Source organism: Rattus norvegicus, chromosome 11, assembly GCF_036323735.1.
Source record: "Rattus norvegicus strain BN/NHsdMcwi chromosome 11, GRCr8, whole genome shotgun sequence".
Classification (NCBI taxonomy): Eukaryota; Metazoa; Chordata; class Mammalia; order Rodentia; family Muridae; genus Rattus; species Rattus norvegicus.
In genome coordinates this window covers 23,838,111-23,910,199 of record NC_086029.1, presented here as the reverse complement: position 1 = coordinate 23,910,199, position 72,089 = coordinate 23,838,111, and the positions used below count along the sequence as shown (strand labels likewise).

The following is a 72,089-nucleotide window of genomic DNA, read 5'->3' as shown; positions in this document are numbered from 1 at the left end:
GCTGCCCAGTCATCACACTACAGAAATATATCCTAATATCTGACTACCCAGTGCTGGGTCACAGAGCTTCACTGCTATGCCTGGCTTTTGAACTTGTGGGCCAAGGATTAAACTTAGGTTCTTGTGCTTGAGTAGAAGGAAGTTTCAACCACAGAATACATTTTTTGTTTCTTCCAAAAAATTACCATTATCATTATTTTGTTGTTTATTAGTTCTTTGAGGCTTACATGAAAAAAAGTCTCCCTGTTAATGCAAGGTTAAAATAAAGATAAGCACACAATTATAGAAACAGAAAATATTTTACCTCTTATATACTTGTTTTGGTTTGAATGTGATGAACATTATTGACCTGTCTGATTGAATACTTTGTCCTGGTTGGTGACAATACTACTTCGTAAGGTCTAGAAGGAGTTGCCTTGTTGGAGGAGGTGTGCTACTGGAGGTGGCTTTGAGACTTCAAATATGACTACCAACTAAATATGATTACCAGTTAGATCTGCCTCCAACTTGTGAATCCAGATGCAAGACCTCAGCTCCTGCTGCAGTGACTAGCTTTCCTGCCTGCAGCGAGTCTACCTGACATGATGGAATGACACTGTAAAATGTGCTCTTAGTGAGCAAGCACTAATAAATGCTACCTTTCTAACTTGTTTTTGTTGCAGTCCTTTGTTATAGCCCTGAAAAAGGAACTAAGACAATATTATTATAATATTTTATGGAAGGTACTTAGGTTTGACTATGACTTAGGGATAGTATTGTCATTTACAGATGAAAATTAAATGTAAAAATTGTACACATTCTTTAGTAAATGATTCATATGTTCCACTTCTAACAAGATGACGTCCTTTTTCCTAATTTTTATTGATATACATCAGGCAACATTCCAGCATATTTTGCTACTCTCTTACAGTTGAATCTTTCAGTAGAATTACTGGGTCAGATTCTTCAGGTTTTGAGAAGTGTGCTGTCGAATGAGTTTCAAGAATTTTTATACATTTGTTCTCATTAAAGTTCTTTTTTCTGTATGACATATTTTAAAAATAATTTAAAATTATTTAGGCATAAACATGCAGAATATTTTGACATGGTTCTAGGAATAAGCCTGGTTCTAATAGCACTATTTCTAAAATCTTTAGATGGTTTTACAAGTCAGCATATATTATCTATTTGTAACACTACAGCACTATGCTCCATTGCTGGTGGGAGTGCAATCTTGTACAACTCCTGTGAAATCAGGACAATTGTTTTTATACCTTGAGGCCAGCCAAACCCAAAGGATGCTTCCTCCCATCTCCATCCTACCACTTACTCAACATGTTGCTACTTGATCATAGCAGCCATCAATTGGAAACAACCTAGATATTCCTCAACAGAAGAATAGATAAATGCATGGTACAGTTACACAATGGGATGTTACTCAGCCCTTAAAAACTGATAGACTATTGATTGTCATCTTCTATTACTGCTTGAAGAAGATGTCACCCATAAATCTCAGTCACCACTTCTTGGAACAGTTTGGGTAGGCTTAGATGGTGAGGCTTTGCTGAAGGAATGTCCCTGAGTGTGAGCTTTTAGCTTTCAAAATCCAAACACTGAGCTCTGTTTCCAGATTTAAGCTCAAGGTGTAAGCAATCATTTCAGTGTTTGTCTCTTGCCACCCTGCTTGCCTGCTGCTGGCCCTGCCTTTATGGGCCCCAACCTTTTGGTACCATAAGACCCAAATAAACTTGTTCTCTATAGGTTGACTCATTATGGTGTTTTATCACATCAATAGAAAAATAACAAAGAAATCTTCCTTATATGGACATAAGGTGCTAACTTGCTGCTTTATTTCTTAATTAACTATATTTTCAGTATGCCATGTAACTGAGTAACTCTGACAAAGGTAAATAATTACCACAGCTCTCCACATGTCTTAGGTCATATTTTTCTTATCGGTAGTGTTCAGAATGTTAATGTAAATAATTTAAGTACTAAAGTTGTTTAGTGTCATCGCCAATTGAAGTTAAGCTGTCCATTCATTTTTATGCATAATGGTATTTGTATCATTTGGCCAAAACTTACTTGCTTTGAAATTGCCAAATTGGATTGTGCGGCCTGTGCTGCAGAGTCTCTCATTGCAGGTCATGAATTACCAAAATTAATTTGACAATAGCTGGAGGACTTGGCTGTCTCCTGTCAAGAGCAGTCCAGTTTTGGTGACTTTGAAGAACACACCAATGTGAATTATCCTGGGATCACTACTCATGATCTAATTATCAGAATAGCCACAATTCTGACTCCATAACTCTTAGTTCTAATAATGGTCTTAACTTTGGAAGATCAAAAAATAAATCAACACATCCCTTAGCTATGAATTAGTCTTTTATTTACATTGAAATACTTGAAAGAAAGAAAATGCAAATAATAATTTTAAATGACCTGTAGGCATATTAAGCAGATACAAGGTAAAGCATACCATACAAACTCTCTCTCTCTCTCTCTCTCTCTCTCTCTCTCTCTCTCTCTCTCTCTCACACACACACACACACACACACACACACACACACACACACCGATGTATTATAAGCATTTTCCTTGAACAATATCTCAATCAGAATTTCACTTCACCTTGTCTACTCTGGTGCTGGCATCTATACGCCATTTTGAATTCACAAATCTGAAAACATTTCAGTTTTTTGATAATTAAGAATCCTTGTGAGAGTTCATGAATATGCTACCTTAATTGTGTTATTTGTAACTTTTCTTACATAAGAAATGGATATTTTTTATGTTCATCAAACTACTGTGTTGCTGTTACTTTGTCCAGATATTTCCTTTGAAATGCAGTCTAATTAGAGATTAACCCTTGAAGGAAGCTGAAGTTCTTTAATGAACAATATTTATATAGAGAAAAATTAAAAGACATTACCCCTCAAAGCTCATAACATACAGTTCACGAATAGAGAAGAGCCACCAGAGAATATAAAAAGGTCTTTGTTCTGAAACTGTAGACAGAGGGGTTAAGGAATAAATATGAAGTCAATGTTAAAAAGAGAACCAAGAACTAAGTGTCAAAAAAATTGATTTTTATAACATAAATAATAGCACTTATATTCAAGTAAAAATTTACATTTAAAGTTTTTAAATAATTATGTTCATTTTAATGAAGAATAAAGAAATGACCAGGAGTTAAAAAAACAAACCAAATAATTGTATAATGTTTAAAAACTTCAAAGGCATAGTTTAATTATGCTCTTCATTAAGGTTTATGAATCTTATTACAATAGCTAATTTGTATAAATTTGGATGTTTCTTTTTAAATTTATTAGAATTAACATATGGAACATTTTAGTTCATTAGGAATATGAGTTCATTTCTTCTCATTTTTCCTTGGAAAATTGATTTCTTGCCAGTGATAAAGAATGGTAGAATCATAGTGTTACTTTATAAAGTGGCAAGATAGATTAATCTTAAAACACAAGACCTGTTTACAGAAAAATACATAATATATAAAATAATAATAAACTATATAATAGTATTTCAGTTGCATTTTCTGGATGCTGATAAAAATGTCCTTAGACAGACCTACTGCTTTTGTATGCTTCATGACAGGAAAGGCAGCATCCACAGGTAGGAGATGGTCATGGCTTTTGTAATGCAAACTGGTGATATTTGACTGCATTGTTTTGCCTGCATTGTATATATGGACTATAAAGCTACACTAAGTTCTGGAGCCTGCAGTTTTCTTGAAAAGCTTAAACGGTACCCTTTCCGCTTGGTTTAATTTCTCCTGTGTATTTTGGGCTTTAGTAATGGTAGTGATGCTATATACAACACATTTGTTAACCTTTGTCTTATTTGAATGAGCAGCATTTCCTCTCTTCAACTCTGATGCAATAGAAAGTGAACTGTTTGGCCATGAACAGTGACTGTTTCTGCCCAGGGACTTTATTTACTCCCATGAGAATTTCCTGAAAAAGAATAATAGCAAATATCTTCAGATTGTTGTAGAACTCCGATTGCTTGGTTCAGCGGCTTTGTCCTATGGGTGCAAATGCAGATTTGAAACCTAGTTCATGTTTTCATTCTAGAAGTCATATGTTCTCTGGAATCACTATTTCTCAAGGAGTTTTCCTCTCCTTAATGTAATCATCTTGGGACCTTCCCGAAACAATTCCTATACACAGCTAAGCATTCATTGTAGCACTACATACTGTATGCTACTTGTCTATAAAGCTCACTAGTCTGTCTGTCTGTCTGTCTGTCTGTCTGTCTGATGTTTGTTACTTTCTCCAATCTTCAAGGCATTGTCATTTCTTTTTAGCCTGTACTACACTATGCCTGTAGATAAAAGGGAGAGATTGGCTAACACTTTTGTATGAGTATTGATGTTATGGACGGCTTCTTTAAAGCTTGATTCTGGGTAAGGCATACTGATTTTCGGTGCTGAGTATTAAATCATTCTTGCTGATCTGCAATATCTTATTGAGAGTCTTGAGTGCTCTGTGAATTGACTATTCTGACCATAACAGTTCACTTCAGTTCACTCCATCGTCAGACACCATCGGCTCTCCTGCTGATACTTGCCATCTGGGGATGAGATAACAGCTCAAATTACAATTTTTAAATTGAGATGCCACAGATAGCTCATGGTAACATTCTGTAATTAGTAGTGAGACAAATTAAGTTTCAAATGAAGCCAGAAATTATAATACGAGGAGGATCAGAAATCAGAATGTCTCTCTTATCCCTTGGAAGCATTCATGTTTAGAATATAAAAAATTCCGAATTTTTGAAGACTTATAAAAGGAATGTGATTCCTTGTGCAGAATAGGCAGAAGGTGTTTGTGGACAAACTTCAAGGAAACTATTCTGAATATTCTCAATGAGTCCAAAGGAGCACAGTCAAGATTATAATGTCAAAGACGGGTGAAGAGCAAGAAGGCACATTAAACATCTCCATGTCCAAGGCTGCAGTTCAGTCTTCCATAGCTTCTATAGGAAAAGAATAGTCTTTTCTATTTATCTCCTCCTCTCTTCAAGTTTCCAGAAATTTAGCAGGTGACTGAGTACCAGATGCTTAAGGCCAATTTTATGTCCTTCTGCAAAACCAACATGCAGGTTGGCTTCTAATAAAAAGATGTATGTGGAGGGAAAGACGTGATCTTGAAGTATTAGGAATGCCAAACCAAAAAAACCAGATTGTGAATCGACATTTGATTTTGCGTTTAAAATAACACTGGACATCTCTAGTATTTAAGAGTAGAAGAAAAATTGTGAAGTTTGACATGATTGCAATTCCATGTCAAGAGAAAAGTATTTCTTCAATGAGGGTCAGTGGGAAACAAAGTAAATTTTCATTTTGAACATTATGTTCCCTTTGAATATTATAGGTTACACTTGTCAGAGTCTATAAATGGGTTCTTTACAGACAGTGAGTAGACAAAGAAAGAGTTTCTAGCAATTGATCAGGAATATTGGAAAATGTGGATGATGAAACTGTTCTACCTTCTTAGTTCACAGGAAGGGGCCCTCAAAGCCGAGTGGTGTGGAGCTCAAGAATAAACTGATTAGATTGCACAGTGCCCAGCTTGTGGTAGAGATTAGGTACATTTAACTTTCCTCATAAGAGACCTGCCAGAGCCAGAAATTTCACCTCAAATGTCACCCAGCTGGTGACTTCTGTCATTTCAGACTAAATGTCTCTATAAATAATTGAAAATTATTTTAACTAATTTTATTGAAAAATATTTCTAGTATCAAGTCCAACAGTACTGTAACCAAATCCATGTAATCAAGGTAAGAACATAATTTTCACAACATGTTTTGTCAAGGTGCATATGTATTTGCTGTTGTTTACTTTGGAATAGTTTGGTTTGGTTTTTCTTTTTGAGGTAGAGTCACATTTAGCCTAGCCTGGATTTGAGTTTATTTGTTACCAAAAAGGGCCTTGAAATTCTGACCCTTTTGCATCTCTCTCCAGAAGACAAAATTGAAAATTTTCTACAGTAACATTTCCAAGACTTGACTAATATTGAAAAGCACAGAGAACTGAAGCATAACTTAGGTACATTATCTTAACCAGTGACTATGTATACTCAGAGACTATTGATAGCACTGCTGAGAGCCTCAAACATGGTAGCCGGTGATGTCAAACCATCTGCCCATGACCCTTGTTCATTCATCTAGGATAAAAGAAGCAAACTGAAGCTCATGTATAAAAAAGCACAATCACTGACTTAGAATAGCTCTAGATGAATAATTAAAGAGACATGTATACCCTAGTATGGCTTCATTTCTAATCAGTCCCTTATGGGTCTGGAGAAAGCAATGGATCGCAAAGGAGCTAAACAAATACTCGCCCCATTAAATAGAACACCTCTAAAAACAGATGTTGATGTTCTTTAAAATACTCCTGGTCTTACAACACCTACCTGTATTTGGATGAAGAATGGAAAGGCACTTGAGATAGCCAGAGGAGAGAGGACAAGGTGATTTAAAAAAGAAGAAAGGGGAAAAGAAAGAAAAACTGCCAAAGAATTGTGACCCAAGTGTTATTTACAATTGAGAAAAGTGAGGGTGGTCTGAGTTCTTTACAATTGAGGGAGAAAAGACGGGCAAAAGAAGGCATGGAGTGATAAAAGAAACACAACTCAAGAGCTTTCTCGAAGCTGGATGCCAGTGAACAGAGCATCTTTCCTCCTAGGGTCCTAGCAAGTGCAGCAGGAATCTCTCCCTTTACAAGTAGTATAGTTTCGTCAGACACCAGGAGCCTAATGAGCATCAGGCCACAAAAAGAGAAACAGGAGAAAGAGCAACAGAAAAGGGAAGAAAATACTGAAAGCAGCTGGTAATTAGAATGTTCATTTTTATTTTTTATTAATCATTCCATTCATTTACATCTCAAATATATCCCACTTCCCGGTTGCACTTCCACAAACCCCATTCCACATCTGCCCTCTGCTGCCATCCCTTTGCCTCTATGAGGGTGCTCTCCCACCCACCCACCCTCTTTCACCCCACCCATCCAGCATCCCCTTACACTGGGACATCACACATCCACAGGACCAAGGGCCTTCCCTCCCATTGAATCAGACAAGGCCATCATCTGCTACATATGTATCTGGAGCCATGAAGCCCTTCCTGTACTCCCTTTGGTTGGTGATCTAGTCCCAAGGAGCACTGGGTGGTCTGGCCACCCTACATTGTTCTTCCTATGGGGTTGCAATTTCCCTCTACTCCTCCAGTCTTTCGCCAGTAACCCAGTGCTGGTGGCATTAAAAAGGTAATAAAATTTGCACAGCAAGCAGCAGAGTATTCCTTTCCCATCATCCTGTTTTCATCACACGATTTCTTGAACTTCCCAATAGGAAAACGTCATTGTCTTCAAGCTGCCTAATCAGATCTGGCCTACTTCTACCAATCGCTTTGTACAGAATGTGACAACTGAAGCTGACGATTGTTTGCAGCAAGCGATATCTACTGCGCTCTTTATCTTTATGTATTGACTTGATCTTCCCATTTCCAAAGTAACATGCTATCTAGTATTTCCTGGGATATAAACGGAAAGCATTTCAAGTATGTCAAATAGAGTCTGAAGATCCGTGTTCTTGTTCAAGCCTGACTGTTAATCACACATAGCAGCCCCTGAGAGGTTAAAGTGAAACTTCTGAAAATTCCAAACATTTGCTTAGCTCTGCCATGTGCCAAAAGGGATCTTAATAAAACACTGGTGTTTTCAGTATAAAATTTGCAAACACAATGAATACACACACACACACACACACACACACACACACACACACACATACACATACACACACACACAGACACAAAACCTTTCGGTGTCAAGTGATTTTTTAAACATTAATTTTTATCAAATAACACTGAATTAGGATGTTTTTAATATTCTTACTGCACTGCCAGGTGTGTGGGATTAAACTTTTAACATGCTGATTTAAACCCCATTGAGGATATCAAGGATATACGTCAACGCTAAAAGTAATCGACTCTTGGACTCAATATTATGAAGGCATATGGATTTTAAATTCTTATTCAGAAAGCATAATGGTTCCTAAAAATGTAAATTTTGTTTTCTTTATTTTTATAGAAAACATTATGAAATCAAACAAGAATCCTTGGACCAGTTAATACACACTCAAAAGTCTCCCTTTCTAGGTGTAAAATATGACATTTTCCTTCGGGTTCCTATCATTCTGATAAAACACATACTAAAATCAACTTGGAAAGGAAAGGCTTTGTTTCTGCTTACAGCGCTGAAGTCTCACTCCATCACCTAGAGAAGTCCAGATAAGAACTCGAGGCAGGGCAGGAATTGAAGCAGAGGCTATGACGTTCTCACAGAGTGCTTAGCTTGCTTTCAGTCTCCCCTGACCAAGGATGGCGCTACCCCCTCGTGGGATGGTCCTACCTTCATCAATTATCAATCACGAAAACATAATACAGGCCTGCCTCCAGGCAATCTGACAGAGGCATTTTTCTCAACCGAGGTTCGTCTTCTCAGATAATTCTCTTGTGTCAAGTTGACAAACGAATACCAACCATTACAACATTTCATTACTTTTCTCAAAATAATGTATTTTGTAGTTGTTTGAGGTGTAAATATTGGACTCATCTTTCCTTGCTATCTAGCTATTTTCAACAAATGTCAGTCACACTGTGTAGTGTCTACCCTTGGTATCAAAAATAACATTTATATTCATATTTATATTTTATATTTATATTTTTATAAAAACATTGTGTTTTAAAAATAAATTTTCAATTTCAATAGTATAAAATAGTAAAAAGTTATGAAACTGTTCTATAATATTTTTAGCTGTCCCAATTGGATGGAGTAATTTGCTTTCCTAGTGGTATACAGAATTCCCAATGGGTAACGTCAGCGTAATAGACAAATTGGTATTAAATAAAAAGAGGTCAGCATATGTTCAAGGGTCAGCATATTTTTAAGGCCTAAAGGAATATTATGGATGTAACAGCCATGCTTTATTAAGATGGATTTAAACTGAACAATTTACATTCCAAATATATTCTCCTTGGAGGCCTGGGGATTGCTCAATATTTTATGGTATTATAGAGTCTTGCGGAAGATCCGGATTTGGTTCCCTACACTACGTGATGGCTAACTACTACCTCTTGTTCCAGTTTCTGTGATCCAGTGTCCTGCATTGGCTCCAACACATGTGTAATGCAGGTAAACTCACCATAGACACATATACACATAAAAAATAAATGTTTTGAACGTATCTCATGTTGGAACCTGAATTTGTGAAGAGGAACACTTTTCTTCAAGGATACAATAGCTCTAGACATCAGAGCTGGGTGTTTCTCTCATACCTGTGCACAGGACTCCAAGCCATAGAATGCACTGCACACATACTTCTTGGTGACACAAAGCTTTATTTGCTGTTGATAAAAGAGCAATCTCGACCCATTTGCAGGAAATTCAAATTGCATGGTAGATGCTAGTATTATAATTCATAACTTTCAGAGGCTGGAAGTTTACCATTATGAAAAAAAAATTCATGCAGAGTAACATGATCCTCTCTGGCTCTCCTAACACACAAGTTGCAGTGCAGGTCATATCTTGTCACATCCTGTACAAGGTGGTTGTTTAACACTGTGCCCCAGTGCCTCACTAAGTACCATATCATTCATTGCACATGACTCCTTGAAAATTGCTTTTAAAAGTTTGTGCCAAAAATGTTCATGAAAGGAACAATTTACTGTCCTTTAGCTATTAAGACACTGAAAACTGTCACTTGAGGAAATTGGATACTGTGGAAACCATGTTGTTCTGGAGCTTTGTTGGAGCCGTTCTTACCTGTCATCCATCACTCTGTGAGCACCGCACTCAGTCAGTTGTTAAACTGAACGGTGAACTGAACTGATCACCCAGATGTCAGACAAGAGAATGCCGACGTCTCCTGGGATTATTTAAGTCTGAACCAGTTGAAACTGCTGATATGTCCATTAGTGCCGGCTATTTATAATTGAGATGATGTAATAAGATATGTAATTTATTCAATCTTGTATTTTTCCTCCAGTTTCTGCAAGGTTACCATGGTTTAATTCATGGACACTGTTGGTCACCACTTGTAAATAGTATGAAAATGTATATATTATCTTTCCCTGTTTCTTCATTTTGCCAGCAGTATTTGATCATTAAATTTTTGATACAAATTTTTATATTGCACTAAATTTTTCAGTTGTAATGAATTCAAATATTAATAAGCCTGAAACACATAAAATATATACTGTAACAGTTACAACTATTTGGAGTTTAGACAATCCCCCTGTGCCAATGAGTTCAAGGTTCTTTCTCACTTTCTCTTCTATTAGATTCAGTGTATCTGGTTTTATGTTGAGGTCCTTGATCCACTTGCACTTGAGCAACCCACAGACTATAAGAAATGTAACAAGCAGAAAGGCCCAAGTGAGGATGCTCCAATACCACTTAGAAGGAGGTAGGAAACAATCACAAGAAACTGAGGGAGGGAGGGACCTGGATAGGAGAGGAGTGGGGAGGGGAACAGGTCAAGTATGGGACAGATTAGGAAAGAAGCCCAGAGTGCCAGGAGAATGAATGGAAATAAGCAGGGGTAGGAGGTTCAGGGACTCTATAGAAATTACCAGAGACCCAGGAGGTGAGAGACTCTTAGGAGTCATTTGGACTGACTTTAGCCAAAATCTCCATCATTGGGGAGAGGGAACTCAAAGATTCCACCTTCCACAGATAGACAGGACCTCAAATGGAGGGACTGGGTTAATAACTCATAGTCAAAATTTTCTCATCCAGAATTGGTACTGTCTAAAATTAAAAAAAGAAAGAAAGGCAGTCCAATGACCAGCCTAGCTTGGGATTCATTTCATGGGTGGGCAACACAAACTGACAATGTTACTGATGCTATGATGTGCTTATAGATGGGAGCCTGGCATGGCTGTCCTCTGAGAGGCCTGACCAGCAGCTAACTGAGACAGAAGCAGATAGTTACACCCAGTCATTGGATTAAGTTGGGGACCACTATGGTTTAATTAGGGGAAGAATTGAAGAAGATTAAGGGGAGAGTGACCCCATGGGAAGACCAGCAGACTCAACTAATCCAGATCCCAGGGAGCTCCCTCAGACTGAAACACTGGCACATATATAACAGAGGTCTGCCTTGTCTGGCCTCAGGGGGAAGAAAGAATCTAGCCTTATAGACACTTAAAGTGTCTGAAGAAGAATGGCTTCTGCCCAGAGGGGAAGAGGAGGGGGAAGGAGAACAACTGTGGAAAGGGGTGACCAGGCTGGGGGCATTGGGCAGGATGTCAAGTGAATAAGTTTAAAAAAATTAAGTTAAAAAGTCATATGATAAATTTTAAAATTTAAGAGTCATATGAAAAATTAAAACAACCATTACCAATTTTTTTACATGTTTATTATTTTTTTATTAACTTGAGTATTTCTTATATACATTTCAAGTGTTATTCCCTTTCCCGGTTTCCGGGCAAACATCCCCCTCCCCCCTTCCCTTCCTTATGGGTGTTCCCCTCCCAACCCTCCCCCCATTGCTGCCCTCCCCCCAACAGTCTAGTTCACTGGGGGTTCAGTCTTAGCAGGACCCAGGGCTTCCCCTTCCACTGGTGCTCTTACTAGGATATTCATTGCTACCTATGAGGTCAGAGTCCAGGGTCAGTCCATGTATAGTCTTTAGGTAGTGGCTTAGTCCCTGGAAGCTCTGGTTGCTTGACATTGTTGTACTTTTGGGGTCTCGAGTCCCTTCAAGCTCTTCCAGTTCTTTCTCTGATTCCTTCAACGGGGGACCTATTCTCAGTTCTGTGGTTTGCTGCTGGCATTCGCCTCTGTATTTACTGTATTCTGGCTGTGTCTCTCAGGAGCGATCTACATCCGGCTCCTGTCGGTCTGCTCTACTTTGCTTCATCCATCTTGTCTAACTGGGTGGCTGTATATGTATGGGCCACCTGTGGGGCAGGCTCTGAATGGGTGTTCCTTCAGTCTCTGTTTTAATCTTTGCCTCTCTTTTCCCTGCCAAGGGTATTCTATTCCCTCATTTAAAGAAGGAGTGAAGCATTCACATTTTGATCATCCGTCTTGAGTTTCGTTTGTTCTAGGGATCTAGGGTAATTCAAGCATTTGGGCTAATAGCCACTTATCAATGAGTGCATACCATGTATGTCTTTCTGTGAATGGGTTAGCTCACTCAGGATGATATTTTCCAGTTCCAACCATTTGCCTACAAATTTCATAAACTCGTTGTTTTTGATAGCTGAGTAATATTCCATTGTGTAGATATACCACATTTTCTGTATTCATTCCTCTGTTGAAGGGCATCTGGGTTCTTCCCAGCTTCTGGCTATTATAAATAAGGCTGCGATGAACATAGTGGAGCACGTGTCTCTTTTGTATGTTGAGGAATCTTTTGGGTATATGCCCAAGAGAGGTATAGCTGGATCCTCAGGCAGTTCAATGTCCAATTTTCTGAGGAACCTCCAGACTGATTTCCAGAATGGTTTTACCAGTTTGCAATCCCACCAACAATGGAGGAGTGTTCCTCTTTCTCCACATCCTCGCCAGCATCTGCTGTCACCTGAGTTTTTGATCTTAGCCATTCTCACTGGTGTGAGGTGAAATCTCAGGGTTGTTTTGATTTGCATTTCCCTTATGACTAAAGATGTTGAACATTTCTTTAGGTGTTTCTCAGCCATTTGGCATTCCTCAGCTGTGAATTCTTTGCTTAGCTCTGAACCCCATTTTTTAATAGGGTTATTTGTTTCCCTGCGGTCTAACTTCTTGAGTTCTTTGTATATTTTGGATATAAGGACTCTATCTGTTGTAGGATTGGTAAAGATCTTTTCCCAATCTGTTGGTTGCCGTTTTGGCCTAACCACACTGTCCTTTGCCTTACAGAAGTTTGCAGTTTTATGAGATCCCATTTGTCAATTCTTGATCTTAGAGCATAAGCCATTGGTGTTTTGTTCAGGAAATTTTTTCCAGTGCCCATGTGTTCCAGATGCTTCCCTAGTTTTTCTTCTATTAGTTTGAGTGTGTCTGGTTTGATGTGGAGGTCCTTGATCCACATGGACTTAAGCTTTGTACAGGGTGATAAGCATGGATCGATCTGCATTCTTCTACATGTTGCCCTCCAGTTGAACCAGCACCATTTGCTGAAAATGCTATCTTTTTTCCATTGGATGGTTTTGGCTCCTTTGTCAAAAATCCAGTGACCATAGGTTCTTCAATTCTATTCCATTGGTCTATCTGTCTGTCTCTGTACCAATACCATGCAGTTTTTATCACTATTGCTCTGTAATACTGCTTGAGTTCAGGGATAGTGATTCCCCCTGAAGTCCTTTTATTGTTGAGGATAGCTTTACCTATCCTGGGTTTTTTGTTATTCCAGATGAATTTGCAAATTGTTCTGTCTAACTCTTTGAAGAATTGGATTGGTATTTTGATGGGGATTGCATTGAATCTGTAGATTGCTTTTGGTAAAATGGCCATTTTTACTATATTAATCCTGCCAATCCATGAGCATGGGAGATCTTTCCATCTTCTGAGGTCTTCTTCAATTTCTTTCCTCAGTGTCTTGAAGTTCTTATTTTACAGATCTTTTACTTGCTTGGTTAAAGTCACACCGAGGTACTTTATATTATTTGGGTCTATTATGAAGGGTATCGTTTCCCTAATTTCTTTCTCGGCGTGTTTCTCTTTTATATAGAGGAAGGCAACTGATTTATTTGAGTTAATTTTATACCCAGCCACTTTGCTGAAGTTGTTTATCAGCTTTAGTAGTTCTCTGGTGGAACTTTTGGGATCACTTAAATATACTATCATGTCATCTGCAAATAGTGATACTTTGATCTCTTCTTTTCCGATCTGTATCCCCTTGATCTCCTTTTTTTGTCTGATTGCTCTGGCTAGAACTTCAAGAACTATATTGAATAAGTAGGGAGAGAGTGGGCAGCCTTGTCTAGTCCCTGATTTTAGTGGGATTACTTCAAGTTTCTCTCCATTTAGTTTAATGTTAGCAACTGGTTTGCTGTATATGGCTTTTACTATGTTTAGGTATGGGCCTTGAATTCCTATTCTTTCCAGGACTTTTATCATGAAGGGGTGTTGAATTTTGTCAAATGCTTTCTCAGCATCTAATGAAATGATCATGTGGTTCTGTTCTTTCAGTTTGTTTATATAATGAATCACGTTGATGGTTTTCCGTATATTAAACCATCCCTGTATGCCTGGGATGAAGCCTACTTGATCATGGTGGATGATTGTTTTGATGTGCTCTTGAATTCGGTTTGCCAGAATTTTATTGAGTATTTTTGCGTCGATATTCATAAGGGAAATTGGTCTGAAGTTCTCTTTCTTTGTTGTGTCTTTGTGTGGTTTAGGTATAAGAGTAATTGTGACTTCATAGAAGGAATTCGGTAGTGCTCCATCTGTTTCAATTTTGTGGAATAGTTTGGATAATATTAGTATGAGGTCTTCTATGAAGGTTTGATAGAATTCTGCACTAAACCCGTCTGGACCTGGGCTCTTTTTGGTTGGGAGACCTTTAATGACTGCTTCTATTTCCTTAGGAGTTATGGGGTTGTTTAACTGGTTTATCTGTTCCTGATTTAACTTCGATACCTGTTATCTGTCTAGGAAATTGTCCATTTCCTGAAGATTTTCAAGTTTTGTTGAATATAGGTTTTTGTAGTAAGATCTGATGATTTTTTGAATTTCCTCTGAATCTGTAGTTATGTCTCCCTTTTCATTTCTGATTTTGTTAATTTGGACGCACTCTCTGTGTCCTCTCGTTAGTCTGGCTAAGGGTTTATCTATCTTGGTGATTTTCTCAAAGAACCAACTTTTGGTTCTGTTGATTCTTTCTATGGTCCTTTTTGTTTCTACTTGGTTGATTTCAGCTCTGAGTTTGATTATTTCCTGCCTTCTACTCCTCCTGGGTGTATTTGCTTCTTTTTGTTCTAGAACTTTTAGGTGTGCTGTCAAGCTGCTGACATATGCTCTTTCCTGTTTCTTTCTGCAGGCACTCAGCGCTATGAGTTTTCCTCTTAGCACAGCTTTCATTGTGTCCCATAAGTTTGGGTAAGTTGTACCTTCATTTTCATCAAATTCTAAAAAGTTTTTAATTTCTTTCTTTATTTCTTCCTTGACCAGGTTATCATTGAGTAGAGCATTGTTCAATTTCCACGTATATGTGGGCATTCTTCCCTTATTGTTATTGAAGACCAGTTTTAGGCCGTCGTGGTCCGATAGCACGCATGGGATTATTTCTATCTTCCTGTACCTGTTGAGGCCTGTTTTTTGACCAATTATATGGTCAATTTTGGAGAAAGTACCATGAGGAGGTGAGAAGAAGGTATATCCTTTTGCTTTAGGATAGAATGTTCTATAAATATCCGTTAAGTCCATTTGGCTCATGACTTCTCTTAGTCTGTCGACATCACTGTTTAATTTCTGTTTCCATGATCTGTCCATTGATGAGAGTGGGGTGTTGAAATCTCCCACTATTATTGTGTGAGGTGCAATGTGTGTTTTGAGCTTTAGTAAGGTTTCTTTTACGTATGTAGGTGCCCTTGTATTTGGGGCATAGATATTTAGGATTGAGAGTTCATCTTGGTGGATTTTTCCTTTGATGAATATGAAGTGTCCTTCCTTATCTTTTTTGATGACTTTTAGTTGGAAATTGATTTTATTTGATATTAGAATGGCTACTCCAGCTTGCTTCTTCTGACCATTTGCTTGGAAAGTTGTTTTCCAGCCTTTCACTCTGAGGTAGTGTCTGTCTTTGTCTCTGAGGTGTGTTTCTTGTAGGCAGCAGAATGCAGGGTCCTCGTTGCGTATCCAGTTTGTTAATCTATGTCTTTTTATTGGGTAGTTGAGGCCATTGATATTGAGAGATATTAAGGAATAGTGATTATTGCTTCCCATTATATTCATATTTGGATGTGAGGTTATGTTTGTGTGCTTTCATTCTCTTTGTTTTGTTGCCAAGACGATTAGGTTCCTGCTTCTTCTAGGGTATAGCTTGCCTCCTTATGTTGGGCTTTACCATTTATTATCCTTTGTAGTGCTGGATTTGTAGAAAGATATTGTGTAAATTTGGTTTTGTCATGGAATATCTTGGTTTCTCCATCAATGTTAATTGAGAGTTTTGCTGGATACAGTAACCTGGGCTGGCATGTGTTCTCTTAGGGTCTGTATGACATCAGTCCAGGATCTCCTGGCCTTCATAGTTTCTGGCGAGAAGTCTGGTGTGATTCTTATAGGTCTGCTTTTATATGTTACTTGACCTTTTTCCCTTACTGCTCTTAATATTCTTTCTTTATTTTGTGCGTTTGGTGTTTTGACAATTATGTGACGGGAGGTTTTTCTTTTCTGGTCCAATCTATTTGGAGTTCTGTAGGCTTCTTGTATGTCTATGGGTATCTCTTTTTTTAGGTTAGGGAAGTTTTCTTCTATGATTTTGTTGAAGATATTTACTGGTCCTTTGAGCTGGGAGTCTTCACTCTCTTCTATACCTATTATCCTTAGGTTTGATCTTCTCATTGAGTCCTGGATTTCCTGTATGTTTTGGACCAGTAGCTTTTTCTGCTTTACATTATCTTTGACAGTTGAGTCAATTATTTCTATGGAATCTTCTGCTCCTGAGATTCTCTCTTCCATCTCTTGTATTCTGTTGGTGAAGCTTGTATCTACAGCTCCTTGTCTCTTCTTTTGGTTTTCTATATCCATGGTTGTTTCCATGTGTTCTTTCTTGATTGCTTCTATTTCCATTTTTAATTCCTTCAACTGTTTGATTGTGTTTTCCTGGAATTCTTTCAGGGATTTTTGTGTCTCCTCTCTATGGGCTTCTACTTGTTTATTTATGTTTTCCTGGAATTCTTTCAGGCATTTTTGTGATTCCTCTCTGTAGGCTTCTACTTGTTCTCTAAGGGAGTTCTTCACGTCTTTCTTGAAGTCCTCCAGCATCATGATGAAAAATGATTTTGAAACTAGATCTTGCTTTTCTGGTGTGTTTGGATATTCCATGTTTGTTTTGATGGGAGAATTGGGCTCCGATGGTGCCATGTAGTCTTGGTTTCTGTTGCTTGGGTTCCTGCGCTTGCCTCTCGCCATCCGATTATCTCTAGTGTTACTTTGTTCTGCTATTTCTGACAGTGGCTAGACTGTCCTATAAGCCTGTGTGTCAGGAGTGCTGTAGACCTGTTTTCCTCTCTTTCAGTCAGTTATGGGGACAGAGTGTTCTGCTTTCGGGCATGTAGTTTTTCCTCTCTACAGGTCTTCAGCTGTTCCTGTGGGCCTGTGTCTTGAGTTCACCAGGCAGCTTTCTTGCAGCAGAAAAGTTGGACTTACCTGTGGTCCCGAGGCTCAAGTTAGCTCGCGGGGTGCTGCCCACGGGCTCTCTGCAGCGGCAGCAACCAGGAAGACCTGTGCCGCCCCTTCTGGGAGCTTCAGTGCACCAGGGTTCCAGATGGTCTTTGGCTTTTTCCTCTGGCGTCTGAGATGTGTGTGCAGGGAGCAGTCTCTTCTGGTTTCCCAGTCTTGTTTGCCTCTCTGAAGGTTTAGCTCTCCCTCACTCGGGATTTGGGTGCAGAGAACTGTTTATCTGGTCTGTTTCTTTCAGGTTCCGGTGGTGTCTCAGGCAGGGGTCCTGCCGCTCCTGGGCCCTCCCCCACGGGAGCCCAGAGGCCTTATCCAGTTTCCTCTTGGGCCAGGGACGTGGGCAGGGGTGAGCAGTGTTGGTGGTCTCTTCCGCTCTGCAGCCTCAGGAGTGCCCACCTGACCAGGCGGTTGGGTCTCTCTCTCACGGGGTCTGGGAGCAGAGAGCTACTGCGGGCTGGGATCCGCGGGTCCCATTACCAAATTTTAACTTTAGCAGGTAATATTGAACTTCCTGGTGTCGTTGGTCAGATGACAGTATTAACTGGTGCAACAAATTTCCCATTCTGGATGATGTAGAATCTTTACATATTGTATTAGAATAAGGACTTTTGTAGTTAATTTTTAATTAAAAATTTTATCAGGAGAGATATTTTTATAATTAATAACATTTTCTATGTCATTAAAATTATTCTTTACTTCTGAATATAATAAGTCTTAATTTGCTCTCAAGTTTGAACTGTCTAGAATTCCCTTGATGAAACTCAACCCCTTCTGATTCATTTTCATCTTCCCTAGTGTTCCTGTCTCTTTCACTGCTCTACGATTTGAGAGTTCAGCTATCCTTCACAACGCTATACAATTTTACAACAGTTTTTCAGGGATTGATACCATTTCTTGTTAAGTATTTGAGGAACTTCACTGGAAAATCCAAGTTTTGAATCCTATATAAACATGATTTGATTTACATTGTTTATATATGTATATGTATGATATATATGTATGCATATGTATCATATAATACATATATATCACATATATTGAAAAAATGTTTAAATCTGTCTCTTACACATACCCTATACGCACAGACACACGTACATAAATTCCTTTCATTAGCTTTGGCAAATTGATGTTTTCAGTTGACCATTAACGTTTATACTCATAATGTTATATGAGTATCTCTATACTATTATTTTGTAATCTGTAGAATCTATAGGAGTTTAGTCATAATAGTCTATGTTTTTCATCAGTTTATGTATAGGCTTAACATATTAATTTAAAATTAGTCTAATAAAGTATATATTTACTATTTCTATACTTCATTCAACAGGTACTATTTTATCTTTTCTTCTGGTATATATCTTAGATTTCAAAGAGCAAATTGCCTTTTTCTCCTGAGGCATACCTGTTCTTATTCTTATGTTTTTCAATTGTACTAATTTACCTGAATTTTATTTTTTTTCATAGCTTTCTATCCAGTACTGTATCGTGTGACAGCTTAATATGGGTGTAGTAAGGACCCACCTGTGAAGAAACTACAATTCCATACATACTGTAAACGTTTCCTTTGGGTGATGGGTGAAGTACTTAGTTCTTACCAGTGTCAGCCATCTTCTATTGGTCAGAGAATGCATTGCTGATTGTGATTTAACCAAGAAGGTAGTCATTCTCTTCTCATGATATTGAAGATTTTGTCATTTTGACTACATCTCAACCACATGATTGAATAATTTTTAAAAGGTCAACATTTTCTTTATACATGGAATATAAATTATCCCATGTTTAGTAGCTTGGGCTTTAATTCAAATCTGGAAATACAACCCTTTAAATTTTAGAGATGAATTTCTCATAAAAATGCTGAGGTAGGAAGGGAGTAAAAGAGATGGGCTTGGTTGGCAGGGTTGAAGGAGTTGTGAGTAAAATGGCTCAATGAGAGTCTTTGCTAACATTGAGTTCTGTGAGCCAAAACTGAGGCTGCTTGGGAAGACAAAAAGGAGATTAGTTGAATTTTGTTCAGGAGGCCTTTCCTTCTCTGGCCGGTTTTATGGCATTGGCCCGTTTTTCCTTACTACGTCAATAGTTCACTGTATCTCCACTGTCATACCACAGCCTGTGAGAGAAGATTCTGTCTCGCTTTTGTATTCTATGGTCAGGTTTAACTCTTTATTAGTATGTTAATTTCACACTAAGCCTGTCTAATTCTGCAAAATATCTACCATTGTAAAATTTCCTGGAAAGCTGGAGTCAAGAACTCTTCGGAGAAGAGAAATGATTTTTTGTTATATTGATTCATACATCTAACAAAGTAAATCGGGTATTGCCAGAAAGTTTGAAGCAAACTTGTATGATTATTAGGAAATGATGGTTTCCTAATTTCATTTTCATATTTCATTTTTACTTGGTGTTTCAACATGACAAATATATTCCTCTTTTCTGTAACAAAAACAAAACAAAATGAAACTACAACAAAAACTGTGGTAAATATCCACATTATTCCAAACGAACCATTGCCTCAGAAAACACTATGGTACCAAGGTGCATGGGAAGTGGGCCAGAGTTGTGGTTTCTAAGATGAGATAACTACTTAGCCACATCAACAGAAAGTAAAAGAAAAAACAAACAAGGTGGTAAACTCAGGTTTCATACAAGTTGTCTTGATCAGATGCTAAAGCACATAGCTTAGTCCATACTGAATAGTATAATTTCTATAATAGCTTGAAATCGTCGGCTAATATCTACCAAAGAACATTTATTGAGGAAATTAAAACAAGAAAGGAATAGCCTTTACAAGAACCAACTTGCCATTGCAAATAGAACACATTGTGATGTATAGGAATTCAAGACAGCATCTTTTCCTGAGCCAGAAATATGATTATTCCTTAACTTCCTTATTAATACTTATACAAAGGAAGAAAAAAACAGAAGTTGTAAATATGAAATTTTCAGAAATATAATTAAAAATGTACATAGCAACTAATATGCTTTATGAGGGAAAATCAGGAGAATTAGAAAATGGAAGGCACTTGGTCCTGCCAAGGCTGGACACCCCAGTGTAGGATAATGTTGGGGATCAGAAATGGGGCATGGTTGGGGAGGGGAACACCTTTATAGAAGAAGGTGAGGGGGATGGGATAGGAAACTTATGTCCAGGAAGCTGGGAAAGGAAATAACATTTGAAATGTGAATAAAAAAATATCCAATGAAATGTAAATAAAAAAATCCAAATAAAAAAAGAAAAAGTACACTTCTATAAAATGAAAGATAGGCTAAATATGGGAGAAATGTGAGTATCCTTTTAAAAGTATATCCTGTGCCTTAGTGCTGACATTGAAGGAGTATTGAACTACATCTCTTTAAGAACTCTAAGTATTAAAAAGGTACGTAAGTCTACTGTGAAGGAGTAGGGGATATAGAAGTAGTATTTATTGTCTCTTCTCAGTGACTTGCTCCCTGATGAACAGTGAGACCACACACAGCTGTTATTCAGTCACTCGTGACAAACACACTTTGCTCAAAATGTCTAATGTGCTTACCCCTCTACTCGTGTCCTTATGATGACCCTGCAATTTCAGGAGGTGTTGTCAACAGTAATGGCTCCACGTGTTATATGCATAGCCTTAGGGGGCAAGTGTAACTGTGTTTAGTTTTGAGTTTGGGGTCTCACCAATAGCCAGGGGTCTGCTATTCAGCCATCACTTTCAGTTATGTTCATCACATAAAGTAGAAACATGGGAGGGAAGAGAGCTGGACCCAGAAGGTGACAGCTGTCATGTTTCTGAGTTTACCACAATGTATCTCATGATCTCTATCAGTAAAAGGAAGAAGGATATAAAATAAAATAGATGGCACTAGGTCAGAGAATTGCTCCCCTCTAATGGCAGCAGGGCTTCATTTTGTGTTAGAAGAGTGACATTTCATAGACACCGAAAAAAGCAAGGTCCAAGAAAAGAGCAAGGTCAAAGTACAGCATTGGTTATTCTTCAAGTCTAGCAAAAGAACAATGACTTGCATTTTCAGACGTGGTGCTGTCACAGTGATTGAGTCTTGTTGCTGAATTTGGCATAGCAATCCAACCTGCATTGTATACTGTCTTCAACAGATATTGTATAAAGAAAGTACAAGCGAAGAATTCTGCACAAGATTTATAGATGGCCCACTTACTAACAATGATTTAAAAGGAAACACTTGTTTGTACTGCCCATATTCCCTGAAATGATAGCAAAGACACTGCCACATAAGCTGTTCTGCTGACTCAATTCATGATTGAGAATTATAGAATGAATTTTCCCTAAGTAATGGATATTATATTTCCCCTCAATAATGCTACTTTATTTAAATGGCTTAATTACATCTTCTAGTTTTTATTCAGTATCAAACACCAACTGAATTCCTTTGTAATTTAATAATGGCTCACATTTAATTAGAAAACTCATAAAATAGATTCTTATGTCATAAAGTTTTTGTAAGAATGTACAAATCAATTGGAGTTAGATTAAGGTTAAAATTAAATTCAAAACAAAGAAGTCTACAGAGAGTATGGTACAGAAATCTCTGTTACCATATTCAGCAGGAAATGAACGAGTTCTCCCACTGTTCCTTCATGACGTTCTTGTTTCATTACTCCCTGTATCGACGACATAGTGCTTCATACAGTATGTTCTTTTGGAGTAAAACCTGTTTGGACTACTTTGTATGATTCTTAACAGATCACCACGTAAAAATGTTTTTATATACAGAAATAATGCAGATATGTTCTCTGTCTCTCTATGTTCTTCTTTGCTTCTCTGTCTCTGTCTCTCTCTGTCTCTCTCTGTCTCTGTCGCTGTCTCTCTCTCTCTCTCTCTCTCTCTCTCTCTCTGTCTCTCTCTCTCTCTAACATTATTCTCTAACATAGCAGTTCTGTTAATGCAACAGTGGCTTTGAATTACTGTATTAAAACAGAATACTTTAAAGTCGCCACTCAAAAAAATCATTAACTGCTTATATAAAAGGAAACTCGCATATAAGCTACCACTTTTATGGCTGAGATCTGCTGTTCACAGCGGAGAGAAAAGGCAGAGAGAAGTCTTTCTTCATTAGCAGCATGACTGAAGCACTTAGGGATTTCATTTCCCCACATCCATTATTTCATCTATTGTCCTAATTTAATTTTCCATGATTTTCCTGACAGTGAAGGCTGGCAACTCTTAAGCATAGCATAAAAGGTCTGCGGCACTCATGTTCATAATTACACAAGCTGTTGAAGCTTTCTACTAAAGGGTGTATTGTCAAAGATATCAAATTTAGACAAAGGCAGAAGCTACAGATGTGAGTGGAACCGGAATCCTCCAGTGCCTTTGTTTTTATCCATAGAAAAATCTACCTTGTGAGGTCAGAATGTTATTAAAGCATTCCGGCACCTTGAAGCCACTAGAGAGCCTTAAACAGGAAAACAAGTTCTTTGGAGCACTGCCACCAAATTGTTGCTTCCATTGTCTCTAGTATTGCTTACTGGCATCCTTCTGACAACATAACAACTGTTATTCATGAGATATTTTTAAATCAAATTGATTTTTTTCATCATACGTGTCAGCCAGTTTTACAAAACTTTATTCAGAAAGTGAAGTTAGTTACTTGTCTGGGATCCTTCTACTTATTCACTAAGGATGCAGCCATTTGTCCTTGACTTACTGGTTTTTTTTTTTTGGAAGTCCAAATTCTTTTTAGTGTATGATTGTCCTATGCCTCTCCAAGATATATTTCCAAATGTTCATACCTATGAACCAAACTTTGAAGAAATTAGCTACTTATGAGTTATTACTGATCCATTGCAAATAGAAGATGATCCAAATAGATGGTAGACTTATTTATATAAGACCAGGTTTTTTTTTCTTTTCTTTTCTTTTTTGTTTGGAGCTGGGGACCGAACCCAGGGCCTTGAGCTTGCTAGGCAAGTGCTCTACCACTGAGCTAAATCCCCAACCCCCAGGGTTTTTTTTAAGTCTAAGTATAATCTATGTGCAGGGTAATGTACACATGTGCTTAAATGAGATAGTAATATTGGATAGATGAGGTCACATGGCAGCTTTGGAATTGATGCTCGTAGAAGAACCTGCCTGGATCCCTAAGAAGAGTCTTGATGCCATCCATTTTTGCTGCTACAATTAATGCAGACTGAAGTATTAGAAGATTCAGTTCCTCTTACTTTACTCTTTGAAGTATGAGGAAGAGAAAAGGTAGCTACACAAGGGCAGAATTAATGGCACTCCCAGGTAAGAATAGAATAAAAACACTCGGTGGTCTTGTTTCTAAATAGATTATACATGTCTTACAATAAAAGCATACATTCTTGGGATACTTTTAAGTAACTAAGAATTGAGTGGGTGTTCTTGACTTGAGTTTCTGTTAGAAGGCCAGAGGAAGTGTCTCTATAATGCTGGTCTGAGAGCTGAGTGGATTTAAACCTAGAATTTAATGAGGATAAACTCAGAGTTGACTGTCTTATTAGCAATGACAAGGTGGTTGTTAAAAGAAACTTTAAGATATCGCAGCAGAATCTTAAACTCAACAAGGATGAATGTTTGAGTTTCACTCCAGGTGTGGCACCTATGAGGCTTCCATTCCATCATTTCAAGGGAATTGTCAATAGGCTATGCTTATTTACATCCCAAACACTGCTACCCAGGGATCTTACTCCCATCCCCTTCCCCTTCACTTTTGAGAGGGTCAATCCCGTATGCCAGATTAGATTTGTCCTCTCAAACTGAGGGAGACAAGGCAGCCCCACTGGGGAACAGATACCATGACCAGGGTAATGCTTTAGGGAGACCCTCCACTCCAGTTGTTGGGGGACCCACATGGAGACTGAACTGTATGTCGGCTACATATGTGTTAAGGGCCTTGCTCCAGCCCGTGTGTGTTCTTTGGTTGGTGCCTCAGTCTCTGGTGGATCCCAAAGGTCCACATTAGTTGACTCTTGGTCCTCCTGTGGGGTTCCAATGCTCTTCAGGACCTGCAATCCTTCCCTGAACTCTTTAGTAAGAGTCCTCCACTTCTCTGTCCGCCCAATGTTTGGCTGTGTGTATCTCTGTATCTTTTCATCAGCTCTTGGGTAGAGCCTCTCAGAGGACAGTTGTGTTAAGCTCCTGTGTCCAAGAATAATGAAGTAATAATAATGTCAGGGATTGTTGTTTGTCCGTGGAATGGGTTCAAGCTGGGTCAGTTATTGTTTAACCATTCAAGCTGAGTCAGTTACTGTTTAACCATTCCTTCTATCCCGGGTCAGTTACTGTTTAACCATTCCTTCTATCCCGGGTCAGTTACTGTTTAAACATTCTTTCAATCCCAGGTCAGTTACTGTCTAACCATTCCTTCGATCCCGGGTCAGTTACTGTCTAACCATTCCTTCGATCCCGGGTCAGTTACTGTCTAACCATTCCTTCTATCGCGGGTCACTTACTGTCTAACCATTCTTTCAATCCCGGGTCAGTTACTGTCTAACCATTCCTTCAATCCCCGGTCAGTTACTGTCTAACCATTCCTTCTATCCCGGGTCACTTACTGTTTAACCATTCCTTCTATCCCGGGTCACTTACTGTTTAACCATTCCTTCAATCCTGGGTCAGTTACTGTCTAACCATTCCTTCTATCCCGGGTCACTTACTGTTTAACCATTCCTTCAATCCTGGGTCAGTTACTGTCTAACCATTCCTTCAGTCCCGGGTTAGTTACTGTCTAACCATTCCTTCTATCCTGGGTCACTTACTGTTTAACCATTCCTTCAATCCCGGGTCAGTTACTGTCTAACCATTCCTTCAATCCCGGGTCAGTTACTGTCTAACCATTCCTTCTATCGCGGGTCACTTACTGTCTAACCATTCTTTCAATCCAGGGTCAGTTACTGTCTAACCATTCCTTCAATCCCGGGTCACTTACTGTTTAACCATTCCTTCTATCCCGGGTCAGTTACTGTCTAACCATTCCTTCTATCCCGGATCAGTTACTGTCTAACCATTCCTTCAATCCCGGGTCAGTTACTGTCTAACCATTCCTTCTATCCCGGGTCAGTTACTGTTTAACCATTCCTTCTATCCCGGGTCACTTACTGTTTAACCATTCCTTCAATCCAGGGTCAGTTACTGTCTAACCATTCCTTCTATCCCGGGTCACTTACTGTTTAACCATTCCTTCTATCCCGGGTCACTTACTGTTTAACCATTCCTTCAATCCTGGGTCAGTTACTGTCTAACCATTCCTTCAGTCCCGGGTTAGTTACTGTCTAACCATTCCTTCTATCCTGGGTCACTTACTGTTTAACCATTCCTTCAATCCCGGGTCAGTTACTGTCTAACCATTCCTTCAATCCCGGGTCAGTTACTGTCTAACCATTCCTTCTATCGCGAGTCACTTACTGTCTAACCATTCTTTCAATCCAGGGTCAGTTACTGTCTAACCATTCCTTCAATCCCGGGTCACTTACTGTTTAACCATTCCTTCTATCCCGGGTCAGTTACTGTCTAACCATTCCTTCGATCCCGGGTCAGTTACTGTCTAACCATTCCTTCTATCGCGGGTCACTTACTGTCTAACCATTCTTTCAATCCCGGGTCAGTTACTGTCTAACCATTCCTTCAATCCCCGGTCAGTTACTGTCTAACCATTCCTTCTATCCCGGGTCACTTACTGTTTAACCATTCCTTCTATCCCGGGTCACTTACTGTTTAACCATTCCTTCAATCCTGGGTCAGTTACTGTCTAACCATTCCTTCTATCCCGGGTCACTTACTGTTTAACCATTCCTTCAATCCTGGGTCAGTTACTGTCTAACCATTCCTTCAGTCCCGGGTTAGTTACTGTCTAACCATTCCTTCTATCCTGGGTCACTTACTGTTTAACCATTCCTTCAATCCCGGGTCAGTTACTGTCTAACCATTCCTTCTATCCCGGGTCAGTTACTGTCTAACCATTCTTTCAATCCCATTCCTTCAATCCCTCTTCTATCTTTTTCCTGCATTTCTTTTAGACAACACAAAATTTGGGTAGAAGGTTTTGTGGTTTTGTTGGTGTCCTTATTCCTCTCCTGGGGGTCTTCCTGGGTATAAGAGATGTTCTCCTCAGGTTCCATGTCCCCACTGTATAGCATCTTGGCTAAGGTCACCCACATTGACTCCTGGGAGCCTCCCCATCTCAGGTTTTCTATCTGGGACTTCCTAAAGATTCTCTCACTTCCCAACACCCACCTCTGACAGCTGCAGATTTCCATCCATTTTCCTGGCCCTCTAGGTCTTTCTTCTGTCACTCCACATACCTGATAATTTAGAATAGTTTATAAATTGACATAATTATGACTCAAATTATTTTCAATAAAGCTATTTTATATCCATTTATACAGAAATGCACACACAATATATATTTTATATAATTTTATTCAACATAATTTTTATTCCCAATAATAATTATTATTCATTTACCTTGAAGTCATAATCTATTACTCCAACTCATGCTATGACTTACTGAATAATACTTATCTCAAGAACATGTCTTCATGAATGTCCGCTTCTTTCAGGCTAAATTACTTAATGAACAACAGCAGATCATCTCCCCTCTTTTGGTAGAGTGACTCTTCCTTGAAATCTTTTATTCTTGTAATTTTCTTGCATATAATTCACCTGCCACTTGGATTGACATTTTAAATTCCGTAAGGCAGACAATAAGAAAATACAATGCATACATATGTTCATGTAACACCCCCAAATTCATCCAGATAATTATAGAGAAAAGAATGAAGACAACTTTTCCAGCCACTGTGAGATATGTCTAATTGGGTAGATGATAGTTAAACAGAACAAAGGGAATGCAAGCACAGAGCATTTAATGCCTGTTTATACAGCCGAGACATTTTCTATTAAATCTGAAGAATGAACTCAAAGGACAAATCCACTCCGAAAGATGATATTTACCTGAGCAAAATAAGCACACACAACCCACCACTTTCAATGTAGCAGTGGCAGGAATACTCAGGAGAGGTGATCTTTGTTAGAGGAGTTTTGTAGACTGGCATCAGCAGAAAGCACTCTCATTCAAATAGAACACAAGAAGCATCTCCTGTGACATTTAACAAGGTAGAAAATAAGACCCCGAACAGCCAGAAAAAAGGCAAAAGCAATCTCATCTCTGAAATCTATGAAATAAAACTGAGAAGCTCTTAAAGGTGAAGCATGCCATTTGGAGTGAGGCTAAGATTTCAGAGGGTTTGGTTAGCAGAGCCAGCACCGAGGGCTGCAATGTGTGGTCCTGAGGGCACAAGAGCCCTTCAGTGGACCATGACTTGATGATCTTTGGTCTCAAATCTTCCAGCAATCTTTTTCTTCTTTCTACCTTGTTTGTGTAAGGCTTTTCTTTCTTTGAATGCTATCCTGATTACTGCAGGCTTCCTGGCTCCTGAGATTCAGAATGAGGCAAAGAGCCTGCCTCAGACTCCCATCGCATCCTGAGAGTACCTTGATTACAGATGAACTCTACTACTATTTGGGTTTTATTGCTTTTTACTTTAGCCTTAATCTATATTCCATGGAACAAAACTCTGGAGGTCGGTTTCCAAAGCAAATTCTTTGTCCTAACAAGCATTTTCCTCAGCCGCTTTACTGTTGTTTGTATTGCTATTACTGCTAAACTCCTTAGGGGTTTCTCATTCTGCCTCACTCTAACTTGTCCTTCAGAGTACAGCTCAAGTCTCATTACATCTGTGAAGCTTGTTCTACTCTCCCAGATTAAGATTAACTAAGAATACCTTATCTTGTCACATGCAAGTACTTCTATGTCTAATAATTAATATTATTGATTTCTAGTCTTTCATCTCTAGAGAATAAACAGTTCCATATTAGTGGTTGTGTGATTTCAACTTACTTGTAAGACTATTATATAAGTATTTGTTTATCTCTCCTATAACTCATATATTAGCCAACTTGGTAACTATCATACAATGAATATTCTGATGTCTTAATAAAGCAGTATTAGATATTATAATTACTATAATCTTAGAAAACTTTAAGTATGGGCTATTACAGAAATTCAAAAAACAGACAAAAACACAAGCAGAAAAAATTAAAAAAACTTCATACATCCAATTTTGTGTTTGGAATAAGGAAACTTTCTCACACAAAGCAGGGCTAGGATGAGGTTTGTCTGAGATATAGTGTAGGTATAAAATATATAATACCATTTGAAAAATAAAAGTTATTTAAAGTTATAGAAGCACAGATAACAACTTTAATGTCAAATGTGTCACTTGTCTTTCATGAATGAACTTCTAAAACAATTGATTTCTCCATAAAGCACAAATATATATACTAAATTTCAATTAACAAAAAGTAATAAAATCAGAGATATGACATGAAAGAGATATGAGCTATATCTATAAAACACAAAAATAGCCTCAGTGCCATCCTGTTTTAAAGAGCCTAAATTGATTATCCTTCCTTCTAAATTTCCTCAAGAAATAATGAATACACAGAATTTATTTAAGGTAAAATATAATATCCTTAAAGCTAGATAGTGAAATCATTCTTATTCATTCTTTTTTTTTCTAAACGTATAACTGAAAATCCCACCAAGAAGAAATACAAGACAGAGAATGAATGACTTAATTGGGAAGGAAAAGATATGCCATCTTTGTAGAAAACATGGTCCTTGGAATTAAACCTGAATAATACTGAAAATAATATTGGAAAGTATCCACACAGTCATCAAAGCTGCAGCATAAAATATTTATACACAGGTTAGTAATGTTTTCACAGTAACAATGGAATAGTCACAGCAGAAACAAAAAGAAATCCTATTTACAACAGCACATAAGAAACTAACCTGAATGCATATAGTATTGCATATTGAAGTATAAATGATTGAAAGAATTTGATGAAGACACTAATAAGTATAGCAATTCTCTACAGGAAGTGATCAAAAGTGAAACTATTTGAACTTCTTAAATTGGCCCATAGATTGAATGAAAACTTTATGAGAATTAAATTAATGTTTTGTGTGGAGGGAATTGACTTCAAAATACATAGGAAACCTCCAAAAAGGTAAAACAAAGGCTTAAAAAAACAAAAACAAAACAAACAAGCAAACAAAAAACAAGAAAAGTAGAGAAGGCATGATTCTTGCTTTACAACTTTATGATTTGGTTTCACTAATGAAATAGTTCTAGACAACATACACAACCCAATGAAAGGAGCTGAGAACAGAGTAACCTCTGTATACATAAAGTCAACTAAACTTGAACAAAGAGGCTGGGAAAAGAGATATTTTCTTCAGCAAATAATGTTGGAAACTGAAATGTCCATAAAAAGAATGAAATTGGACTTATATAACTAGTGAAATAAATAAACTTGGAATACACTGAAGGCTCAAGTGTATGATGTAAACATGTAGAATTCTGAAATTAGGAAGACCATACCTTTCTATTATCCTTGTCAATAAGATTTTAGATGTGACGTAAATATAGGTCATTAAAAACGACAATGAGTATGTGGGACTAAAGTGAAAAGAAAAACTTCTGCACATCCAAGGAAAGAAGATTAAACAATCATCCACTGAAAAAAGAGAGAATATATATTTTAAAAGTGTATATTTGATGTGTGGTTTTAAGTGAGAAATATCCCACATACACTCACGTATATGAACACTTCAGCACCTGTTGGTGGCACAGTTCCTGGAAGCCACAGATTCGTTAAGAGACAGAACCTAGTGGAGAAAGATGGCTCATGGGTTTTGTAGCCTGGCCCCATCGTGCTCTCTTGCTGTCTCTTATTGTGCTTCCTGTGCAATCACAGGAAGTGTGATCACAATGCTGTCTGATGTCAAGGTCTGTCTCACAAATGTCCAGATGGGCTCTATCCCTGGTGCAACTGTAAGTTAAACCCCATTTATCTTCTAAGCTGCTTTTTCTTTTCATGGTATTTTATCACAGCATAAAAAGGAAGTGATACACCTAATATTCATAAGTCATAAGATAAGAAATATATTCTACTGAGAAGGAAAAGCCAAACAAAATAATCAGGCACTCATTGCATGTTAAAAGAACCAGAAACACTGAATGGTCATTGTTCAAGAGCACACAAAAAGGCCAATGATATATAAAGGTAAAGTTCATCACATTTTACAAGGGAAATAGAAATTAAAAGACAACATGAGATATCCCATTACATCTTTCTAGATAAATATCTTCCAAAAGGAAAGAAGAAAAGAAAGGAAAAAAACAGGAATTATAAAGAGTGTCATGTGCATGGAAGGTAACATCCGCTCACTCTTGTTACAATGCAAACAGTTGCATTTCTGCAAAATAGGACAGATATTCCTTAAATGCCAAAATTGAGATTTCTTGTTTTGTAAATCCAGTTTCTGAAAACGTTAGTATTTTGTTGTATGTAGGTGTCTATGCATTTGTGTGTATGCCTGTGTGCCTGGGTCCACATGCACATGTGTAGTGATGTGAAATCTAACACTCAAAGGTTATTGATGTGCATAACGACAAGGTTCTGGAGCATGCTATAAATTCATAGCTGCATAACTGACACCGCCTCTTGATTCATTCTTTATCACGCTTTTATCTTTATTTTATGCTTTGTGAGATTGTTTGTGTAATCTGCAACTATTCTGACCAAATCAGTCTCTGTCCCAAGAATATTTATTAATATAAAGTTTAAAGTCTAATCTTCAGAGGAATCCAAAGATAACTAATCCAAACTGTCACATGATGTGTCCTCTCCATGTTCACTCATGTCCGATTTTATCAATGATCATGTTACACGGAGTATCTGCTTTTGAAATTCCTGCCTCAAAAGAATAACACAACTTGGATTAAAATGGAACAGAAATGCTGTTTTGCCATAAAGGGAGAGAGAGTAATCTGGGCAACACTCTCCCGATGTAAAACTCCTCTCTTTGTCTTCTGGGATAGAGGCAGAGGAAGATGTTTTGTGTCAACCAACAGATTTCTAATTTTTTTCTTTTACTTAAATTTGGAAGTGTTTGTGTAATGAATGATTCTAATTTGCTCTGTGGTCTTTAGACTGCTTCAGGAGATCTCTAGTACTGTTACTTTTATCATTTTCACCGGATATGACTGATTCACCTGAATTTATTTCTTTGTTCTCTTCCAAGACATATTTGGGTTTTTGACATCTGTCTTCTATCTTCTTTGAGGAGAAAGAATTAAAAAGGATATAGAAATATGAAAAGAACAGACACATTGAAAGAGAATAAAAATGAGAAGGGAGAAATATCTTGATGATGGCTTCATTAATAGTTTCAAACTCTCAGATCCAGGTACATACCAACTAGTACATTCTGAGACATACTGAAATTTGTCACCAGTTATCTATATTTTCATTTGGATAAATAATGTTTGCTAAAAACTAAAGATTTCTGAAGGTTCGGTTTTTCCAGAGAAACAGGACAAATATAGACTATTGTCTACATGTCTTTCTATATGATGATCTGTCTCTTTGAGTTCCATTACGCACTATTTCATATAACACACACATATATGTTATATATTACACATACATAAAACCACACATGTATTTATGTATACAAATATACACAAAAATATTATATATACATACATATATTCCAACTACTGTTTCAAGTCCAAAGTCTTAATAATCAAGGATTGATATCTCAAGTGATGGTAAAATAAGAAATACTAATATACATGGGCAAGTGAGATAAATTTCTATGAGAACAAAGAGGATATCCTGAATGTGTTCTACCCTTACCCTTAGTGGATTAGACAAGTCCAACTGACTCATATCCTGACCCATTGCCTGTTTATTCAATTCATATCCATTCAAAAACCAATCTTTTGTGTAGCACTGCTATAAGCATATATAAATATAATGTTTACCACATATCTGGGCTTTTCTTAGATAAATGAAAGTGACACTGAACCATCACAAGTACAAACCTGCCTGAGATTTTAGTGACTCAACACATTCACAAACTATACTTGACCTCAAAATAAATACAAAAATAAGTCAATAATTCTATCTTTTCTTATGCAGCTCCATGAAACACAATGGGATAAAGTGTAATAATCACTTTAGCTGAAAAGGTAGTAAAGTCCTTGAATAACATTTGCTCTTCTGCTGATATCCTGGCTTGCTTTTATGTGCTAGCATTCAAATTCAACCGTGCCAGAACATTAACACAAACTAACATCTCATAAAATGTTAGGACATAAACGAAGATAAAGAAACTGATTTTCTATTCATACATGTACACAAATGCATATGTATTCACACATGAAAGTTCACAGAGGCATAATGTTGAGAGGGTAGATACACGAAACGCAAATTGTTATTTAGCTAGTGTTTCCAGCAGTGTGGACAAATCACTGCCTATTCCATGATGACAGTTTAGTAAGATCATCCAGTCATCAAGTTGGTGGCTCAAGGTTTTGCCATCATAGTAATTGACAGTTCAGGCTTGTACTGTCTTACTGGATGGCTGCATGATAGTTCAATTAGAAATGTTGATTACAAGTCCATGTTTCTGAGTCTATGTATAATCTCTATCCTATATGCAGATCCTCTATGCTTGGGGAATGAGGTTACCTGAAATCCACAGAGAGGATTCAATTTATTCTCTCTATAATAAACAATCTTCCTATGATTACATCACAACCCAGTGAATATTCATGTGAGATGCAAATATATATTTTTAATTTTCTTTGAGAGTCGTAAGTACATACAACTGTTCCAACTTTTTTTCATTAATTTTAATCTTGTTTCCATGGAATGTCTGACCATTTCACCACAAGTGCTGGTGTTTGCCTACGAATAAGTATACAATTGCATATTTGTTTTTTTTATTTTTTCTTTTATTCCCTTCCAGGCAAAGTAGATTATAAGGCATACACATTCATCTTCTGGGAAGATTTCTCTTTGTCATTGAAACACACCTCAGCAACAGACTATAGTTTAAGATCATATAGTTCAGAGTAATACCTCATACTATTCACATTGACTGTAAGCCAGGTCTGTGTTGTTATCATGCATCTAATTATTGTAATGAGGTCATCTGGAAGCCATGAGTACCAATTGCTGAGGTCCTTTTGTATATGGACACCACTTATGTAACTAATTTATATATTCAAGGTCTTTTTGACCTTTATCGGGTTATGTTAGGTGTATTGGATCATAGAATGTTGATGCGTATGTCAAATAATAGTCTGCATTTAACAATAAGAATACTGAAAGGTAGATAGTAGGGAGTGTGGCTTGTATATTGAATCGACATGTAAGATAGTCTGGAAGAGGGCTGGAGAGATGGCTCAGCCGTTAAAGGCTAGGCTCACAACCAAAAATATAAGATAGTCTGGTAGAATTCTGATGGAATTGCTTTCAGATACATCCTGCCATTACTATCTTGTTGGCTTTGATATGCTTTCTTTCTTCTGTATATTTAGTGTTTTAGGCATATTATAAGGAAAGGGCCTTTCTTTGTCTTGTCTGTTTGGTATTTTAAATAACTCCTATATCTCTACTGGTGTGTTTTTGTAACTTGAAAATGTTTTTGTTATTATACATTTAAAAACCCATTTCTTTATAATTACAGCTTTCCTTTTCTTCTGTGTCTATTAAACATAATCTAGTTTAATTTCCAGAGTACCATGGATTTGGCAAGAACCTTTTATTATTTAATGCTACACATGGGTACTATGTATTTTTTTAATTTTTTATTGGTCATTTTATTTATTTACATGTCAAATGTTATCCCACTTCCCCGTTTCCCCTCCACAAATCCCCATCTCACCTGTCCCCTGCTTCTATGAGGGTGCTCCCCTACCCAACCACCCACTCCTGCCTCACTACCCTGCATTCTTCTATACTGGGGCATCAATTCTTCACAGGACCAAGGTTGTCCCTTTTCACTCATGCCCAACAACCCCGTCTTCTGCTTCATATGCAGCTGGAGCCATGGGTCTCTCCATGTGTACTCTTTGGCTGGTGATTTAGTCCCTGGGAACTCTGGGGGGGAGGGTCCTGTTGGATGAGATTGTTGTTCTTCCTATGGGGTTGCAAACCCCTTCAGCTCCTTCAGTCCTTTCCCTAACTCCTTCACTGGGGTCCCTTTGCTTAGTCATCAAGCTCAGATATTTTGTTTTTTGCTTGCTTGACAACTCTTTTGCTGAAGTATAGAAATTTTATTTTATTTATTATGATTTTCTAGCATTTCAAGTTTGTTTTATTCTTCAGTAATTCCATCTATTGAATTCTTTCTTTCATATTTTTCATTGTCTCCTTTATTCTAATAAGCATGATCTAATTCTCTGTGTGGAGTCTACCTCACTCTCACTAGATGCCATTACTGTAAGATTAGTAACTTTGGACAAATAATTCAATGGTTTTGCAATCTCTGCATGCCTTTCCTATGTTACTGTACTGAGTTTTATTTGTTTGTTTTTATTTCCTTGATTAGTTTATTTTCTTACCTACAATCCTTTAGGGAAAGTAATTGCAGTGTTCACAGTGGATTGAAGGTGGTAGAATTGAGTACCTAGTTCAAAAAATAGTTTAGTTAGGGACCTCAACTTGTCCTATGGAAAATTCATATCATTTCCTGAGTAGGAAATTAACTGGTAGAGTAACTAGGATTGCCAGTATTACCACTGTGCCAACGTCATAGTATCAAATTAGTAACAGTGGCTCCTTTCATTTTAATAACTGTTGGATGATAAACAACCAAGGACAATATGGAATTTACTCAGATGTTAGTTAATGAGATTAGGAGTGGGAGGAAAACAGGGTGGGATGAATAATGATCATGTATTAATTAGTTTACTCTAAGAAAAAAAAGAAACCATTCAAGGTGAATAAAGCAGATGGAGGAAGAATTTTAGGATGCCATTAAGGTCCACAAATTCTATAGACTGATGCAGTAGTGTAAATTACAAGAATAATATAAAAAGACTGAACGTAGAAGAAAGAAGACAAAACAAAGTAGCAATAAGAGTATAGGACAGTAGAGTTCTAGAGTGCTCCTGAGGTTTGGTCTACTGCTGTGTATTGTAATGCTAAACTCTGTACTGGAAGGTCTGGGCCCAATGGGGACTTCTGTTTACAAGCTTTTGTTGTGCAAAGCATGTTCCTTGATTTAATACTATTGGTTAAACAAAACTGGCTCCAGACAATTACAGGAAGGATTAGAGTTAGGTGGGTTTGAAGTGACCTGGTTGAAGGAGGAGATACTGGGGGTGGGTGAGGTGGGGGGCGGGGGCAGAGGAGGAAACAAAAGGATACGGTGGACTGTGAACCCTTGGCCAGGAGGAACAGCAATTATCTGGAGTAGACCATTGGTGAGGTAGCCAGGCAAGCAGTTAGAAGAGTACATTAGGGGCTAACCCCAGAAATTGTCAAAACCAAATAAAATAACGATAGTCTGAGTCTTACTTATTTGTAAGCTAGATGGAGATAAGTTTAAATTGGTTGTACTCCAGAATGCCTTATACTAAACTGATCAGTAAGGTTTTATGACTGTTGCACAAGTACATATACATGTGTGCGTGCGTGAGTGTGTGTGCATGTGTGCGTGCATGCGTGTGTGTGTGTGTGTGTGTGTGTGTGTGTGTAAAATGTTTTCCTTTACAGGAGTTGCTTGGTTATAGTGTCTCTTCCCAGCAAAAAAATAAAAAAAATAATAAAAGATAAAAAATCCTAACTAAAACAGTTGGTGTGTGACATCATTGTGATATATATATATATATATATATATATATATATATATATATATATATATAATGAAAGCAAAACTGGTGGACAGCATTGTGCATTGACACAACTGTACTCAGTTGAAAGGTGGGGTTCTTAGTTCCCTCTGGCTCCAGTAGACTCTACCAGGTGCTGTGTGAGTGAGGTGAATGTGAGTGAGTGGTTGTTGTCACTACAACCTTGCTGTGGCAGTTTGGATGACACCCCCTCCCATACATAGACACATAGGGGCTCATAGGAAGTGGAATCATTTGAAAAGATTAGGACATGTGACCTTGTTGAAGTAGGCAGGGCCTAATTGGAGGAAGTATGTGACTGGGAGCAAGCTTGCAGTTTCAGATACTCAAGCCAGACCCAGTAGCGCTCTTTCTCTTCTTGCTGTCTGCTGACTCAGACCTAGAACTCTTGGGTCCTTTTCTATCACCATGTCTGCCTGCATGCCACCATGCTTCTGACATGATGATAATGGACTGAACTTTTGAACCTGTAAGCCAGCCCCAATTAAATGTTTTCCTTTTTAAGAGTTGCCATGGTCATGGTGTCTCTTCACAGCCTAGAAAACCAACTAAGACACTTGGTGTTTGTGGGGTTCTGGTGCATGGTACAAGGACATCTGTAAGTCTTTCTCTGATCTCTTAGATTGCTGAACTTCACCAAGGATTCTGTTGGTCCTACAGTTTGGCTTCTGAAGGGATTCTTTTTCTATCTTGCTGTATCCCATCGACAACTCCATTCTTCAATAATAGAGACCTTCCAGCTCAGATGTGCTTCTCAGTATTTTTCCCTGCTCCTCCACCCTTCACACCCGGAGAGTTCCCACGAGTTTAATATGCTCCTTTACAGATTGTGTACCTTACAGCATGATAGCTTACTTTGTACTATCTTTTCTATTTTCTTTCACTAAATGTCACTGCAGGATCTACGACTTTATCCAAGAATCTAAGAAATCATTTGAATAATATGCGGGAAACATATAAAATTAGCTTACAAAAGAAACTACATAGAAAAAATGTTAATATTTGATTTGTGTGCTACAGTCCTAAAAATGTTAAAAACTGCTCCATACTTAATAGCAATATACCAGTTTTGTGTATTCTACATAAAATTATGGAAAAATTAGAGCTAGAGATAGAGTTTAGGGTAAAGTACATGTTTAAGATGTAAAATCCTATGTACAATCTCAGCACCTATGAAATTAATGATGAAATATATTTTATTCTAGCCCAAAATTTTTAGAGAGTGCATTACTTATTCTATCGTATTGAAGAAACATGAGAGATTTTCCCCTCATTTTATTGAGATATAAATATCTCAATATTGAGATATAAATATGTGTTGATAATGAATGTTACAGGCAGAGTACATGTACAGCTTTGGAAGCTCATCCAACTGGATACCTGCCCTCATGATTTCAGATTGCAGAAAACCTCTATGATTTTTTTTTTATTTTTGGTTTTTTCTTTTATCCTTTGTGGCATCTATTTTCCCCTCTAAGTCTCAAGGGAAAGAATATAAATCAAGCAAATAACTTCAGCTTGATAGATTATGAAAAACATTTGATCTTTAATCTCATGGAGTTACACATCCAAAATGCTTTTACTTTTTGGCATGAGGCCCAGACTCCAAGTGTCATTCAAAGGATATGTTTTCGTGATATAGTATTTGATATCTTACCACTTACAAATGTTCTTTTAAAATAACCCCTTCATTTTTATCATCTTTGTTTTAAGGAATAGATACAGAATGTGATAAAAAGTACATCTATCATCTATGTGTAGAATAAAAACTATTTCTTTAGTATGGCACCTGTTAAAATGTGTGTGGTTGTGTGTATGTGTGTGAGTGTGTGTGTGTGTGTGTGTGTGTGTTTGTGTGTTTGTGAGAGAGAGAGAGAGAGAGAGAGAGAGAGAGAGAGAATGATTAAATATGTAACAGAGCAATATCAGTAAGCTTTATGGCTAGCTGTGCATTGAGGTTTATATCCAGTCCCCGAACACAATGCAGGTTCACCATATCTGTGAGCATCATGAATACTTGATAAACCCACAGCAACAATACCAGAATAAAAACTGTGTTAATGTTTGCACAGTCAGAACTGCACAAGATTTATATATAACAGCATTAAGATCAGAAAATAGAATACATGTATCCTTTCTTTTGTAGACTTATAAACCATTTTCCCCTGCAAGGATGGAAATAGCACATTTTAATTATCTTAGTTCATTTATTGTTGTTTGTAGTATTTTTAAAATCTACTATATATAAAGTAAGAATATTAAATCAATAATCATGCTAAAAGCAGTATGGAATTATCCTTATGAACTGTACCCACTTTGTATCTTACACATTGTGAAATGAAATATGTCATGTAATTTATGAGAAACGGATCAATCAATATCTCATACTGATAATAAATTTTGAGTGTTTTTTGCCATTCAAAGACATCTGAGAAATCAGAAGCAATTCACAGAGCAGAAAGGGGGGATAATGACAGACACTACAGAAGAGTGCTGACAGTAGAAGAAATGCTAGGAGTAATTATTAGACGGCAAGCAGCTCTCATAAGAGGTGGGACTTATTCATACACTTAGGCATTTCTGAGACACTGAGACCATAGGTATATGTAAAAATAATGGAGATATTAACACCAACCTACCAACCTACCAACCAACCAACCAACCAACCAACCAACCAACCAACCAACAAATATATTTAATTCCTGTTTGTACTTAAGGTGAATTTTATCTTATAAATAAATATACAGTAAGGAAAGAGAAGGTAGATTTCACTTGGGTTACAAAACTAAGTTAATGTATGAGAAAAGATTTTTTTTATTAGCTTGTGTATTTCTAATTTACATTTCGAATGTTATTCCCTTTCCCGGTTTCCGGGCCAACATCCCCCTAACCCCTCTCCCTCCCCTTCTTTGTTCCCCTCCCCATCCTCCTCCCATTACCGCCCTCACCCCAACAATCACATTCACTGGGGGTTCAGTCTTAGCAGGACCAAGGGTTTCCCCTTCCACTGGTGCTCTTACTAGGATATTCATTGCTACCTATGAGGTCAGATTCCAGGGTCAGTCCATGTATAGTCTTTAGGTAGTGGCTTAGTCCCTGGAAGCTCTGGTTGCTTGGCATTGTTGTACATATGGAGTCTCGAGCCCCTTCAGGCTCTTCCAGTCCTTTCTCTGATTCCTTCAACGGGGGTCCTGTTCTCAGTTCAGTGGTTTGCTGCTGGCATTCGCCTCTGTATTTGCTCTATTCTGGCTGTGTCTCTCAGGAGAGATCTACATCCGGTTCCTGTCGGCCTGCACTTCTTTGCTTCATCCATTTTGTCTAATTGGGTGGCTGTATATGGATGGGCCACATGTGGGGCAGGCTCTGAATGGGTGTTCCTTCTGTCTCTGTATTAATCTTTGCCTCCCTATTCCCTGCCAAGGGTATTCTTGTTCCCCTTTTAAAGAAGGAGTGAAGCATTCAAATTTTGTTCATCTGTCTTGAGTTTCATGTGTTCTGCGCATTTAGGGTAATTCAAGCATTTAGACTAATAGCCACTTATCAATGAGTGAATACCATGTGTGTTTTTCTGTGATTGGGTTACCTCGCTCAGGATGATATTTTCCAGTTCCCTCCATTTGCCTATGAATTTCATAAAGTCATTGTTTTTGATAGCTGAGTAATATTCCATTGTGAAGATGTACCACATTTTCTGTATCCATTCCTCTGTTGAAGGGCATCTGGGTTCTTTCCAGCTTCTGGCTATTATAAATAAGGCTGCTATGAACATAGTGGAGCACGTGTTATATGTTGGGGCATCTTTCAGGTATATGCCCAAGAGAGGTATAGTAGGGTCCTCAGGTAGTTCAATGTCCAATTTTCTAAGGAACCTCCAGACTGATTTCCAGAATGGTTGTACCAGTCTGTAATCCCAACAACAATGGAGGAGTGTTCCTGTTTTTCAATAACCTCGCCAGCATTTGCTGTCACCTGAGTTTTTTATCTTAGCCATTCTCCTGGTGTGAGGTGAAATCTCAGGGTTGTTTTGATTTGCATTTCCCTTATGACTAAAGATGTTGAACATTTGCTTAGGTGTTTCTCAGCCATTCGGCATTCCTCAGCTGTGAATTCTTTGTTTAGCTATGAACCCCATTTTTATTTGTCTCCCTGCTGTCTAACTTCTTGAGTTCTTTGTATATTTTGGATATAAGGCCTCTATCTGTTGTAGGATTGGTAAAGATCTTTTCCCAATCTGTTGGTTGCCGTTTTGTCCTAACTACAGTGTCTTTTGCCTTACAGAAGCTTTGCAGTTTTATGAGATCCGATTTGTCGATTCTTGATCTTTTTTTTTTTATTATTATTAACTTGAGTAATTCTTATATACATTTCGAGTGTTATTCCCTTTCCCAGTTTCCGGGCAAACATCCCCCTCCCCCCTCCCCTTTCTTATCGGTGTTCCCCTCCCAACCCTCCCCTCATTGTCCCCCTCCCCCCAACAGTCTAGTTCACTGGGGGTTCAGTCTTAGCAGGACCCAGGGCTTCCCCTTCCACTGGTGCTCTTACTAGGATATTCATTGCTACCTATGAGGTTAGAGTCCAGGGTCAGTCCATGTATAGTCTTTAGGTAGTGGCTTAGTCCCTGGAAGCTCTGGTTGCTTGGCATTGTTGTTCATAAGGGGTCTCGAGCCCCTTCAAGCTCTTCCAGTTCTTTCTCTGATTCCTTCAACGGGGGTCCTATTCTCAGTTCAGTGGTTTGCTGCTGGTATTCGCCTCTGTATTTGTTGTATTCTGGCTGTGTCTCTCAGGAGAGATCTACATCCGGCTCCTGTCAGTCTGCACTTCTTTGCTTCATCCATCTTGTCTAATCCATGTGGCTGTATATGCATGGGCCACATGTGGGGCAGACTCTGAATGGGTGTTCCTTCAGTCTCTGTTTTAATCTTTGCCTCTCTCTTCCCTGCCAAGGGTATTCTTGTTCCCCTTTTAAAGATGGAGTGAACCATTCACATTTTGATCATCTGCCTTGAGTTTCATTTGTTCTAGGCATTTAGGGTAATTCAAGCATTTGGGCTAATAGCCACTTATCAGTGAGTGCATACCATGTATGTCTTTCTGTGTTTGGGTTAGCTCACTCAGGATGATATTTTCCAGTTCCAGCCATTTGCCTACGAATTTCATAAAGTCGTTGTTTTTGATAGCTGAGTAATATTCCATTGTGTAGATGTACCACATTTTCTGTATCCATTCCTCTGTTGAAGGGCATCTGGGTTCTTTCCAGCTTCTGGCTATTATAAATAAGGCTGCAATGAACATAGTGGAGCACGTGTCTTTTTTATATGTTGGGGCATCTTTTGGGTATATGCCCAAGAGAGGTATAGCTGGATCCTCAGGCAGTTCAATGTCCAATTTTCTGAGGATCCTCCAGACTGATTTCCAGAATGGTTGTACCAGTTTGCAATCCCACCAACAATGGAGGAGTGTTCCTCTTTCTCCACATCCTCGCCAGCATCTGCTGTCACCTGAGTTTTTGATCTTAGCCATTCTCACTGGTGTGAGGTGAAATCTCAGTGTGGTTTTGATTTGCATTTCCCTTATGACTAAAGATGTTGAACATGTCTTTAGGTGTTTCTCAGCCATTAGGCATTCCTCAGCTGTGAATTCTTTGTTTAGCTCTGAGCCCCATTTTTTAATAGGGTTATTTGTTTCCCTGTGGTCTAACTTCTTGAGTTCTTTGTATATTTTGGATATAAGGCCTCTATCTGTTGTAGGATTGGTAAAGATCTTTTCCCAATCTGTTGGTTGCCGTTTTGTCCTAACCACAGTGTCCTTTGCCTTACAGAAGCTTTGCAGTTTTATGAGATCCCATTGTCAATTCTTGATCTTAGAGCGTAAGCCAGTGGTGTTTTGTTCAGGAAATTTTTTCCAGTGCCCATGTGTTCCAGATGCTTCCCTAGTTTTTCTTCTATTAGTTTGAGTGAGTCTGCTTTGATGTGGAGGTCCTTGATCCACTTGGACTTAAGCTTTGTACAGGGTGATAAGCATGGATCGATCTGCATTCTTCTACATGTTGACCTCCAGTTGAACCAGCACCATTTGCTGAAAATGCTATCTTTTTTTCATTGGATGGTTTTGGCTCCTTTGTCAAAAATCAAGTGACCATATGTGTGTGGGTTCATTTCTGGGTCTTCAATTCTATTCCATTGGTCTATCTGTCTTTCTCTGTACCAATACCATGCAGTTTTTATCACTATTGCTCTGTAATACTGCTTGAGTTCAGGGATAGTGATTCCCCCTGAAGTCCTTTCATTGTTGAGGATAGCTTTAGCTATCCTGGGTTTTTTGTTATTCCAGATGAATTTGCAAATTGTTCTGTCTAACTCTTTGAAGAATTGGATTGGTATGTTGATGGGGATTGCATTGAATCTGTAGATTGCTTTTGGTAAAATGGCCATTTTTACTATATTAATCCTGCCAATCCATGAGCATGGGAGATCTTTCCATCTTCTGAGGTCTTCTTCAATTTCCTTCTTCAGTGTCTTGAAGTTCTTATTGTACAGATCTTTTACTTGCTTTGTTAAAGTCACTCAGAGGTACTTTATATTATTTGGGTCTATTATGAAGGGTGTCGTTTCCCTAATTTCTTTCTCGGCTTGTTTCTCTTTTGTATAGAGGAAGGCAACTGATTTATTTGAGTTAATTTTATACCCAGCCACTTTGCTGAAGTTGTTTATCAGCTTTAGTAGTTCTCTGGTGGAACTTTTGGGATCACTTAAATATACTATCATATCATCTGCAAATAGTGATATTTTGACTTCTTCTTTTCCGATCTGTATCCCCTTGACATCCTTTTGTTGTCTGATTGCTCTGGCTAGAACTTCAAGAACTATATTGAATAAGTAGGGAGAGAGTGGGCAGCCTTGTCTAGTCCCTGATTTTAGTGGGATTGCTTCAAGTTTCTCTCCATTTAGTTTAATGTTAGCAACTGGTTTGCTGTATATGGCTTTTACCATGTTCAGGTATGGGCCTTGAATTCCTATTCTTTCCAGGACTTTTATCATGAAGGGGTGTTGAATTTTGTCAAATGCTTTCTCAGCATCTAATGAAATGATCATGTGGTTTTGTTCTTTCAGTTTGTTTATATAATGGATCACGTTGATGGTTTTCCGTATATTAAACCATCCCTGCATGCCTGGGAGGAAGCCTTCTTGATCATGGTGGATGATTGTTTTGATGTGCTCTTGGATTCGGTTTGCCAGAATTTTGTTGAGTATTTTTGCGTCGATATTCATAAGGGAAATTGGTCTGAAGTTCTCTTTCTTTGTTGTGTCTTTGTGTGGTTTAGGTATAAGAGTAATTGTGGCTTCGTAGAAGGTATTCGGTAGTGATCCATCTGTTTCAATTTTGTGGAATAGTTTGGATAATATTGGTATGAGGTCTTCTATGAAGGTTTGATAGAATTCTGCACTAAACCCGTCTGGACCTGGGCTCTTTTTGGTTGGGAGACCTTTAATGACTGCTTCTATTTCCTTAGGAGATATGGGGTTGTTTACCTGGTTTATCTGTTCCTGATTTAACTTCGGTACCTGGTATCTGTTTAGGAAATTGTCCATTTCCTGAAGATTTTCAAGTTTTGTTGAATATAGGTTTTTGTAGTAAGATCTGATGATTTTTTGAATTTCCTCTGAATCTGTTGTTATGTCTCCCTTTTCATTTCTGATTTTGTTAATTTGGACGCACTCTCTGTGTCCTCTCCTTAGTCTGGCTAAGGGTTTATCTATCTTGTTGATTTTCTCAAAGAACCAACTTTTGTTTCTGTTGATTCTTTCTATGGTCCTTTTTGTTTCTACTTGGTTAATTTCAGCTCTGAGTTTGATTATTTCCTGCCTTCTACTCCTCCTGGGTGTATTTGCTTCTTTTTGTTCTAGAGCTTTTAAGTGTGCTGTCAAGCAGCTGACATATGCTCTTTCCTGTTTCTTTCTGCAGGCACTCAGCGCTATGAGTTTTCCTCTTAGCACAGCTTTCATTGTGTCCCATAAGTTTGGGTTTGTTGTACCTTCATTTTCATTAAATTCTAAAAAGTTTTTAATTTCTTTCTTTATTTCTTCCTTGACCAGGTTATCATTGAGTAGAGCATTGTTCAATTTCCAAGTATATGTGGACATTCTTCCTTGAATGTTATTGAAGACCAGTTTTAGGCCGTGGTGGTCCGATAGCACGCATGGGATTATTTCTATCTTTCTGTACCTGTTGAGGCCCGTTTTTTGACCAATTATATGGTCAATTTTGGAGAAAGTACCATGAGGAGCTGAGAAGAAGGTATATCCTTTTGCTTTAGGATAGAATGTTCTATAAATATCTGTTAGGTCCATTTGGCTCATGACTTCTCTTAGTCTGTCTACATCTCTGTTTAATTTCTGTTTCCATGATCTGTCCATTGATGAGAGTGGGGTGTTGAAATCTCCCACTATTATTGTGTGAGGTGCAATGTGTGTTTTGAGCGTTAGTAAGGTTTCTTTTACGTATGTAGGTGCCCTTGTATTTGGGGCATAGATATTTAGGATTGAGAGTTCATCTTGGTGGATTTTCCTTTGATGAATATGTAGTGTCCTTCCTTATCTTTTTTGATGACTTTTAGTTGAAAATTGATTTTATTTGATATTAGAATGGCTACTCCAGCTTGCTTCTTCTGACCATTTGCTTGGAAAGTGATTTTCCAGCCTTTCACTCTGAGGTAGTGTCTGTCTTTGTCTCTGAGGTGTGTTTCCTGTAGGCAGCAGAATGCAGGGTCCTCGTTGCGTATCCAGTTTGTTAATCTATGTCTTTTTATTGGGGAGTTGAGGCCATTGATGTTGAGAGATATTAAGGAATAGTGGTTATTGCTTCCCGTTATATTCATATTTGGATGTGAGGTTATGTGTGTGTGCTTTTATTCTCTTTGTTTTGTTGCCAAGACGATTAGTTTCTTGCTTCTTCTAGGGTATAGCTTGCCTCCTTATGTTGGGCTTCACCATTTATTATTCTTTGTAGTGCTGGATTTGTAGAAAGATATTGTGTAAATTTGGTTTTGTCATGGAATATCTTGGTTTCTCCATCTATGTTAATTGAGAGTTTTGCAGGATACAGTAACCTGGGCTGGCATTTGTGTTCTCTTAGGGTCTGTATGACATCTGTCCAGGATCTTCTGGCCTTCATAGTTTCTGGAGAGAAGTCTGGTGTGTTTCTGATAGGTCTGCCTTTATATGTTACTTGACCTTTTTCCCTTACTGCTTTCAATATTCTTTCTTTATTTTGTGCATTTGGTGTTTTGACTATTATGTGACGGGAAGTGTTTCTTTTCTGGTCCAATCTATTTGGAGTTCTGTAGGCATCTTGTATGCCTATGGGTATCTCTTTTTTTAGGTTAGGGAAGTTTTCTTCTATGATTTTGTTGAAGATATTTACTGGTCCTTTGAGCTGGGAGTCTTCACTCTCTTCTATACCTATTATCCTTAGGTTTGATCTTCTCATTGAGTCCTGTATTTCCTGTATGTTTTGGACCAGTAGCTTTTTCCGCTTTACATTATCTTTGACAGTTGAGTCAATGATTTCTATGGAATCTTCTGCTCCTGAGATTCTCTCTTCCATCTCTTGAATTTTGTTGGTGAGGCTTGTATCTACAGCTCCTTGTCTCTTCTTTTGGTTTTCTATATCCAGGGTTGTTTCCATGTGTTCTTTCTTGATTGCTTCTATTTCCATTTTTAATTTCTTCAACTGTTTGATTGTGTTTTCCTGGAATTCTTTCAGGGATTTTTGTGATTCCTCTCTGTAGGCTTCTACTTGTTTATTAATGTTTTCCTGTGTTTCCCTAAGTGTGTTCATGTCTTTCTTGAAGTCCTCCAGCATCATGATCAAATATGATTTTGAAACTAGATCTTGCTTTTCTGGTGTGTTTGGATATTCCATGTTTGTTTTGGTGGGAGAATTGGGCTCCGATGATGGCATGTAGTCTTGGTTTCTGTTGCTTGGGTTCCTGCGCTTGCCTCTCGCCATCAGATTATCTCTAGTGTTACTTTGTTCTGCTATTTCTGACAGTGGCTAGACTGTCCTATAAGCCTGTGTGTCAGGAGTGCTGTAGACCTGTTTTCCTCTCTTTCAGTCAGTTATGGGGACAGAGTGTTCTGCTTTCGGGCGTGTAGTTTTTCCTCTCTACAGGTCTTCAGCTGTTCCTGTGGGCCTGTGTCTTGAGTTCACCAGGCAGCTTTCTTGCAGCAGACAAGTTGGTCTTACCTGTGGTCCCGAGGCTCAAGTTTGCTCGCGGGGTGCTGCCCAAGGGCTCTCTGCGGCGGCAGCAACCAGGAAGACCTGTGCCGCCCCTTCCGGGAGCTTCAGTGCACCAGGGTTCCAGATGGCCTTTGGTGTTTTCCTCTGGAGTCCGAGATGTATGTACAGAGAGCAGTCTCTTCTGGTTTCCCAGGCTTGTCTGCCTCTCTGAAGGTTCAGCTCTCCCTCCCACGGGATTTGGGTGCAGAGAACTGTTTATCAGGTCTGTTTCCCTCAGGTTCAGGCGATGTCTCAGGCAGGGGTCCTGCCGCTCCTGGGCCCTCCCCCATGGGAGCCCAGAGGCCTTATACAGTTTCCTCTTGGGCCAGGGATGTGGGCAGGGGTGGGCAGTGTTGGTGGTCTCTTCCGCTCTGCAGCCTCAGGAGTGCCCACCTGATCAGGCGGTGAGGTGTCTTTCCCACAGGGTCTGGGAGCAGAGAGCTGCTGCGGGCCCGGGATCCGCGGGCGTGGGACCTCCGGCAAACACAGGACATGCCTGGTCCTAGATGAACTCTGCCTCTGTGTGTCCCGATCTCACCAGGCAGCTCTCTTGCAGCAGACAAGTTGGTCTTACCTCTGTTCCCGAGGCTCATGTTTGCTCGCGGGGTGCTGCCCAAGGGCTCTCTGTGGCGGCAGCAACCAGGAAGACCTGTGCCGACCCTTCCGGGAGCTTCAGTGCACCAGGGTTCCAGCTTGATTCTTGATCTTTAAACAAAAGCCATTGGTGTTTTGTTCAGGAAATTTTCTCCAGTGCCCATGTGTTCGAGATGCTTCCCCACTTTTTCTTCTATTAGTTGGAGTGTATCTGGTTTGATGTGGAGGTCCTTGATCCACTTGGACTTAAGCTTTGTACAGTGTGATTAGCATTGATCAATCTGCATTCTTCTACATGTTGACCACCAGTTGAACCAGCACCATTTGCTGAAAATGCTATCTTTTTTCCATTGAATGGTTTTGGCTTCTTTGTCAAAAATCCATTGACCATAGGTGTGTGGGTTCATTTCTTGGTCTTCAATTCTATTCCTTTGGTCTATCTGTCTGTCTCTGTACCAATACCATGCAGTTTTTATCACTATTGCTCTGTAATACTGCTTGAGTTCAGGGATAGTGATTTCCCATGAAGTCCTTTTATTGTTGAGGACAGTTTTAGCTATCCTGTGTTTTTTGTTATTCCAAATGAATTTGCAAATTGTTCTGTCTAACTCTTTGAAGAAGTCGATTAGTTTCTTGTGTTTTCTAGGGTGTAGTTTTCCTCCTTATGTTGGGCTTTACCATTTATTATCCTTTGTAGCGCTGGATTTGTAGAAAGATATTGTGTAAATTTGTTTTGTCATGGAATATCTTGGTTTCTCCATCTATGTTAATTGAGAGTTTTGTAGGATACAGTAACCTGGGCTGGCATATGTGTTCTCTTAGGGTCTGTATGACATCTGTCCAGGATCTTCTGGCTTTCATAGACTCTAGCGAGAAGTCTGGTGTGATTCTGATAGGTCTGCCTTTACATGTTACTTGACCTTTTTCCCTTACTGCTTTTAATGTTCTTTATTTTTGCATTTGTTGTTTTGACTATTATGTGACGGGAGGAGTTTCTTTTCTGGTTCAATCTATTTGGAGGTCTGTAGGCTTCTTGTATGCTTATGGGGATCTCTTTCTTTAGGTTATGGAAGTTTTCTTCTATGATTTTGTTGAAGATATTTACTGGTTCTTTGGGCTGGGAGTCTTCCCTCTCTTCTATACCTATTATCCTTAGGTTTGATCTTCTCATTGAGTCCTGGATTTCCTGTATGTTTTGGACCAGTAGCTTTTTCTGCTTTACATTATCTTTGACTGTTGAGTCAATGATTTCTATAGAATCTTCTGCTCCTGAGATTCTCTCTTCTATCTCTTGTATTCTGTTTATGATGCTTGTATCTACGGCTCCTTGTCTCTTCCTTTGGTTTTCTATATCCAGGGTTGTTTCCCTGTGTTCTTTCTTGATTGCTTCTCTTTCCATTTCTAATTCCTTCAACTGTTTGAGTGTCTTTTCCTGGAATTCTTCAGGGATTTTTGTGATTCCTCTCTGTAGGCTTCTACTTGTTTATTTATGTTTTCCTGCATTTCTCTAAGGAAGTTCTTCATGTCTTTCTTGAAGTCCTCCAGCATCATGATCAAATATGATTTTAAATCTAGATCTTGCTTTTCTGGTGTATTTGGATATTCAGTGTTTGCTTTGGTGGGAGAATTGGTCTCCGATGATGCCATGTAGTCTTGGTTTCTGTTGCTTGGGTTCCTGTGCTTGCCTCTCGCCATCAGATTATCTCTGGTGTTACTTTGTTCTGCTATTTCTGACAGTGGCTAGACTGTCCTATAAGCCTGTGTGTCAGGAGTGCTGTAGAACTGTTTTCCTGTTTTCTTTCAACCAATTATGGGAACAGAGTGTTCTGCTTTCGGGTGTGTAGTTTTTCCTCTCTACAGGTCTTCAGCTGTTTCTGTGTCCTGAGTTCACCAGGCAGGTCACATGGAACAGAAAAGTTGGTCTTATCTGTGATCCCGAGGCTCAAGTTTGCTCGTGGGGTGTTGCTTATGATCTCTCCGAGAGGGCAGCAACCAGGAGGACCTGCTCCGCCCTTTTTTGGAGCCCCCGTGCACCAGGGTCCCAGATGGCATTTGGTGTTTTCCTATGGAGTCAGAAATGTGGGCAGATTGTAGTCTCTTCTGGATTCCCAGGCGTGTCTGCCTCTCTGAAGGTTTAGCTCTCCCTCCCACGGGATTTGGGTGCAGAGAACTGTTGATCCGGTAGGTCTCTTCAGGTTCTGGTGGTGTCTAGGGCGCAGGGGACCTGGAGAAAAGATTTAAGAATAGGCTTTCACTGGTTGAAAACAGAAAAGAGCTACTCTTAGCCCTGATGGTCAGGGATATTAAACTTCAGCACAAGGGTAGTTGAGAACCAGAGCAGAGAACAAGAAAGCTAGGTGCACCTTTGGCTATATTTAACAATGAGTAGCACCTATTGGGGCGGTGTTGGAAAGGAAGGAACCTATCCTGGCCAATACAGAGCCAGATACTCACAGCCAACCATTGGACTGTGCATGGTGACCCCAGTGGAGAAGATAGGGAAAGGACTGAAGAAGCTGAAGGGGTTTAGTAACCCCATAGGAAGAACAACAATATCAACCAACCAGGCCCGCCAGAGCTCCCAGGGACTAAACCACCAACCAAAGAGTATACATGGAGGGACCCATGGCTCTAGCAGCATATGTAGCAGAAGATGGCCATGTTGGGCATCAATGGGGGGCCCTTGGTCCTGTGAAGGCTCAATGACCCAGCATAGAGGGATGCTAGCAAGATGAGGTAGGAGTGGGTAGAACCAGAAGCATCCTCATAGAAGCAGGGTGTAGAGGGATGGGATAGGGAGTTTGCAGAGGGAAATTGCAAAAGGGGATAACATATGAAATAAATAAATAAATAATAAATAAAATAATGAGAATAATGACTTTAGGCCCATCTGAACTTTTAGAATCATTATGGAGGAGTATAAATAAATATTCTAAGTAATATACTATAAACTATACACTTTTATATTGAATTCTTCCAGGAATTATTCTACTTTGAAGTATAAATAATGAATAGAATAAATGTACATCATACTGTTGGGATAAAACATTTAAATTACACATAATTTGTAATATTTAATGCTGAAAATTATTTATTTGTATTCTACAATTGACTATACATCCTGAGTCTTTAATGTTTTAGTAATTGAATGTTATTATCTCATTACAAATCTATCACATTATATATAATATATATAATACACACATGTGCACAGATTATATATATGTATATATGTATATATATATAGTGTTGTTCAAATCTCATAATATGGCTGAATTCATCTTCAACACATAGTATTCCCTCTTGAATTCTCTTTGAAAGATGCAGTTCATGGGGATTGACCCCAAGGGTCAAATGTCTTATGAACTAGTGTCAGGTCAAGTGTATTATGTAATGTAAGCATTAACACAGGGCCAAAAGAGCATCTAATAGTAGTTTCAAAGGCTCCAAATGGCAGAGACAAGCAGTAGTGATTCATTCTTCTAAAGATTGATGGTGTTTGCAAAGTAAAAGAGATTTATTGACTTATTTATTGATTTGATTTATCGGTTTGGAATGAGTTTTTTTTTTCCCAAGAAGCATTCATGAATGTGCCACCAATGCAATCATAGAAAATGCAGCGTCTGCATCTCAGTGGAGGGTATATAGCTCAGCGGGCACCTGCAAGAGAAGAGGCTTTAACGAAGAAGAATGATTTTTGTGGCAGCCATATATTACACACCACAGCACTCCTCTGAGTCAATAATGATGACTAACAAGCACAGGACAAGAATGGGGGAGAAAACAATGCCTGTGCCCTGAATGCTCTGAGAGGGAATGAAAGACAGCCTGTAATTAGGGTTTTAATTTTGTGTTTTTCCTCCAAATATGAAGGACTATGGAATTTAAAAAAAAAGATGGTGAATGGAAAGGAAGTACCACAAAACAAGCAAAATCAATAATGCATTTGTATTTGAATAGATTCTCAGAAACATGCATTTACATTTTAAGTGAGTGAAGCACAATGAGATTATGTAAAATGTGATTTCGCAATGGTGAGTCATGTGGAGTTGATAGTCACATCCAGAAAAAAACATGAATTTGCAATAACTGATCCTTCCTAAAAAGGAAGATTGTGTTTAGTAGGATAACAGTATCCAATGAACCAGGTTTAGAGGCCAAGTAATCCACACCTGAGTCTAATTATGTCCTAGGGTCCACCTGGTAAAGCAAAGACACAAACCTACTTCTAAGTGCTCATGATAGCTGTCCTGTCTAGCATCCTTGAGACTCTTCTTTAGATCACTATGGTAACCTCACAGTGTTCAATCAGTTAAATCTACATTTCTTTCTATTTTGCCACTAAGATGCTGTCAAAGTAAAGCCCCAGCATTTGGACATTTTAAGAATGAGCATAGCACATTAGTTAAGGGTAGTTTAAGGTGTCTACAGATGAAGCATGGAATATAAAACAATAGTAATGTCCAATTATCACTGAAATATGTTAACAAAGAGGACAAGTTTTCTGCAGCATTTTGCATGCAAAGCATTATAAGTGGTCTACACAGTTTTCTACGGCTCTCTGTCTGAGGATATGAAAAGAACTCCTTGTGATGTTAAACAAGATGAAATCCATTTTGATTATCTATCATAAGTGAATTCATAACAAAAATGCTATTTTAAAAATATTTACTAAACTATAATGTCCTTTATTTCTCACTTGATTTAGTCGCTCTGGATAAAATTAGGTTTTAGTTGTTATTTTGTAAGTTGCAAACAATTTTATTCAATTCTGCACATAGGTACTTTATATGTAATAGTAACTCTCCTCTATATGGAGACTTAGCTTCTAAGTCACTGCAACTTTTACTAAACTACAGTAAGTATATTTACCACTAAGTTGGTTTATTTTTAAATTTATGACTAAACTAATTAAAATTATGTTCTTTATCAATTTTAAAGACACATGAATGAAGAATAAAAGGTAAGATAGAATTTTTAATTCATTTATAATTTGAATTTATATTAATTTCCTGATCTAGGAATCTATGATAATTAATTTTGAGAACAAATAGGAAGCATGACCTGACATGAAATATGGCAAATACTGCTGTATCAGATGAGGATGTAATTAAGAGAGAGATCGCAGGATCTTCCTATACATTGTTCTAAATGAAGTCATATATGCTTATAAAATAATAAAGGTCTAGGAACATTGTACAGATGATAGGGAGAAGGTATAAGATAAGATAATTGCGTGTGGAAGGTATATCTGCAAAAGCAAGGAGAATTATGGGGCATGTAGATTTGTACACACCTGATACTCTTAAGTGCAGCAGATAAGGCGTTCGGGTTCCTTTTTGGCAACATGATGGCAGCAATGTTCTTGTGGACTCAGGAAACAGACACAGTAACCCATAGTTAAGCTCTTCTGTGGTGCCACGTGTCTTACTGCTCTTCGATGTAATGAGGTTTTTATTAGTTTTGCTTTTTGACTTAAAGTTCACTACACAAGTGTTGATTAGATACCAGCTTAAATATTGGCTTCTGTAAACAAAGTGAATAATGAGCAAATGTGTGGGACAGAATCGTGGGAAAGTAAGGGGAAAATATTTAAATCAGACTGGAGAGATGGCTCAGGACATAAAGGGTTTGCTGAGCAAATTTGACAAGAGAACGTTTATCTGAGAACCTACCCAGGAGCCTCTTGTGTAGGACTGTCTTTGGCTTTCTCCATCATCTTTGCATCTTTAATTAAAGAGACGCATGTGACTGTTTATATCACCTTTTTTGGAGGAGGCTTTGATTTTCATAGTACATGATAAATTACTGCTTAGAGCCCTATGCAACTCTCACTCTGAACTTCCTTTCTTCTTTCCCTCCCTCTCTCCCTCCCTCTCTCTATCCCACCCCTTTCTCTCTTTACTCTTGTCCATTCTTATGTCATAACTTTCATCTGTTTATGACTTAATGATTTTTTTATTTTAGTCCTCCTTAGTTTGCTGAAATATTTTTCTCATTACCTGTTAGAAGTACCCTAAATCTTTATATTTTAATGCACTATCTCCTAAGTAAAATGTTTGTTTGATTGTTATTAAATTTACTGGTATTGACCTATTACTTTTGACATTTAGAATTAAAGATGAAGTTGGGCAGTGGTGGTGCACATTTTTATTCCCAACACTCGAGGGTGGCAGAGGCAGGTGGACCTCTGTGAGTTCATGACCAAGCCTGGTCTACAGAGCTATTTCTAGGATAGTGAGGGCGACACAGAAAAACCTTGTCTTGAAAAAAATCAAAATGAAAAAAGCATAAAATTAAGGATGAAAATGCTGGCACACCACCATAGAGCTCTGGCAATCTTCTCTTTTACATGGGGAAGTAATATTTCTTTTGGATTCCTATTTTCTAGTGTTGTGGGCTTTTACCTCTTTGAAATATTATACCATGCATGAATCACTTTCATTCATTTTAATTTTCGTTGAGATATTTCCCATTATTTAAATCCTCTTTTGTCATATTCTGTCCTTAACATACCCCTTACATAAATGTCAATCTTTTACATAAGTCTCCTTAGTTATTTTTAAAATCTGTGATTCAAGAGCTTTCCTCCTTTTCATTGATTTATTAGTATAACTCATGAAACAATGGAAAGGATGTTGTGCTCTTCCACGAGTAAGTGTTGTGTCTACCACGTGAGAACCAAATATGTGCTTGATATGGGATTCTTCAGTGGCATATGAGAACAGATAACTCAGAAAATTGAAGTCAAATCAGGATCTTCTCAATTAGGCTAAGTGCATAGTTTCTTTGTAGAAGATCCTACAAAGGACCATGTAGTCCAGCTTGATTTCCAACCTTTGGTATATTATGGGGCAGTGCATTGTATAAAGAAGAAGTTAATACATTGAAGTCTTGACTTTAAAAGCAGTACTGAGCTCCAATCCTTCCTGCATGTCTGTCTGGTTTCCAGCCTCAGTGATGTGTTCTCAATTGTATACCGGGGCCAAATGTATACATGCGCTGTATGGCAAAAGTTTAAAGCAAAGACTCATTGTCTCTGAATAGAAACTTTCAAAACTTAGCCAAAGTAAACTGTTGGTGCTTAAAAGTGGATTATATCAGAGCAACATATTAGCAGAGTAAAAGCTCGAAGTGTAATGTACTTCATATAAAATTCAGTCTGTAGGCCACTTACGGTTTCATCCACGTGTGACAGTGTTCAGGAAGGAGTTGCTCCTGAGCTTCCTTCCGGTGCAGCCCTGGGTGATGAGACTATTCATATTGATGCATTTTATTGTATGGACCTGGGCTGAAATCTACCTGCGATATTGGATGGTTTGCTGAAAATCTGACCAAACAGTGAATTTTCTTTAATTGTCCTGGCTCTCTATTCCTCTCTATGCCTTTTACCTTTTTCTGTAATGCACACTCCTGAGATGTGTTTGTGTGTGTGTGTGTGTGTGTGTGTGTGTGTGTGTGTTTATACAAGTACATGCAGGTTTATATCCAAGTGCGTTCAGGTGGGTGTAGCATCTCTTCTCCAAGTCTCTCCACCCCACCTCCCCTCTTCTCCACATCTACTTCTCCATTTCTCTTCATAAAAGAGCAGGTCTTCCAGGGATATCAAATGGCAGATCAACATAACAAGTTTCTTTAAGAGAAGGCACTGACCTCAATCCAATAGTTGTCTGTAACTATCTGCAATTGTCGCAGTCAGTTCCTGATAGAGCCTCTCAGAGGAAAGCCACACAAGGATCCTGTCTGCACACACAACATGGCCTCAGTAATAGTGTCAGGATTTGGTGTGCATGTATGTGATGGATCTCAAGGTGGCCAGTGGATAGTCTTCTTTCAGTCTCTGCTTCATATTTGTGGAGGACTGTCGCAGTGGGAAAGAATGTACCTAATCCTGTGGATATTTAATGCCCCAGGGAAGAGGAATGCTGGTGGTGGTGGTGAGGTGGTGTGGGTAGGTGGGTGGAGCAGCACCCTCTCAGAGGTTGGGGGGAACAAGGGGGAATGGGGTGAACAACTTGGGGAGGGGGACCAGGAAGGGGGACAAATTTTGGAATATAAATAAATAAAATATATTTAAAAAAACAGAGCTCAATAAATGTCCTTGCTAAACATCATCATCAATAACAACAAAAAGAATAGGCACATACCCTCATAAGAAGGCTGGTTGAGGTAATCCAGTAGGAGGAAAAGGGTCTTACAAGCTAGCAAAAGAGTCAAAGACAGCCTTTGCTCCCACTATTAGGAGTCCCTCAAGAACAACAACCTAACAACCACACACACACACACACACATATATGTGTGTGTGTGGTTTTTTTTTTTTTGTGTGTGTGTGTGTGTGTGCATAGAGCCTAGATCAGACACATACAGACTCCCATATTTTCTGTTCAGTCACTGAGAGACCTTATAAGCCCTACTTACATAATTTGTGGGCTGTGTTCTTGTCATGTCCTTGCCTCTCTGGTTCCTAGAATATTTTATCCCTATCTTCTATAAGATTTGGTGATATCTACTTAATATTTGACTGTGGTTCTGTTCATCTCTTTCTTTAGTTGGTTACTGAAATCTCTCTGATGAGCATTGACGAGAATCTGACTGGACATGTAGCACATCAAGTCCACTAGGCTGGCTTACATGTTAGTTCCACATGTCTACCTATCTCTGATTCTCCTCTGAGACTGTAGTCATACAGTAACAGTTTCAGAGGTCTGAACTTAATTCTTCCAGAGTATATAGTAAGCATTTTAAACCAACCAAAAAAGGGAAGAAGGGAGATATCTCGAAATCAATGAAAAACATTTATTTTCTCAGAATCTTTTTAAAAAATCTTTTATTATTAATTTTATTTGTTGATATATCAAATGTTATTCCCCTTCCTGGTCTCTCCTCCACAACCCCGACCCCATCCCCCTCCCTTTTACCTCTAAGAGGGTGCTCCCCAATCCACAGACCCACAACCCAGATGTCCCAAATAAAAAAGTGGCTATAGAAAATATGATACATTTATACAATGGAATACTACTCAGCTAATAAAAATGATGACGGCACAAATGATGGAACTAGAAAATATCATCCTGAGTGAGGTAACCCAGAGTCTAATGGACACACATGGTATGTACTCACTGATAAGTGGATGTTAGTCAAAAATGCTCAGAATACCCACAATACAACTCATAGACCATATGGGAAACAAAATAATCACAGAAGGCAGAGATAGGGAGAGACTTGGGTGGGAGAGGAGACGGGGAGGAAAAAAGGGGCAGAACTAGGTATGGGGAGAGACAAGAGAAAAGTCTAGAGGGCCAGGAGAATGAATAGAAATAAATAGCAGTGGGGGAGGGGGAGGGTGGACTTGGAGAACCACTAGAAAGTCCCAGACACTAGGGAAGGGAGAGGCTCCTAGAACCCAATGGGGATGACATTACCCAATATACCCAACAGTGGGAGAAAAGAGAGAACCTGAAGAGACCATCTCCAGGATATAGGCACAGTCACTAGCTGAGGAATGGGGCCGGCCACTCACCCATCTCAAAAAATTTAACCCAGAATTGTCCCTGTCTGAAGGAAACACAGGAATAAATAGTGGAGCAGAACTGAAGGAAAGGCCATCTAGAGACGGACCCACCGTGTAATCATTCCGTCTGCAGACAGCAAACTCTGACACTATTGCTTTAAAAAGAGAGTTTAGAGATTGGAAAGTCTTTTCTTTTTCTTTTTCTTTTTCTTTTTCTTTTTCTTTTTCTTTTTCTTTTTCTTTTTCTTTTCCTTTTCCTTTTCTTTTTTTTTTAAATTGTGGAAAGCTGCAGCTGCCTGAACGTTGAACCCATCCAAACTCCTGACTAAGTATGATTACCACTGGAATAGGATTAAGGGCTTGGAGGATGGAAAGAAGAGGCGTCTATACTGAGGATATATTATGTGAGGGGGTAAAGACGATTTTCAATAAAGGAAAATACTCTACCCTTGTGCGTTGGATTGCCTCATATTAAAGGGTCAATTTGGCCATTAAAAAAAAAATTGTCTGTGAATGTCTCCATAATTAGCTGACACAGCAATAATTCTCTTGCCAGACGCAGCCACCTTGACACTGAAATTTCTACTCTGCAGACGTAAAAGCCAGTAAATTTCTTGTTAACATTCCAGCATAATAAAACAGACTAAGACAGTTTGGTAATTGTTGCAGGAAGAATATGGAATTGATGGACTGAAAACCTAGGCTACAGGCTAAACAAAAGCATTGTAAACCAAGCTAATCAATACGTTACTCTATCTGCTAGGCTAATGGTTGTCAACCCTGATTCTACTTGAGAATAAATAGTTTATCTTTTTAGAGGACATCCCTTTCTGGGTTTCAACTTTTCCTTTGGAGGTTCTCATTCGGTAAACAAAATATATGTGTGTGAGCAATTGCATTTAAGATAGTTTTCATGTGACTCGAATAATAAAGTTTACTTTGAGATATGCAACTCTAGGCTCTAGGAAGTCAATACATATTTTAAAAATTGAAAGATAAAAGCAGAATTATCTGTTGTCCTTAAATGCAAAATTTAAATATGAAAGAAATCTTACTACATGTGTATAAATTTGGCATATAATTTTTATAAAAAATAAATCCCCCAGAAAAGAAATAGTTCTTTTTTGTTAGTATACTGCCAAGAAACATCAATTTATGAAAGCAAATATTTATTAGCAGAATGATATAAGACCTATAAAAAGCACTGCATCTATAAAAGTTAGGCCAATGTTACTGTTTCAAAGTCTACCAAAGAAATACGTCTTTTAAACAGTGTGCCTTCTTCCTTTTAGGATACCCTCTGTCTAAAGCATTTACTTTTATAATTGGTGTGTGAATGTTCATATATCTGAAATATTCATAGGTTAGAAAAAATGTTTTATGAAGGAAGGTAGCTTGATGGATGCTTCTGTAAAAAAATGAATGGTCTGCATTCGGAAGTGACAAGTTTTATAACTGTGCATAGCGGTGATCTCTTACCAGCTATAAAGCAGTTAGCAACGTATAAAGCTTTGATGATAGAGAAATTCGTCAACTTTAATGCATTCTACAAAGCTCTGGGCTCATTTTAATTTTATTTGTACATGTCCTTTATATATTTTTATTCTAATATAAATGCAATTAAGCATATTTAAATATATTCTAACTTATTAAGCTTCTGTGTATTCTGTTCTTCACAGAAGTCACAAAATCCAAATATCTTCTGTTTGCAGTGGACACTATCTTTATTATATAGTCTAATATAACCTACTTGAAATTTCATTATATCTTCATAATATTAAAATCTATACTAATAACTTAAATTTTATATGGAAATTTCACTGGGTTTATAGCAATGCATGCCTATATTCCCCAAAGCAGAGAAAGATGGTCCATTGAATGCTCACACTTCCCAGTACTGCACAAAAAAGAACAGTGTATCAATATAACACCATTACCAAGAGTTTTCTTTAGAAATTCGTATTAAATCTAGTATTTTTCTTTTTTGTGTTTGCAATGTTTTTGGTTATTTCTTTTATTTTTGATATTAGAAAGTTATTTCTGTCTGTCCCATACTTTTTTTTTCATCTAAACTCTGCCATATAACACTCCTTCTTTTCTTCAAAATCCATGCCATTTTGTATTAATGGTTATTGCATGCATAAATGTAGGTCCTTATATTCCTGAATATAAACTGCTCTAATATTAGTTGTATGTATTGGATTCTTTTAATTATCATTTCAAACTTGTTGGTTACTAAGAATTTCTTTACGTTATTTCTATTCCCTCTACTTAATTATATATATATATATTTCCCCTCAGGTTTTAGTTCTGTAGTTAACAGGGCCCTTTCCAGGGTGGAGGTTTTGTGGTTCTGTGGTAAAGATGCTGCAATGGTTCTTGAGTTCAGTTTAGATGTGAGTGTTTGAAAATTTGAATGGCATAAAATTCATCCTAAATGATTATTTTAGACAAGCATAGCACATGTTCTTCTCTTGATAACTGCTACATGTCTTTGATGCAAATATAAAAGAAGAAAATACTAAGGTGTCCAGAAGATAGGAGTAAGTTCTGTATTCCAGGAAAGGATAGTAATTATTTTTCATGTACAAATGTAGGCATATAACATTTTGCATTAAATTCTTATGACTTTTAGGAAAACTGTTTTGCTATAATTTATAACTGTAAATATTTGTATTTATTAAGTCAAAAATTGTTGCGGTAAATACTAAAAAATAACTACAAACCCTTGCTAGCTGGCATCATCAAGCCGTATGGCATTAGCTGGGTAAATTCATAAAAACAATTTAATCACACTTCTATTAATACCTGTTCATAAGAAGCAGGCAAATTGTCAAACAAAGATTTTAACCCAAAATTTCTGTGGATCCCACATTAGAGAAAATATGAACCTCTTGCTGTGGTATATATAAAAATCAACCACAAACCCTCACTAGCCAGTATCGGTGAGCCATATGACCTTAGCGGGGTAATTCATAAAAGTATTTAATCTCATTTTTACTAATACCAATACCAATAAGAAGTAAGCAACTTGTCAAGCTAAGTTTTTAGCCCAAAGTATATCTATCTGTTAAGCTGTCTACCTGGAGCGTCAGACTCTTATTTGTTAATAACTTCTATAATATATGTCTGTATTCACTCTGCCTGGTGTACAGACTTCTATTGTGTAATAACTTTTAGAACTGGCAAATATCACCACTCTCTACTTGGAGTCAGTGACTAATCTTCCCTATCTAAGTTCTGAACCTTGGGTGAAAATCCCCACATGATTTGAATAAACTCTGTACTCTTTCCTTCTAACTATAACAAATTTAATCACATTTCCATTAATACTTAAAAAGCAGGCAGCTTCTAATCTCCAACTGTCTGTGTCCAGTGTATCCTGCACTTTTCACAGCAAGGGACCTACAGCCTGCGATCAGAGTGCCTCTGTGTTTCTTTTGTTTAATGTCCCACACCCACACCCAGCCCTTGTCCCCTCCCCCACGCGCTTGTGACATCACATGATTCAACATGGTGCTGAACTCCTCATCCCAATTCTGTGGCAGGGTTGGTACATCCCACCACTGCACCTTCTCTTGAACTCAATTATGTTGCCACATGAAAGAACACACCACACAATAACCTCTGATCCAATTGATAATATATAATTTGCCCATCTAGACAACATAAAATCCTGTATACACCCATACAAATATGGATAGCAGTCTGTACCTAGGTGCAGAGAAGCATCTTAGCATCTGCTTCCATGTTCTCCCAGCTCCTTCTCCTGTGCAAGTAGACAATTGTCTCTTCAACTTGTCTCAGTTCCTATATTTTCAGACAATATTGGTCGTTCTCAGATTTCTGATGGGGTTCAAACTAGTTATAATCTCATAGCCTACCCAGGCTGTTTAACTTTGAGAATACATATTTAATTAGATAGTTATCAGATAGTACACAGGCTAGCCAGGACATAACATGGATTTTAAGCCTTTGTTAGGCTGGAATAAATAACTAAATGTTCTGTTTAACTGACAACATGATGGAGTAGGTGTTAGGTATATTTTATACTTTTAAATTACAAAATAATAATGGTTGTACTCAGTTTACATTTGAGAGGAAAGTTTATTTTTTTTAATTGGACAGAAAGGGTGGAGTGTAAGCTGATGTCATTATGTAGGTGAAGACAGACAAGATAGAACAATGCCTGTCATTGTACAAGAAGGAAGAATGGGCAGGACAAATATTTTAGAAAGAGAAGAAGAAACCCAAGCAAGGAGAAGGAGCTGGGAGAACATGGCAGCAGATGTTAAGATATATATGTTTATGCACACACATATATGTAAATATATATACATGCATATATTTATAGATATACATATATATATTACCTATACAATTAGGTAATATTTAGCCTTTAATTTTTTAGAAACATATTCAGAAGACAATTAAAAAGTTTACACACCAAGCCCATAAAATGAAAACAGTCATAATCTCTATTCTATTTCATTTACCATTGAAAATATAAATGGATGATTTTGACTAAATCTTCCTATGTATAACCAGTTACACTATCATAATAACAATAACATTTACATTTCTTTCATTAATTCTTTTAATATCTAGTCTATAAAGACTGTTCTTTTTAGTTATTTCAAAGTTGCATAGAATGTGATTTCAATTCTTTTTGAGCTTTCTCTCCCTCTCTTTCCCTGTCCCCTTCCCACTAAGTTTTAAAAGTGCATACTAATGGTGCTTACAAATTGAGTGTTTTGTGTACCAACAAATTAAAAACCCCACTTGCTCTTCAGATTTGGTGCATTTGGCTTTGTGTTGAGGTCTTTGTCTGTCCGTAGTTGAAATTTGTGGGGGATGATAAAGATTAAACCATTTGCATTCTTCTACATTCAGCCATCGAGTTGACCAGCACCATTTGTTGAAAATGCTTTTGTTTCTCCAGGATACATGCTTATCTTCTTTGTCAAAACAGAAGAATCTATAGGTGGGTGGATTTACATCTGGGGCTTCAATTCAATTTCATTGATCAATATGTCGGATTTAGTACCAGTGTCATGGTGTTTTTATATCTATAGCTATGTAATCAGAAACATGAAATCAGAAATGAAGACATGCCTATCAGTTCATGTATTACTTAGGAAAATTTTAGCTATATTGATTTTTTTGGTTTGAGAGAGAGTGTGTGTGTGTGTGTGTGTGTGTGTGTGTGTGTGTGTGTGTTTGCATGTGAAGCTGAAGATTGTTCTTTCAGTTTTTATCAAAAGATATTGTGTAATATTGATGATAATTGCATTTAATCTTTTGATTGGTTTTGATAATTTGACTGTTTTCACTCTATTAATATTACCAATTCATGAGTACTGAAGCTGTTTCTATGTCTTGATAGCTTCACTTGTTTTCTTCAAGTACTTTATTTGCTAAGTTAGAGTTACAAAAGTTTCCCAGTGCAGTTTTGGGGGTCTTTTATTCATTAAATCATATCATATTTAAATATAGATACTTTGATGTTCTTTCCTGTTTGGATTCCCTTGATATCCTTTAATTGTCTTAATACTCTAGCTAAGGCTTTAAGTACTATATTGAACAGCGACAGAGAGAATGGTCATCTTTCTTGTCATACCTGATCTTAGAGAAAATTCTTTGTTTATCTTCATTTAGGTTGATGTTGGCTGTGGGTTTGGTTCTAGTCTTCAACAGTTAATTTGGCAAAACTAATCATAGCATATTTACACTTTAAGTCTGTTAACTCATAATCTTTATTAACCACCTAATACAGATCATGTAAGTATTTCCTTTGTAATTTAATTTGTACTTTTTGTTTAGGACTACAATGCCTAAGCAACATTTGTGCAACTTCAGTTTCAGACCCTAAAGTGCAGAACTAAGAACAAACTTCTCGAGTAAATGCAAAGAAAAAATACGCACAACTCAGCCGAAAAATATGAATATCCCTGCAAGACTATTGTTGGCTACAGAGATAGCTTCTGGCAATTACTTAACTCCATCTCTGGAGGTATATTATTCATAATTTATTTTACAAAAATAGTAGAAGACAAAACCAAATAAAATAAAACTTGTAGTTATTGTTTAAGTATATCAAATTGGGTCATGCAAAATAAGAATAATTTTTTGAACAGTTTCTATGTAGTTAATTATTTTAAAAAATATGCATTTGTAATTAAATGGTGGTGAACGAAGACTATAATAAAACATTAGTAATTTTTGGAGTTTTAAGACAAAGGGGATCATTTCCCTTGTGTGTTGGACAGACATGTGTTTGGCAGCCACCTTGAATTTTTGTCCAGGTCATATTGTAATTAAACCTTATCTGCATTTCATACAGAGAGATAGGAAAGAAAGCCAAATCCCAGTCTGCTGAGGCAGGAGTGCACGCATTGTGAATCTGATACAGTTCATTCTCTCCAATGAACAAATTTCTGGCAGTTTACCAGTTCATGGTAAAAAAAAAAAAAGATTTCCTTTCGGAGGTAAAATTAATTTCTAGTAAAATTGAATAACTTTCCACTAGCAGTTTGGCTTTTGTTAAAATGAATAGCAAATACAAATTTATAAAATGGGCTGCTATATGAAAAGAAAGCAATCAATTTTAACACTATAATATGTATTTTACAGCCAATTTATTTGTTGTTATTAAGTTGTTCATGAGTAAGGTAATTTTCACTAATTTGAAAAATATAAAAAAGATAAAATCACATTATTTAAAATATTTTTATGAAATTGTCTTAGAGGTGACAATGGTGTTATATGTTAGGTTCTGAGAACTTAAAGCATCTTCTTCATATTCAACTTATATAGGTATATAAATATAAGTATATTAGTAAATATAAATAAGGCATAGTGTTTATTAAATCTGTTGTATATTTTGGCTAGAGAGAAAATATTTTATCATGATAGGAGGTTTGGCGAAAGTATCTTTTAATTGCTATGTATTTTAGTGATTGACAAATACAATGATAATTATTGAATTCATTTATATGGATAATATGCAGGAAAATGTGTTATTAATGGTACCAGTTCATCATCATGTTATGGTGATAGTAATAAAATTATTTATGTTTGATTATTGTAACTAAATACAAAGGGTTTTTTTCTTGCATTTACGTTCATGGATGGACAATTTTCAAAATAAAAAGGAATGTAACACACATTTAAAAATTGTAAGACCTGGGGCATAATGGTTTTACTATGATAATGAAGATGGAGACAAAAGAGAAATTGCATGTTACTAACTAAATTAAATCTTTATAGGGTCAAAGTCAAAGGAATGAATACACACACACACACACACAAACACTCACACATACACAAATATATATACATGTAAAGCAATGTGCTAGTATGTTTCATTGTTTGCTCATTTATACATGTGAACCATATAATGTCTTAAGTTATTCTTTTGCTTAATATTTAACTTGGAGCAATATTTTAAGAACTTAGACATATGTCTTTTTCTTCTCCAAAACCATGTACAATGACTAGTTAAATTACTTTAATTATAGAAATTGTTGATTTAAAAAAAAACATTTGTCAGGCAATTTACATAGAACCATTTAGCAGAATCACTTAATGCTAATAAAATTATTTAATTATAAGTAAAATATTTACGAAAGTAATTTAACAGATTCCCTAATTACATATTCAGAGAACATAAAGCCTTTAGTACAATTATTTTACTACGATCATTTTAAAACATGAAATAAAGGTTTGTTTTTCATACATAATCTACATTTTGATAATGTGTGACTTGCATATGATTAGTTCTGATAATAATAGCTAAAAATATTTTATTTTCCCTGGTAGATATATATTTTTGTCTAACTTCCATCCTGATTTTCATAGTATCCTGACTTTTGCCCATATCTTCACCAACATTTTTGTTTGAAATATTTTTCCAATCTAATAATTAATTAATATTGCATCAATTAAATTATTTATTCATTTTACATAAAAGCCCCCTGTTCTATCTTCCCAGATACACCCTCACAAACCCCTATCCCCATTACTTCCTCCTCTTCTCTTTAGAGAAGGGGAAGCCCTAGTGAGTACCAACCCACCCTGGCAGAAGTCACAGTAGGAGTATCTGCTTATTAATTTTTAAAGAAAAACTAGTAATTATAGAATATATTCTTTTGTAAAATGTAATACCATTTTATTTCAATAAGTCTTAATAATATCTTGATATTTTATATTTAGAGAAACAAAGAAGATAAAATTTCAGAGAGCCCCTATAACATATCCCAGTTTTGGGGTTTTTGCTTGTTTGGTTTGGGGTGTGTGTGTGTGTGCGTGTGTGTGTATGTGTGTGTGTGTGTGTGTGTGTGTGAGAGAGAGAGAGAGAGAGATCTTTTGTGTTTTATTCAATTTACATCCTGTTCACTGCCCCCTCCCAGTCACCCCTCTTGCAATTATCATCCATTCCCCATCTCCCCAACCCTTTTCCTCTAGTAGCCCCCACCCTGGTACATCAAGTCTTTGCTAGACTAAGCATATCTTTTCCTACTGAGGCCAGACAAGGAAAACCAGCTAGAATATACCCCACATACAGACAACAGCTTTTGAGATAGCCTGGCTCCAGTTGTTTGGAAGGGAAAGTCCAGCCTGCATGTGTGCTCTTTGGTTGGTGGTTCATACTCTGAGAGACCAAAGAATCCAGGTTAGTTGACTCTGTTGGTCTTCTTGTGGAGTTCCTATCTCCTTCAGGGCTCACAATCCTTCCCCTTATTCTTCCATAAGAATCTCTAAGCTCCACCTACTGTTTGGCTGTTGGTGTCTGTATTTAAATCAGCGTTGGGTAGAGGATCTCAGAGTTCAGCCATGCTAGACTTCTGTCTGCAAGAACAACAGAACATCATAGTGTCAGTGATTGGTCCTTGCCCCGTGGGATTTGTCTCCAGTTGGGCGCATTATTGGTTAGCCATTCCCTTAGTCTCTGCTCATCCCCAGTGCCGTGCCTGCATTTCTTATAGTCAGAATAGATTTTGGGTCAAAAGTCTTGTGGGTTGGTTTGTGTTTCTATTGCTTCCACTGGTGTTTCTCACTTGCTACAGGATGTAGCTTCCTCAGTTTCCATAACCCCAACACTGTGAGTCACAGCTAAGTTCATTCTCCTTGATTCTTGAGTACCTCAGTTATCCCAGGTCCTTATACTGCAGATGTCCACCATCTCCCAACACCAGTTAGTTGCAGATTTCCATTAATTCTCATGGCCATCTGCCCACCTCTCCTGTCCCTCCCCATACTTGAATCTCACCTCTTCCCTCCCAATCCCCTCTCTAACCCAATTCCCTCTCTCCATCTCCATCTCATGGATACTTTATTCCCCCTTTTAAAGGAGATTCAAGCACCATCTCTTGTGCTTTCCTTCTTGTATAGTGTCCTTGGGTGTGTGGAGTGTAGCACGGGTATCCTGTATTTTATGGCTAGTACCCACTTGTAAGTGAGTAGATACATGACATTTCCCTTTGGGACCGAGTTGCCTCACTCAGGATATCCTCAAGTACCGTCCATTTGCCTGCAAAATGCGTGATGTCTTTGTAGTTAGTAGCTGAGTAGTATCCCACTGTGTAGATATACCACATTTTCTCCATCCATTCTTCAGTTGACAGACATCTAAGTTGTTTCCAGTTTCTGACTATTATGAATAAATCTGCTATGAAAATAGTTGAGCAAGTGTCTTTGTGGGATAGTGGAGCATTTTTTGGGTATATGCTCAGGAGCAGTATAACTGACCCTTCAGGTAGACTTTTTCCCAGTTTTCTATATTTGGGAAATATCCATTGACAAATATTTTACATATATTCTCAAAATAACTTAAACATACTGAATCATAGGTAAACACAGATATAGTCATCAGATACACACTAAAGGATGTATATTCACACATCATTAAGAAAATTAGCAAATGTGATATACAAGTTGTCAGACTCAGCATGAAGTTACTTATGCCAAATGTAGTCAAAATTTTAAATACATTCTGATGATTGTGGTGGAAGAGCTTTTTATCTGTTGATCTTACAGCAAGAGTGTAGAAAGATTCTTCTATGAGCAAATGTTTCCAAAAGGATCCAAGCCTATTACACAAAATGAGGTTCAAAGAAATCTGACCCACAGCTGTGTACACAAACTTGAACTGATGGTGTTGTATGGATAACTGTATAGTTCCTGGAAAATTATAATCTCAGCACTCAACACCAGACAGAAGTATTTATACGTTGGGCCCTACCTTGGTGTTTCCCTTCCCCCTCGCTGAGCCTTTTAGCCTGCTATAGCAAGGAGTTGTTTACACCCTTGGCAGCTGCTCTTAGCCCCTGATTTGGGGCCTAGATCTTCCATGGCACCCTCCTCCCCACCGAGCCTGCCAGCTTGTTGTTAATAAGTTGTTTATGCCCCTGATTGGTCTGGGGACTTTCCACCACACAGACTTTTCCTGTTTTTCTGGTTGGGGATTTTCACTTGCCTTGTTGTTTTCCACGGCTTTTGCCTCAGATATATAAGGAGATCTCAGTAAAGCCTTGGTGGCACTCACTAAAAACGGGTGACCCATGTACGTGTTTTCTTTCAATCCTGCAGACCTATGCCCAATATGCACACACTGGCGGCGCAGGTGCCGACATCTGGAGGTTCCCCTGAGATCGGGAAAGAGAGGACAAACTGATGGGATCGTTCCAAAAGGCTGGCCGGCAAGGAAGCAGAATATTTTGGGGACAAGCGACGACCATGGGGCAAAACTGGAAGTGAGTAGTGCTACAAAGGTTTTGCCTTAGCCATGGGAACAAGTTCCTCATTATTGGTCATAGATCAGCTTGTAAGTTTATTCAAACAAGAAGGTACTGGTATTAAGGTAAAGATAGCCCAAGATTTTGTTAAAACTATAGAACAAGTCAGTCATTGTTTTATAGCTAGTGGCGGTTTGAATATTCTGGATTGGAAACAGGTTAAAAGGGACAAGGTGATATTGGTAAAATGTTTTTGTGTATGTGTTCTTTTAGTGTTATGCTAACATCCAGAGAAGCAAAGTCAATTCTCATAGATGCTTTTAGTCTTTGAACCCTGACTAGAGACAGTTTATATCCTAGACGAGAGAGAGAATGAGGTTGAGAAAAACAGTCCTTCTGGACTCTCCACAGATTCTTTGGCAAAAGAAGGAAATGAGCTTTTTTGGAGCTCTCCTGGGGACAGAAGGAGGTGGGAGATGTCTTGCCTCCTTGCTAGTTCCTATTGGAGAAGTGCTTATTTCTGGATCTGGGTCCTTTAGGTAGGATATCTGGGTCCCTTTGGTGGGACGCCATCTGGTTTTTTCCCTGTATGTCTATTGTCTGTCCTTGGTGCACCAAGCTGTCCATATATGTCAATTTATGTCTTGGTTTTGCTTCTCATTGCTTGAATGTTTTGTGTTTCATGTTTAAAAAAATGGTTAACACTTTAAATGCTGGTTGATTCACCCATTGATGTAGTTTTAACTCCTTTCAAGAAAGGAACAAATAAATAAAAAGCAGTTTCAATTGGATTTTGGAGCCCTACATCTGTAGCTAGGAGCCTAAGTCTGCTGGGCAAGCTCCCCAGGGGGCTGGCTAAATGTTTACACTAGCAGATCCTAAAGGGTTAGGAGCTTCACAGCTTCTATGGTAATGGAACTGATGGCTATTTCTCTTAGAAAAAATCTTTGACTGTGATTATTGGACTCAACAGGTGACAAGGTGTTTCTCTTAAAACTACAAGTAGAAAAAGTAAAAATGGTGATTGATTTAAATATTAAAGATATGTGTAGCCACTTCATTTTTTGTTTCTGATTGGTTTTAAATGTATAATATGCTCTACATGTCTTGGTTACTGGCTTTTAAGTTATTGGGTATGTTTAAAAATTTGTAACATTGGTAACATAAATTGGCTTAAACTTCATAATTCAGATGGAGTAATTTTAAACAGCACGTGGCATGAGACAACCCAGGGAAACAGGTCTAAATTAGAATAATATTTTAGTATAATTGTTATCCTAGAAACCACACTTAGAAAGGAATTTAGGGCCATGTCTCTTAGTTGAGGAATTAGAGTCTGCACCATCGTTCGTTCACATGCAAGAATTGGCAGTCAAATTTTAAAGCATGAGGAATGAACTTGGTGTTTTGGAGAGACTGGATTTTGGAGAATAGATGGTTTGTTGGAGGTTGAGTTTTGCTTTCCAAAGTTATGGTTGTACTCTGGTATTAAAAGGGAAACTTAAAGATTGTGGTTAAAGATTGCCAGTGTAACATTGGCTATAGTTTACAGTTTGATCACAGACAGGCTCAAGATTCTAACTTACACATATTTGTAATTAAGAAAAAAATCAAACAGGTGGAGATTGTTAACAGCATTTACGAAAGGTTGATGTGGCTATGGAACTTATAAGAGCATTACAGCCTGTTTGCTCACTCCAACTGCTATTTCAAGAAACACATATACAATTATTATAAATTTAGAAGATTGTTTTTATGCTCTTTCTTTACATCCTGGTGATTGTGAAAGATTTTCATTTAGTGAGCTTGTTTGTGATTTTGGAGAGCCCATGAAGTGATACCATTAGAAAGTTTTACCTCGAGGAATCACTTTTGACCCTACATTATGTAAATTTTTTGTCACTGCTTCAATACGAGAAGCTAAGACTTTGAATCTTTCAGTGTATATTATTCATTATATAGACATTTTAATTTTACTACAAACCTTTACTCTTACAACATGCTTTAAATTTTGGGGAGTAGCTGCTGCTCCAGAAAAGATTCAATATTTCTTTTCAATATTTGAGACATTGGTCAACTAAGAAGAGAGAAAAAATTTTCTAAAACCTGTGCCATGCGTGTTGGCACCCCTTTTCCTTTTTGGTTCGGAATGGGACTAAGGCAGTGTCAAGGGAGGAGATTCTCAATTGTTCTTCCAGGTCCTGTCCTACCGACCAGTTGCTGGGAACAAGAAGATTTTACATGGATTGTTCGAGTTCCTGGTGTAATCCCCATACCTCTGGATGAAGGCTGATTCCCACTGGTACTCTACAGGCATAAAAGAGACTTTGGAATTACTGCGACAGTCATTACTACCATCACCATTTCAGCCACTGCTGCTGCAGTGGCCTGTGTGGCCATTTTTCAGTCAGCAGCTGTTGTTGGGACTGTGGGACTATGGATACATTCTAGAGAAGTCTCCACAGCATTGACTGTGCAGAATAGTGTTAATATTCAGATTCAGTTGGTCATTCTTGATCTCAACAAACAAACTGTTCTAAATTGGACTTCCTCTGGAAAACCCATGTTATATCTTGTTCTACCTTTTATCATTCTATGTGTATAACCCCTGTTAAGGTCCTTAATAGCAACAAGGCTGTTGGAGATGAATGCTTATCTTGATTGCTTGCTCTTAGAAGCTGCTCTTGGGCTGTTTTAAAGTACCAACAGATCCGGTCCTAGGCTGAAAGCAAACAGGTTTGGTTTTCATTGGCCGGGAAAATCCATCGGCCCAAATTAGGCTCAGTTTGTAGGACAAGTAGTTAGCCAAAGACGGACAACCTTCTGGGACCATACTCGCCTAAGACAAAAATCCTGAAGCTGGCAGGATTTTCAGAGATGGGAAAGAGTTTTAGAAACCCAGATTGATCCTAAGAGAGGCACTACTTAAAATAAATAAATAAATAAAAGAGGGGGAATTGTTGGGCCCTACCTTGGTGTTTCCCTTCCCTCTCGCTGAACCTTGTTGTTTTCCACGGCTTTTGCCTTGGGTATATAAGGAGATCTCAGTAAAGCCTTGGTGGCACTTGCTGAAAACGGGTGACCCGTGTACGTGTTTTCTTTCAATTCTGCAGACCTACGCCCGATATTCACACACTGGCGGCGCAGGCGCCGACACTTATGAACTATTTGTAATTACATATACTCAGAATATAAATAATTCAAGATTAAACATCACAAGCCATTTGGGGTGGGGGCTACCTGATGTGTTATATGAGATAAATTGGTTTAACAGCATAAAAACTTTGCTCTCATGCTAAACTACACTGACATTATCCATGTAACTTTACAGATGTACCTTTTGCCTCAACAATTTTAAATTCCACATATTCTACTAAAATATATTGTCCCCCTGTCTATCATTATTCTTATGAAATTGCTTTCTTGATTTTAAAAGTTTTACACTGATCACTGTACAATTCCAGGACAATTATAATCTCGCCACTAAACGTGATACAACAGCACTTACCAAACATTTGTAGTAATATACTCAGAATATAATTAATTTAGACACAATCATCACAAGCCATTAATGCTTTGGGCTTACCTGAAGTCTCATGTGAAATGAATTGACTTAACAGCATAATAACAAATTTGTTCTCATGCTAAAGGACGGTGACAATGCACACGTAGCTTTAGAAATGTACGTTACTGAGTTTAGTGTTGATGTGTTTTTGAGGAATCATCAATCACATTTGCATGTGTGCTGTTTTTCTTTCTCCATCAGGGAAGAATTCCTTCATCGTTTTGTTATCAGAACACCACACTGACTAGGTCATTGTTTAGACATAAAGATGTATCAAAATTATTAGCATGTTTGTCTTGGACCTCTGTATTTTGCTTTAACCATTAAGAATAGTTGGTGGATGATAATGTATGGCATCCTGGGATGACTTCTCTACCCCTTTGCTCTTTGACTTTCTCTCTTGTAGCATTTCACATGTGGAGCTCCTGTGATTAATATTTTATGCTGGCGTTCTTACGGACAGCGTGATACAGTGAGTGCCATTCAAGTCTCCAATAGCTCAGCTGCCACAGAGAGGTAACTAATAGCTAAAGCTACACATCCTGTGGCTCTGGGAGGTCTCCTATGAGGAAGAAACAGACAATATCTTGTCACATCATAAATTTATAAGGAGTTAATTAAAGGCCTCCTTTTGCATCTCAAACACATCCAGAGTCCCCTATCACAAGAAATGATTTCCATTTAATTACCAGAGGCTTGTAAAAATTTGCAGCTCAAAGTGTATTTTAATGTCAAGTAGAATATCAGTACAAATGCAAACCTGTTTCTGGAATACACCCAAATCACATAGCGCGTCTCACCACTGTGTTCATGCATTTTAAAATTAGTTATGTGTAGACTGAGATGCATGGTTTGATTTTTTTTTAAACATGAAACTATCATAATCATTTATGATGTCTTAGGCTGAACAAAAGAACACATGTTGATTTATTTTATTGTATTTAAAGTTGCCAGATTGAATATTTATTATATTTTGCTTGTTTCTATCCCACATATTGTTCTAAACAAACCCGTTCTATACATTGTTTTGCCTCTGGGATGTTGACCAATTTTAAAGAACTCTAGAAATGCCATCTTACAAGTGATTTGGTTTATATTGTGAATTTTCCAACATTCTGAATGTAAGAAACATGATAAAGATCAGATTTTAACAAGGTTCAAGGGAAATTGGGGGGATGAGTTTAAAAATCAGTTTAGATTAATCTAGAAGAAATTTACCCTAAAGGCGTACTTGATTATTTCTG

The 72,089-nt window shown here is 37.8% G+C and overlaps 1 long non-coding RNA gene across 3 annotated transcripts; it reads left to right on the top strand.

Annotated features, from left to right (window-relative positions):
- Positions 1–22,786: 22,786 nt before the first annotated feature.
- On the top strand, positions 22,787–70,359 carry LOC134480949 (uncharacterized). 3 transcript variants are annotated; one of them, XR_010055997.1, is made up of 4 exons: positions 22,787–23,646; positions 62,368–62,557; positions 67,135–67,298; positions 69,479–70,359. It is a non-coding gene; the product is annotated as an uncharacterized LOC134480949 (long non-coding RNA). The 3 variants fall into 3 exon arrangements; XR_010055998.1 differs by having other exon boundaries at positions 69,445–70,359; XR_010055996.1 differs by having other exon boundaries at positions 67,135–70,359.
- Positions 70,360–72,089: the final 1,730 nt, after the last annotated feature.